We start from the raw sequence: 70830 nt of genomic DNA, 5'->3' as shown, positions 1-70830 counted from the left end.
CTACGAGAACTGTTCGGGGCAGCGTGTGAATGCTGCCAAGAGTTCTTTGATTTTGCCTCCGAGGTGCTCTGAGCGCCTCCGCTCCCGGATTCTGCGCATCACCGGGTTTGCCGAGGGCCATCTGCCCCTCAAGTACCTCGGAGTTCCCCTTTATCAGGGTAATCGCACATGCTCCCTTTTTGAGCCCCTCCTACAGTCTGTTCGTAGGAAGTTAGAGGGTTGGGAGACTCGGACCCTCTCCCCGGGTAGCCGCATGACCCTGATACGTAGCGTGCTCCTCTCCATGCCGATTTATCTGTTTCAGGTGGTTCAGCCACCTCTGGCGGTCATGGAGAAGCTTGAGCGGGCCTTCAATGCCTTCCTCTGGGGGTCGAGACCCTTGGAAAAGAAGTGGCACTGGGCCCGGTGGTCCCGGGCTTGCCTCCCCGTACTTGAGGGGGGCCTTGGATTCCGCAGATTGAAAGATCTCGTGGAATGTTTCTCTATTAAATTATGGTTCAGATTTCGGCAGGGATCCTCTCTTTGGGCGAGATTCCTTCTACGGAAGTATTGCCGGCTGGATGCTCCTGCCTGTGTCCCCGCTCGTGCTTCTATTTCCCCCATTTGGCGTCGTCTCCTCAGGATCCGCCCTCGCGCGGAGCCTGGCATTCGCTGGCGAGTTGGTCTCGGAGATGTTTCCTTTTGGGATGACACTTGGTTTGGGGACGTTCCTTTGTCCTCCCGGTGTGTGGTCCGCGGGGGCCGTGATGTTCGGGTCTCTCATTTTCTGTCTGAGGGGTCCTGGGATTTTGATCGCCTTTGTGCGGTTGTTGCTCCTTCGGTTGCCGAGGAGATTGTTTTGATTCCTGTTCTTTCGGGAGACCCTGATCTGGCACGATGGATACATAGCTCCGATGGTGCTTTCTCTGTGAGATCTGCTTGGGAGCTGATCCGTCAGCGTGCTCCGTCTTCCGATATATTCCGCCCGTGCTGGGGGAGTTGGTTGAGGCCTACCATGTCGTTCTTCCTTTGGAGATTCTGGCACCACTGGCTCCCTGTTGATGAGGTGCTCCAGCGCCGCGGTTTTGCATTAGCCTCGAGATGTCAGTGTTGTGATATGGCTGAGACATTCACACACATATTCATTAGCAGCCCGGTTGCTCGGTCTGTCTGGCACTTCTTTGGCGCCGTGTTTCGGGTTCGTATTCCCGACACTGAGGATTTCTGTTTGTTCCTCAGTGCGTGGAAGAGAGATTTGGTCTGGTCCCGGGGGGGCCATGTGCGGGAGTTTCTCCCCTGCATCGTTCTGTGGTTCCTCTAGACTGCGCGGAACGATGCGAAGCACCGTCTCCTCCCTGTTTCTGGGGAGACGGTGAAGTATCAGATTTTGTATTACTTGCGTCTTGCCCACTCTGCGTGTACTGTCAAGCCCAGACATTGGCTGGGTGTGTTTCAGGTGGCGAGATTGCTGGGTATTTCGGTTGCTCTCCACAGATTCCATAGGACGGCGATTGTTCACTGGCTGCGACCGCCGTCCGGGTGCTTCAAGCTTAATGTGGATGGGAGCTCGCGTGGTATTTCTGGGGACTCCTCTGCTGGTGGTGTTGTTCGGGATGATTCCGGGAGGGTTGTGCTCTCATTCAGCGAGTTCATCGGAGCTGGGTCTTCTCTTCGGGCTGAGCTTTGGGCGGTTTGGAGGGGTCTTCTCCTTTGTTCTGATCATTCTTTTTTCCCTCTTTGGATCGAGCTTGATTCTCTGACTTCTATTCAGCTCATTCGTTCCCGTCGATGTTGCTGGGGTCTTGACCACATTGTATCTAGGATTCTGGTCCTGTTGAGGGGGCGGTCTGTTCATATTTCGCATATATTCCGGGAGGGTAATTCGGTGGCAGATGCGTTGGCGGCGAGGGCCCATACCCTTAGGCACTTTACCTTAGAGTTAGGTCCCTCCCTCCCTAGGCACATTTCCATACTTGCACGTTCGGATACCTCCGGACTTCCCTACCTGAGATATAGATGTTCTTAGCTGTTTGCAGCCCTTCCCTTCACTTGGATCCATTTCTTCTGACTTTCTATCTATATATATATATATGTTTATTTTTTCTTTGCAGGTACTGTTCTTTTGGGGGGTTCTCTTCTCCCCCGTCTTGCCAGTCTGGTGTGAGTGGGTCCAAACACTCGCACACTACATGTTTGGTCTCCTAGGGATTGGGTGGGCTCTTGCACTTACCCTATTGGTTCTTTTCTTTGGCCCTCTCATATTCCCTGGAGCGCTATTTCTGTTTGTGGCTCTCTTTGGTCCATTTCTGGCTCCTGGCGGGCGCTTACTGCAAGTTCTCCTCGCCCGCCGTATCAGTTCTTTTACAGGAGTTTACTGGATGTCGTGGTGGTTCCAGGGATTATTTCCGGACGATCCTCTTCATTGTTATGATACCTTCGTCAGATTTATACTTCAGATGCTGGATCCTTTTTGTCCTGGCTGGATTGCGATCTTCATTTTGCCCTTTTATCGTCATTGGACAGTGATTTCCTGGACAGATCTTATGATCACTGCTGGGATTCATACAGTTACCTGGTCTCAGATTAGCGTCGTTCTGACAGACCGGCTTCTTCAGGGTGATGGTTCAGAGATGAGAGTTTCTTCATGGTTTCCGCACTCATCTTACAGTTATCATTTGATCTTCTCGGCGTGTTGCCACTTAGCGCTGCACGTATTTGATTAGTTTCTGGCGCACTTTTTGCCGTAGTCTAGGGTTATTTTATTTTGTTTACGTATCTATGTCCCTAGGCTACTTTGTCTTTATGTTGCCACTGCTTTAGCCTTTTCGAGGAGGTCTTGGTGTAGTCCCCCTCCTCTTTTAGGTTTTCTTTCTGTTGTTACTTTTTATTTTGTGGATATATACAGGTAGGGGTCTGCCTAACCCCCCCGCATCCGGCGGTGTTTTCCGGAAAAAAAAAAAAAACCCTAAACCCTAAACCCTAAACCCTAAACCCGACCCCAAACCCTAAACCCCAAACCCCAAACCCTAAACCCTAAACCCCAAACCCCAAACCCCAAACCCTAAAACCTAGTTTTTTTTTTTTTTTTTTTTTTTTTTTTTTTTTGAAAAATGCTCTCTATGCCAAAAAGCTCCAAATATTCCCTACTTTTGCCCTAATATGTCCTCCATGCCACCGTCGCCGCCGCCGCCGGTTCACCGCCGGCTCACCAGTTCCGATGATTCTCCACCCCATGGCGAACAACATACCCAAAAATCAGATCAATCGGACATCGATTGCTCGTCCAAATCGCTGCCCAAAAACCCGAAATTTCCGGCCATTCCGTCGTCCCCGCCGATTCCGAATCATTTACCCACAAATAATATACCGTTGGATTCGCCTCCTCGAGACGAGTCTACTGTCAAATTTTCAAGCCAAACGGAGTCCATTTACCCCTCCGATTGCACCGCCAAAATCACGCCGCCCCTACCCCCGCGATTTCCGGCCACTTTTGGGTCGATTCCGGCCGTCTCCGACCTTGTCTCCGGGAGCCCAACCCAGATCTGGAATCGCCTCGACCAGACGCACATAACCCCTCAATCAATTCCACCTTTCGTGTTCATCGGCGGCCGGAATTTCGGATCTACCGATTTCGCTTACCAAACCCTACTGCCGAACACATTTGCATCAAATCGCCCGCCCGATTGCTCTCCGATTTTCAATTCACTTTCACAGAATGGACTTCCAGACATGGGCAATCCTATTCTACCATCAATTTTAAGATCGCCGGTCCCGATCAAAAACGCCCAATTTCCCTTCTCTTCACCGAGTCCACCACCGAGTCACCTCCACGGCGCTGCCCCGTTGACCGATTCTGCGGCGTTCCAGCCCGGTTCCAGGCCCTGCTCCTCGTCGCCGGCCCTCGGCGGTGCTCCGCCACCCTCCGCCCGAGTCAACCCTTGCGGGTCAACCTTGCTTCGAACTCGGCAGCTTCTCTCCCAGGTACGTCTCTTCCTGCCGTGTCTTTCCGTGATGTTTTAGCCCCTCCCTCACCTCGCTCGATTAAAAAAAGTTTCGATGATATCCGTAATTCAATGGAGGATATTCCGGAACCATCCACTGTTGATGGGAAATTAGGTATCCGATTTCCTGACAAGATGATTTCTACTCTAGTCGAACCTTTTAGGTATGCCCTTGTTGGGAAGATTTCGGGGAACCGATCCATTGTTCCTAATAATTTAATAGCTGCTTCGTTCTCTAAAGCTGGTTTTACTCGATCTTACAGCCTGAAATTTCTACCCAAAGGTTTTCTGGTTATAATTCTATCATGTGAATCTGACTATGCTCTCCTCTGGTCTAAGAGTGTCATGTTTGTGGGCCCACTTGGAATCCGTTTTTCCAAACTGGACGCCTGAGTTCAAACTTCAGGCGGAATCGCCCATTGCTCCAGTCTGGGTTAGATTCCCAGAATTGCCATTACATTTATACGACAAAAAAAGCCTTTTTGCCATCGCTAAACTCGTGGGGAACCCTATTAAGATAGATGATTTCACGGCTGATGCTTCCCGTGGCGCCTTTGCTAGGGTTTGTGTTGAGATTAATGTCTTAAAACCCCGTAGGGACCAAATCTGGGTGGGTTGGGGTGATTTCTCTCAGGACATCAATATCTTCTATGAAAAAATCCCCTCTTACTGCCTGGACTGCAAAATGTTGGGGCACTCTACTGAGCTCTGTTATTCCCACGGCAAAAACCCTCGTCCCCCTCGACCTAGAGTCCAGGGGAAGGCGCCCCTCCCCACCCCTACCCCATCACCATCGACTCACCCACTCGCTGAGGAGGGCCCTCACTCCGCCTCGTCGGAGCCGCAGGCCCAGATCCCTCCCCAAACTAGAGCTGCTAAACACAGGAGGAGACGCAATGTGAGACCAACTCACACTAGATATGACCCGTCCACCTCTAACCCCTTCGAAGTCCTTCAGCATCTGTCTGAGGACTCGGGCCGCGGTCCCGATCCCCCTCTCGTGCCTTCGCACCCTTCTCCTGCTATTCCACTCACTCCTCCTACTGAGTCTGCCCTTCCAAGTCCGTCGCAGGCATCCCTCTCGATCAAATGTGCCCCTCTAGCTCGTTCTTGGGCCAAGGAGGTGGAGGAGGAGGATGCTGCTCAGTTTCTTGACTGCGCGGAGGACCTTGGATCCCCTCACCCTATCTTTGTTGACCCCGTGACTGACCCCGTCCTTGACACTTCTCTCTGTGTGGTTAACCACAGTAGCCACTCGATCCCGACTGTCTCTCTCCCGTCTTCTCGAGCTCTCTTTAATCCTTAATTCTCCGCCGGAAATCTCCTCCTATTCTCTCGAGGAGATCGTCCAACATCAAGGTCCCCCACACTCTGATTTCACTCTTGTTTCCACCTCCTCTGTTGGGGATGACCCTGACCTCCACGGGCGGCGTGCCGAGTCCTGTGATGGTCGCGATTTTGATAGCGACATCCATGACACTGATATGTCCAACCAAGTCAACAAACGCCTAACCGAATCGGGAGACTTTCAACCGAAGAAGAATAGGCGAAGAGCTAGGTCCCCTCGACACAGATCGAGATCCCCTACTGCTCGTTCCTCATGAATTGCCTCCTATGGAATATCAGGGGACTAGGTAACACTAAGTCCCTCCAGAGGCTCCGCACCTTAGTGGATCGCCACCGTGTCAACATTCTGGCCATCTTCGAACCCATGACTGTCTTGGATCATCGTTTCATGACCTCGCAGTTAGGGTTCCACCAGGTCATTTCCAACTCCAATAATAAGATCTGGGTCTTCTCGTCGGAGGACGTCGAGGTCGAGCGCCTGCTTGATCACGACCAGTTCCTCCACATCCGCGTCTCCGCTGCCTTTCTTCCGACTGACGTCTTCTACTCCTTTGTCTATGCCAAGTGTGACCACATAGAGCGTCGTCGCCTTTGGGATTCCCTCATCCAGGTTAAGCCAGCCAGTGGCCCCTGGCTCGTGGGTGGCGACTTCAATGTTGTGAGGGATGCTTCCGAGTGCCTTGGCACTTCTGGAGGCCGATCCCTCTCTATGGAGGAATTCAACGACTTCATCCTCCAGTCAGGATTAGTCGATGCCGGGTTTGAAGGGTCCTCGTTCACTTGGACCAATAAAACCATTTGGAAAAGACTCGACAGAGTCTTCGTATCAGTTGACTGGGGAGATCACTTCAATTCCATCCGAATCCAGCACCTCCCTCGCACAGTCTCTGATCACTGTCCTCTCCTCGCCTCTGCTCCGATTTTCGCTCGTGGACCTAGCTCTTTTAGGTTCCAAAGCATGTGGGTCCGGCACCATGGCTTTCTCCAAACTGTCAGGCTTAATTGGCACTTGCCGTGCCACATGACTGGTATGCTCCGCCTCTTTGCCAAGCTGAAAAGACTTAAAAACCACCTGAAATGGTGGAATCGAGATGTCTTTGGCAACATCTTTGACAATATCATTGAGGCGGAGAAGTCGGTGCGTCTCGCAGAGGTGACCTGCGAGAATGATCCCAGCGAGCTCTCTTGGCAAAGCCTATCCAAATGTAACGCGGATTTAGCTAATGCCACGGCGATGGAGGCCGATTTTTGGAAGCAAAAAGCCGCGTGCAATTGGCTGGAAGATGGGGAGAGGAACACTAAGCTCTTCCACAATATGGTTAAGAAAAAGCACGTGGCCAACAAAATCTTCAAGATCTGGGACAACGGGACTTGTCTCACGTCTCCAGAGCTTATCCGGCAATCTGGGGCCGCTTTCTTTGAGAATCTCCTCACAGGAGACCCCTTTGTGCTTGACCGCCCAGACTTCTCTGACTTCCCGACAATCATATCGCAATCTGAGAACCACAGTCTAGTCGCCACCCCCACATTGGAAGAGGTGCGTGCTGTGGTTTTCTCCATCTCTAGAGACAGTGTGGCTGGCCCCGACGGGTACTCCTCGCTTTTCTATCAGCACTGTTGGGATATAATCCATCAGGACGTCTTTGATGCCGTCCTTGATTTTTTTCATGGCTCCCCGATCCCTCAGAGCTTCACCGCCACCACTCTCTCCTTGTTTCCCAAAGTGGCGGGCGCACACGCGTGGACGGACTTCCGCCCCATTAGCTTGTGCAATGTCTCGAACAAAATCATTTCTAAGCTCTTGTATTCGAGGTTGAAGACCGTTGCCGGAAACCTCATCTCTCATAATCAGAGTGGTTTTGTCCCGGGTAGACTGATTTCGGATAACATTCTCCTGGCCCAGGAGCTTACTCATAGTCTGAACCTCCCCACCCGGGGAGGTAATGTTATCCTGAAACTGGACATGGCCAAGGCCTACGATAGGGTCCAGTGGCCGTTCCTCCTGGTTGTTCTCCGGAAGTTCGGTTTCTCTGAGCAGGTGGTGGCGATGGTGTCGACTTGCATATCCCTTTGCAAGTTCTCCGTCATCATCAATGGGACCCCTGCTGGTTTCTTTAGCTCGACTAGGGGGCTTCGCCAGGGCGACCCCCTGTCCCCTCTCCTCTTTGTTCTTGGGGCCGAATATCTCTCACGGGGTCTGAACCGCCTGTTCTCTCAGCACCCTGAGCTCCGCTTCCGTCCGGGATGTGACCTCATGATCTCCCACCTTGCATATGCTGACGATGTCATCATTTTCGCAAATGGTGGCTCCCGCGGGATGAAGCGCATCAAAGATTTCTTGTGGCACTTTGAGAACTGCTCTGGCCAGCTGGTCAATGTGGTTAAGAGTGCCGTCATTCTGCCCCCGAGATGCCCGGAGCGCCTCCGCTCCCGCATCCTGCGCATCACCGGGTTTGCTGAGGGGCTCCTCCCTATGAAGTACTTGGGCGCACCGTTATTCCGGGGGCACAGAAAATACGCGCTTTTCGAGCCCCTCCTTCTTCAGATTAGGAAAAAACTCGAGGGTTGGGAGACTCGTACACTCTCGCCAGGGAGTCGCATGACTCTTCTCAGAAGCGTCCTCCTCTCGATCCCGATTTATCTGTTTCAGGTGGTCCAACCACCTCTGGCTATCATGGAGAGGATTGAGCTGATCTTCAATGGCTTCTTGTGGGGCTCTCGCCCGCAGGAGAAGAAATGGCACTGGGCCCGGTGGTCCCGTGCGTGCCTCCCGCCCTTAGAGGGAGGTCTGGGTTTCCGCAGGTTGAAAGACCTTGTGGATAGCTTTTCTATTAAGTTGTGGTACAGATTCAGACAGGGATCTTCCCTCTGGGCGAAAGTTCCTGCTACAGAAGTACTGCAAGACTCTGCACCCAGCCCGTGTCCCCTGTCGTGGGATCATCTCCCCTTCTTGGCGTCGCCTCTTACAGATTCGGCCCCGCGCTGAGCCTGGCATTCGCTGGAGAATTGGTCACGGAGACATATCATTCTGGGATGATATCTGGTTTGGTGATACCCCTCTTTCCGATCAGAGGGAGGTTAGAGGGAACCGTGAGGCCCGAGTCTCTAGTTTCTTAGGAGAGGGGGCCTGGGACTACGATAGTCTTTGCTCTGTTGTTGCCCCCTCTGTTGCGGAGGCCATCACTTTGGTCCCCATTCTTGTGGGTGAGCCAGATTGTGCCTGTTGGATTCACAGCTCGGACGGGGTTTTCTCGACGAATTCAGCCTGGGAGCTGGTTCGTCATCGTGGCCCCCCGTCCGATATCTTTATCCCCTGCTGGGGTAGGTGGATGAGACCCACCATGTCCTTCTTCTTCTGGAGACTCTGGCATCGGTGGTTACCGATCGACGAGGTCCTCCAGCGGCGCGGGGTTGCCCTTGCTTCCAAGTGTCAGTGTTGTGATTCGTCGGAGACCTTCACGCACATCTTCCTTGTCAGCCCCGTTGCCCGCCATGTTTGGCATTTTTTCGGTGCCGTTTTCCGCTTTCATATCCCCTCGACTGGGGATCTCAATCTGTTCCTCTGCTCTTGGAAGAGGAATCTCGACTGGACTCCGGGGGGCCACGTGAAGGAATTCCTGCCCTTCATCGTCATTTGGTTCCTCTGGACAGCTCGTAACGATGCGAAGCACCGTCACTTACCCATCTCCGGGGAGACGGTCAAGTATCAGGTTCTATCCTATCTTCGTCTTGCCCACTCGGCCTCCATTGTTAAGTCCAAGCACTGGCTGGGTTCTCTTCATGTGGCGAGACAGATAGGTATCTCGGTCAGTCTTCGGCGCTTGGTGAAGATGACCATTGTTAGGTGGATCAGACCTCCTCCTGGGGTCTTCAAGCTCAACATAGACGGCAGCTCGAGAGGTAACCCCGGGGAGTCTACTGTTGGAGGGGTTGCTCGGGATGCTTCAGGGAAGGTCCTTTTTTCGTTCAGCGAGTTCATTGGAGTCGGGACCAACATCAGGGCGGAGCTGTGGGCTGTTTGGAGAGGACTCCTTCATTGTTTTGACCTTAGCCTTTTTCCCCTTTGGATTGAGACCGATTCCCAGATTTCCCTCCAGATCCTTCGTTCTCGTAGATGTCAGTGGGCTCTTGACCTTATTGTCTCTAGGATTCGCTGTCTTATGCAGGGGCGTGCTGTTCTTTTTTCTCATATTTATCGGGAGGGTAACTCAGTGGCGGATGCTTTAGCGACCGAGGCCCATACTTTTCGTCGATACTCTTTCACGCCAGGGCCGGCTCTCCCCAGACATATCTCGATTCTTGCTCGCTCAGATCGTTCTGGGCTGCCGTATCTGCGATCCAGGCTCTCTTAAAAAAAAAAAAAAAAATATCTCTCTCTCTATAGTTACCTTTGTTTTCGCCTCTGGGCGCGTGTGATGTTCTTTCGCGTGCAGGCGTCTGTATGTGTACGCTCGTTTGGGCGTGAGTGCGTGCGTCGTGGTGCGTGCTTAACACTTTTATTCTTGATTCTGGCCTGATAGATGCTGGTTTTGAGGGGTCTTCGTTCACTTGGACGAATAAGACCATTTGGAAGCGGTTGGACAGGGTCTTGGTTTCTGTTGATTGGGGAGATCATTTCAGCTCGATTCGGGTTGAACATCTCGCTCGTACTGTCTCAGATCACTGTCCGCTTTTGGTCACCGCTCCTGTTTTTGCCCGTGGGCCGAGCTCGTTTCGCTTCCAGCGTATGTGGGTTAGGCACCATGGTTTCTTGCAGACTGTGAGGATTAATTGGAATCTGCCTTGCAGTCTGAGCGGCATGCCTCGGCTTTTTGCCAAGATGAAGCGTCTCAAGCATCACCTCCGGTGGTGGAATCGGGATGTTTTTGGTAACATCTTTGATAGGCTCACTGAGGCCGAGAGGGCTGTTCGTTCAGCCGAGACTGTCTGTGAGGCCGACCCTTCTGACGCGAATTGGACTTTCCTGTCCGATCGCAATGAGGATCTGGCCCGTATCACCGCCATGGAGGCGGATTTTTGGAAACAGAAAGCGGCTTGCCATTGGCTTGAGGATGGTGAGCGGAACACCAGACTCTTCCATAACATGGTGAGGAAAAAGCGCGTTGTGAATAAGATTTTCCGCATTTGGGAGAATGGGGTCTGCCTGACGTCTCAGGATTTGATTCAGCAGTCGGGAGCCTTGTTTTTCCAGGATCTTCTTACCGGGGAGCCCTCTGCGCTCGATTGCCCTGATTTTTCGGGTTTTCCCTCGGTCATCTCTGCTGTGGAGAATGATGGTATTGCTGCAATTCCCTCTTTGGAGGAGGTCCGCGCGACCGTCTTCTCCATTCACCTTGATAGTGTTGCTGGCCCTGATGGCTTTTCTTCGGCATTCTTCCAGCATTGCTGGGAGATTGTCCATCAGGATGTTTTTGGTGCTGTTCTTGATTTTTTCCGGGGTTCTCCTATGCCCCAGGGTTTTACTGCCATCACGATCACTCTGATTCCCAAAGTCGAGGGTGCACGTGCTTGGTCGGACTTCCGTCGGATCAGCCTGTGCAATGTCACGAACAAGATCATCTCGAAGCTGTTGTACTCTCGGCTGAGGGATGTGGTGGAGAAGCTTGTTTCCCCGAATCAGAGTGGCTTCGTTCCGGGTCGGATGATCTCTGATAATATTCTTCTTGCCCAGGAGCTCACTCACTGCATTACTCTCCCCACTCGTGGTGGTAATGTCATCTTGAAGTTGGATATGGCCAAGGCCTATGATAGGGTCCAGTGGCCTTTCCTTTTTGACGTCTTGAGACATTTTGGTTTTTCAGAGCGTGTTGTGGCTTTGGTCTCCGCCTGTATTTCCCATTGTCATTTCTCCGTGAACATCAATGGATCTCTATCGGGGTTTTTTGGTTCCACCAGAGGCCTCCGGCAGGGTGATCCATTGTCTCCCCTTCTCTTCGTTCTGAGGGCGGAGTATCTTTCTCGTGGTCTTGACCGCCTCTACCTGCAGCATCCTGAGCTGAGGTATCGTTCTGAGTGTGACATTTTGATTTCCCATCTGGCTTATGCTGATGATGTCATTATTTTTTCCAGTGGTGGGTCTCGTGGTATGCAGCGCCTTGTCGATTTTCTGCATCACTACGAGAACTGTTCGGGGCAGAGTGTGAATGCTGCCAAGAGTTCTTTGATTTTGCCTCCGAGGTGCTCTGGGCGCCTCCGCTCCCGGCTTTTGCGCATCACCGGGTTCGCCGAGGGTCATTTGCCCCTCAAGTACCTCGGAGTTCCCCTTTATCGGGGTAATCGCACGTGCTTCCTTTTTGAGCCCCTCCTACAGTCTGTTCGTAGGAAGTTAGAGGGTTGGGAGATTCGGACCCTTTCCCCGTGTAGCCGCATTACCCTGATACGTAGCGTGCTCCTCTCCATGCCGATTTATCTGTTTCAGGTGGTTCAGCCACCTCTGGCTGTCATGGAGAAGCTTGAGCGGGTGTTTAATGCCTTCCTCTGGGGGTCGAGACCCTTGGATAGGAAGTGGCACTGGACCCGGTGGTCCCGGGCTTGCCTCCCCGTGCTTGAGGGGGGTCTTGGATTCCGCAGATTGAAAGATCTCGTGGAATGTTTTTCTATCAAATTATGGTTCAGATTTCGACAGGGCTCCTCTCTATGGGCCAGATTCCTTTTCCGAAAGTATTGCCGGCTGGATGCTCCTGCCTGTGTCCCCGCCCGTGGTTCTATTTCCCCCATTTGGCGTCGTCTCCTTAGGATCCGCCCTCGCGCGGACCCTGGCATTCGCTGGCGAGTTGGTCTCGGAGATGTTTCCTTTTGGGATGACACTTGGTTTGGGGACGTTCCTTTGTCCTCCCGGTGTGTGGTCCGCGGGGGCCGTGATGTTCGGGTCTCTCATTTTCTGTCTGAGGGGTCCTGGGATTTCGATCGCCTTTGTGCGGTTGTTGCTCCTTCGGTTGCCGAGGAGATCGTTTTGATTCCTGTTCTTTCGGGAGAGCCCGATCTGGCACGCTGGATCCATTGCTCCGATGGTGCTTTCTCAGTGAGATCTGCTTGGGAGATGATCCGTCAGCGTGCTCCGTCTTCTGATATTTTCCGCCCGTGTTGGGGGAGCTGGTTGAGGCCTACCATGTCGTTCTTCCTCTGGAGATTCTGGCATCAGTGGCTCCCAGTTGATGAGGTGCTCCAGCGCCGGGGTTTTGCGTTAGCCTCGAGATGTCAGTGTTGTGATATGTCTGAGACATTCACACACATATTCATTCGCAGCCCGGTTGCTCGGTCTGTCTGGCACTTCTTTGGTGCCGTGTTTCGGGTTCGTATTCCCGACACTGAGGATTTCAGTTTGTTCCTCAGTGCGTGGAAGAGAGAGTTGGTCTGGTCCCGGGGGGACCATGTGCGGGAGTTTCTCCCTTGCATCGTTCTTTGGTTCCTCTGGACTGCGCGGAACGATGCTAAGCATCGTCATCTCCCCGTTTCTGGGGAGACGGTGAAGTATCAGATTTTGTCTTACCTGCGTCTCGCCCACTCTGCGCGTACTGTCAAGCCCAGACATTGGCTGGGTGTGTTTCATGTGGCGAGATCGATGGGTATTTCGGTTGCTCTCCACAGATTACATAGGACGGCGATTGTTCGCTGGCTGCGACCGCCGTCCGGGTGCTTCAAGCTTAATGTGGATGGGAGCACGCGTGGTTTATCTAGGGACTCTGCTGCTGGTGGCGTTGTTCGGGACGATTCCGGGAGGGTTGTGCTCTCATTCAGCGAGTTCATTGGAGCTGGGTCTTCTCTCCGGGCTGAGCTTTGGGCGGTTTGGAGGGGTCTTCTCCTTCGTTCCGATCATTCTTTTTTCCCTCTTTGGATCGAGCTTGATTCTATGACTTCTATTCAGCTCATTCGTTCCCGTCGATGTTGCTGGGGTCTTGATCACATTGTTTCCAGGATTCTGGTCCTCTTGAGGGGGCGGTCTGTTCATATTTCGCATATATTCCGGGAGGGTAATTCGGTGGCGGATGCTCTGGCGGCGAGGGCCCATGACCTTAGGCACTTTACCTTAGAGTTAGGTCCTTCCCTACCTAGGCACATTTCCATACTTGCTCGCTCGGATACCTCCGGGCTTCCCTACCTGAGATATAGATGTTCTTAGCTGTTTGCAGCCCTTCCCTTCTCTTGGATCCATTTCTTTTGCCTCTCTATATGTATATGTATATTTTTTCTTTGCAGGTACAGTTAGTTAGGGGGTTTCTCTTTTCCCCTGTTCTGCCAGACTAGTGTGAGTGGGCTCAGACACTCGCACACTACATATTTGGTCTCCTCGGGATTGGGTGGGCTCCTGCACTCTACCTATTGGTTCTTTTCTTTGGCCCTCTCGTATTCCCTGGAGCGCTATTTCTGTTCGTGCTTTTCTTCGGTCCATTCCTGGACCCCGGCGGGCGTTCACTGCAGGCTTCTCCTTGCCCGACGACTTCTCTCTTTTACTTGCCGACTGTTGTGATGGCTCTGGATGATTTTTCTCATTGGTTTCTATGGCCCGGGGTTACCTTCATGTTTGGGCTTCTATGTTATATATTTTGCTGCGGGTATTTGTGGCTCTGGATGTTCTATATTGGTTGTTTCTTTTATCCGAGTCACAGTCATGCGATTCATGATTTCATTTCCGATATTATGAGCTTCGGCCGTCGTCAGTCTCTTCTTCGGTCTGGGAGCTTCTATGGTTTGAGCTGGATTGCGGTCTTATTTTGGTGCTTCGACTGTTATTGTATTGGGACTTTCCAGTTGATTACTCTATTCACTGCGGGATCCTGCCCAGTTGATCGATCTCGTATTAGGATGTTCTTCTCAGTTTGGTATTACATTGACAGACAGCTCAGATATGGATACCATCGGTGGTCTTTTGCACCTACTTTTGAGCTGGACTATTACTGTTTACATATGTTTCGACTTGTTTTCATGTTTCTAGCGCTGCTCTTAGGTGTCCTGTTTTATTATGCTTCTCACTTAGGGATTTGCTTTTGGCTCGTGTATTTGCCTCCCTAGGTCTTTGTTTTTTATGTTCTGTATGACTAGCCTTTAGAGAGCTTTGGTTTCATCCTCCTCTCTTAAGGTGTTATCTTGTATTGTTGATTTGATGTTATATACAGGTAGGGGTCTGCCTAACCCCCCCGCTTCCGGCGGTGTTTTATTTTTAAAAAAAAAAAAAAAAACCCTAAACCCTAAACCCTAAACCCTAAACCAAAACCATTCGCCCCCAAAAAAATTTTCTCTGTAAAAACACACACTAAAGCGTGAGAAAAAACACACTACAGCTGACACTATTCACGAGCCACCGCCACCATGCAACCGCCGCCGGTTACCGACCGGCCCCACCTACCACCGGAACCGCCTCCTCACGGCGGTCATCATATCCAAGAATTAGTCTCATCGGAGTCCGGCAAGGCAGCTATTTTTCCGATCGAAAATGACCCATTTCCGTCCAAATCTTCGCCGGTGTTGTGTACTGTTCCTCCCGGTGCCGGAGTTACATCACTCGACTCGCCTCAGACCGGCGGTTCTTTTGGTACTAGCCCCGACGTGAATCGTTCAGTATCCACCGAGCAATCGACGTGCAAAGTCTCGCAGGTACTGTTCACGAAGTCGCCGATGCTTCAACCTTCGATTCCGGCCGATTCACCTAATGTAGATCAAATCCAAGGCCCGATCTGTGATCCCCACTCCATGGCGGACAAAACGCCTCAATCAATTGAACAATCTCCGTTCCGGGAATTTTGGATCTAAGAATTTCCCGCCGGAAGTCCCATTTCCGTCATCTTCTCAGGTCAATTTCTCCACCGTTTCAAATCCGTTCTTCAATTACTCTTCAGGATCCCTTCGTCCAAGCTTGGGTCGGGTTTTACCTTCTTCAATTTCAGGTTTCCGGCCACCGGTCGGAAACCCCCAATTTCAAGGGCAATTTCGAATTTCATCACCTTATTCGGTTCAATTGACCCCTCCAATGCCCGGTTCTGCTGGATTTGGTACCGGTTCTGGAATGTTCTCGCCGTCCCCGTCTCACGGTGGTCCTCCGACCGGTGGTGTCCGAGTCAACTCAGTGGGGTCAACTCGGCAAGTTGACCGGTTGACTCGGCAGTCAACAAAAATGATGCTGCAGTCAATCGAGGTAAGACTGTTCCTACTCCGCTTACTGTATCCTTTAGGGATATCCTGACTCCACCGTCCCCTCGGACGGCCAAAAAAAGCTTTGACGAGTTGCACAATTCAATGACTGATATGCCTGTGCCAACTCTTCGGAATGGAAAACCGGGTATCCTATTCCCGGAAGAGGTAATTTCTTCCCTGGCTGAACCTTTCAAATTTGCTCTGGTTGGAAAATTTCCGGTAATCGATCTCTAGTTCCAAATTCTGGTATTTCTGCTGCCTTTGCTAAATTGGGACTAGTTAGATCTTTTGATTTAAAGTTTATGCCTCGGGGTTTTCTTGTTCTCACACTTGCTTGTGAAGAAGACTATGCGTTTTTTTGGACCAAGGGGGTTATGCAGGTGGGTCCTCTGTCGGTCCGCTTCTCTAAATGGACGCCAGAGTTTAATCTTCAAGAGGAGTCACCCATTGCTCCTGTTTGGATCCGTTTCCCGGGTCTTCCCCTTCATTTGTTTTCTAAGCAAAGTCTCTTTGCTTTGGCTAAAATTGTGGGGAAACCGGTGAAAATGGATGATCATACTGCAGATTCTACTCGGGGTGCATTTGCTCGAGTATGTGTTGAAATTAATGTGATGGAACCGCTAGTCAAAGAAGTTTGGGTCGGTTGGGGTGATCATGCTCAAGAAATTGAAGTAATTTATGAGCGCATCCCCGGGTACTGCACGGATTGCAAAATGTTGGGTCATTCGACCAGCGTTTGTTATTCCCATGGCAAAAACCCCAAACCCGTTCGTCCTAAGCCTGCTGACCGTGCTCCTGGTCAGTCTCCCACTTCTACAGAGCCTGCCCCACCAGGGGGTGTTGCTCCTGGTTTTAATTTGGGGACCCAGCCTCAGCTTCAGAAAACTGGTACGGGTCCCAGACGTAGAGGGAGAAGGAGGCCAGTTCGGCAGGTTCTTCCAAGAAAGAATCCTCTTGAGTTGAATCCTTTTGAGGTTCTCTCGCATGGGCAGGATGCGGAGACTGATCCTGTTGGGTTAGATTGTGTTGATACGGATCCTCCATGTGGTAATCTGGAGGATGCCGGTATTGGGTCTTCTGGGAAGGATCATTTGGAGTCTGTTCTTGTTGAGGGTGTGATCCTCAGTGATGAGATTATTGATGGAGGGGTTCAGTTGAGTGATTGTGTGGATGGTATTGGGGTACCGTCTACTTCTGAGTTGCCTGTGTTTGGTTCTCTGGGGCCTTGCACTTTGAATCACAGTAGTCATTCCATCCCCTCTGTTCCTTTGTCTCCTGATGATGCTTCCTCTGCCGTTGAGGAATTGGTTGCTAGGCAGGGGCCTTCTGTTAGTGAGTTGGTCTTCCGGCTGGAATCTGCTGGAGATTCTGATCATGAATTTGATCGGCATTCGGAGTCGGGTGATGGCTCTAGGTCTGAAAGTCATATTCTCGATGCGGATATGGGGGATATTAAGAAAAGGAAGGAGAATGCTTTTCATAGGTCGCGTAAAAAGCGACAGGGCGGTGCTGGTGCCCATTCTCCATGAATTTTCTCATATGGAATGTCAGGGGGCTCCGGAGCTCGGAGTCTCAACAGAGGCTACATGCCCACGTTAAAGAAAAGAGAGTCAAGATCTTGGCTATTTTGGAATCCATGATTGATCTAGATGTTCGTTTTATGACTCGTCGTTTTGGTTTTTCTCGAGTTATATCGAACTCCTCGGGTCATATCTGGGTTTTATTTGCTGAGGATGTGATGGCTGAGTGTCTCCTTGATCACACTCAATTCCTTCACTTCAGGGTTTCTGCTAGTTTTTTGCCGACCACTGTGTTTTGTTCCTTTGTTTATGCTAAGTGTGACTACATTGAGCGCAGACAGCTTTGGACTTCTTTGCTTCAGGTTAAGCCTGATCAGGGTCCTTGGCTTGTTGGTGGCGACTTTAATGTAGTTAGGAATTCGTCGGAGTGTTTGGGTTCTTCTGGTTGGCGGTTGCTTCCCATGGAAGAATTTAATCACTTTATTTTGGACTCTGGGTTAGTGGATGCTGGTTTTGAAGGGTCTTCGTTCACGTGGACGAACAAGACAATTTGGAAGCGTCTTGATCGGGTTTTTGTGTCTGTTGATTGGGGTGACAATTTTCATTCTATTCGTGTCGAGCACCTCATTCGTACAGTCTCTGATCATTGTCCTCTTTTTGTGTCAGTCCCGGTTTTTGCTAGTGGGCCGAGTTCTTTTCGCTTTCAGAGTATGTGGCTCAGGCACCATGGTTTTTTGCAGACGGTGAGGCTGAATTGGAATTTGCCGTGTCAATTGAACGGCATGCACCGTCTTTTTGTGAAATTGAAGCGCCTTAAGAGCCATCTGAAGTGGTGGAATAAGAGTGTTTTTGGTGATCTTTTTGCCAAACTTGCTGAGGCGGAGCAGGCTGTCCGGGTTGCTGAGGCAGTTTGCGAGGCTGACGCTTCGGATTTGCATTGGACTAGTTTGTCCAATTGCAATGATGACCTTGCTCGGGTTACCGCCATGGAGGCGGATTTTTGGCGGCAAAAGGCCGCTTGTAGGTGGTTAGAGGATGGTGAGAGAAACACCAAACTCTTCCACAATATGGTCAAGAAAAAACGGGTGGCTAATAAAATTTTCCGTATTTGGGATAATGGCTCTTGCCTTACTTCCCCTGATCTTATTCAGCAGTCTGGGGCCGCCTTTTTTCAAAGCCTGCTTACTGGGGATCCTTTTGTGGTTTCTTGCCCAGATTTTTCTGATTTCCCCTTGGTGATCTCGGATTTGGAGAACGCCAATATTGCTGCCCCCCCTTCTTTGGAGGAGGTGCGGGCGACTGTTTTCTCCATACATCGTGATAGTGTGGCGGGGCCTGATGGTTTCTCTTCGGCTTTCTTTCAGCATTGCTGGGAGATTGTCCATCAGGATGTTTTGGATGCGGTTCTTGATTTCTTTCGGGGTAGTCCCATGCCACAGGGGTTTACTGCCACCACGATCACATTGATTCCCAAAGTCATGGGTGCTCAGGCTTGGTCGGACTTTCGTCCTATCAGCTTGTGCAATGTGACCAATAAGATTATTTCCAAACTTTTATATTCTCGATTGAAGGTGGTGGCGGAGAGGCTTGTTTCGTGGAACCAGAGTGGCTTTGTTCCAGAGAGGGTGATTTCGGATAATATCCTCCTTGCTCAAGAGCTTACTCATAGTCTTTCTCTCCCCACCCGTGGTGGCAATGTTATTTTGAAATTAGGATATGGCCAAAGCCTATGATAGGGTCCAATGGTCTTTTCTGTTGGATGTTTTGAGGCATTATGGCTTTTCAGAGCAGGTTGTGTCGTTGATATCTGCCTGCATTTCTCATTGCCAATTTTCTGTTAATATCAATGGTTCACTCACCGGATTCTTTGGATCCACTAGGGGTCTCCGGCAGGGGGACCCTATGTCTCCTCTTCTTTTTATTCTGAGGGGCTGAGTACCTTTCGCGTGGGCTTGATCGTCTTTATCGTCAGTATCCTGCGATTAGGTACCGATCAGGTTGTGATCTCCCTCTTTCCCACCTGGCTTATGCTGATGATATCATTATTTTTGCCACTGGTGGGACTCGTGAGATGAACAGTCTCATGGCTTTTTTGCATCACTATGAAAACTGCTCAGGGCAGTTGGTGAATGCATTTAAGAGCGCCATTATTTTGCCTCCGAGGTGTTCTGGTCGTACTCGTTCCCGTCTCCTTCGTATCACTGGGTTTGGGGAGGGTCATCTTCCTATCAAATACCTCGGAGTTCCTTTGTTTCGTGGGAATAGAGTTTGCTCTCTTTTTGATCCCCTTGTGCAGATGGTGAGTAAGAAGTTGGAGGGTTGGGAGCTTAAAACTCTTTCCCCGGGGAGTCGTATGACACTTCTTAGGAGTGTTCTTCTTTCGGTTCCCCTTTACATGTTCCAGGTAGTCCAGCCACCTCTGGCAGTTATGGAGAGGCTTGAGAAGGTTTTCAATGGTTTCTTGTGGGGGTCCAGACCCTTGGATAAGAAATGGCATTGGGCGAGGTGGTCTCGTGCATGTCTTCCTGTCTCTGAAGGGGGTCTTGGATTTCGCAGGCTCAAAGATATTGTGGAAAGCTTCTCCATTAAATTATGGTTTCGTTTTCGTCAAGGTTCATCCCTATGGGCCAAATTCATGATGAGAAAATACTGCCAGTTGGTGCATCCAGCTTGTGTTTCATCTACTGGGTTCATTTCTCCCACTTGGCGTCGTTTGCTTAAGATTAGGCCTCGTGCTGAATCTGGCATTCGATAGAGAGTTGGGATGGGAGATGTTAATTTTTGGGATGATATCTGGTGTGGGGATGTTCCATTATCTAGTCAGTTACCGGTTAGGGGGGATCGAGGTGTCCGTGTTTCTCACTTTATTTCAGATGGGGTTTGGGATTTTGATTTCCTCTGTTCAGTTGTTCCTCCCTCTGTTGTTGAGACTATTGCTCTGATCCCTATTGCATTGGGTGAGCCCGATTTGGCCATTTGGGTGCATAGTTCTGACGGTGTTTTTTCGATAAAATCCGCTTGGGAGCTTGTCCGCCTGAGAGAACAAGTTTCTGATATATTCACTCCTTGCTGGGGCAGTTGGCTGAGGCCTACTATGTCTTTCTTCCTATGGAGGTTTTGGCATCAATGGCTTCCAGTTGACGATGTTCTCCAGCGTCGTGGTTTCGAGTTGGCGTCTAAATGTCAGTGCTGTGAGATGCCTGAGACATTCACGCACATTTTCATTGACAGCCCTATTGCCAGATCTGTATGGCATTTTTTTGGGGCTGTTTTTCATGTCCGTATTCCCCTTACTAGTGATTTCAGACTCTTCCTCAGTGCTTGGAAGAGGCATCCGGGGTGGACACCTAGAGGCCACGTGAAGGAGTTTTTGCCTTTCATTGTTTTATGGTTTCTCTGGACAGCTAGGAATGATGCGAAACACCGTCATTTGCACATTTCTGGGGAGACTGTTAAGTCTCAGATTTTGTCCTATTTGCGTCTCGCTCACGCTGCGTCTACTGTTAAACCTATGCACTGGCGTGGTGTTTTACATGCTGCGAGGTCGCTGGGGTTTTTTGTTGATACACGCAGGGTTCATAAAATGGCGATTGTCCGTTGGTTGAGACCGCCGGTTGGGTGCTTCAAACTGAATGTGGATGGGAGTTCGAGAGGTAGTCCTGGAGCTTCTACTATTGGTGGTGTTGTTCGTGACTCCTCTGGTCAGGTGCTGGTTTCTTTCAGTGAGTTCATTGGAGTTGGGACCAATATCCGGGCAGAACTTTGGGCTATTTGGAGGGGTCTTCTCATTTCTTCTGATCTTCATTTCTTTCCTCTTTGGATTGAGACTGACTCTCGTATATCTCTTCTTATACTTCGCTCCCTCCGGTGTACTTGGGATCTTGAGCATATTGTTACACGGATTCGTTTGCTGATGAGGGGGCGTTCAGTTCATCTATCGCATATTTACCGGGAAGGGAATTTGGTGGCGGATGGCTTGGCGGCGAGGGCTCATTTACTCAGGAATTATACCTTAGAGTTAGGTCCTTCCCTACCTAGAGATATCTCCATCCTTGCCCGTTCGGATCGTTCCGGGCTCCCTTACCTTAGATATAGATACTCTTAGCCATTTGTGCCCTTTCCTCTTTTTGGATCTCTTTCTGTATCACATATGTTGGATATTATATATATATATATATATATATATATATATATATATATGTATTTTTATTGCAGGTATATTGCTCTGGGAATTTGTTTGTCATTCACATTTTCTCTGTGCTAGTGGGTCCAGACACTGGCACAGGATGTGTTCGTCCTGGTTATTGTTCTTGCTGGATGTTTTCCACTTTCATATGGTCCGTGCAAGTGGGTACAGACACTTGCTCATGGCATGTTTGTTCTTGTTTGTTCGGAGTGGGTTTCTGCACTGTTTCTGGTGGTGCTTTCCTTTGACCCACTCATGGTCCCTGGCGGGCGTTTACTGCTGGTTCTCCTTGCTCGCCGTATCAGCTATAGTAGAGGTTTTTGCTGGATGTCATGGTGGATTCACAGGGTGCTTTCAGGATGATCCTATGTTTCTTGCCATGTTCGTCAGACTTCTACTTCATGGGCTTGTGCTTTATGTTCTTTTGCTTCATATGTTGGATATCTTTTGTTCTGGCGGGATTGCGATCTATATTTTGCTCTGGGATCGCCATTGTATAGTGACTTCCTGGCCAGACATTCTTTTGACTGGAGGGTTCGGTACAGTTGTCAGCTACCAGATTATATTCATTTTGACAGATAGCATTCTCCAGGGTGATAGCTCAGGGATGAGAGCTTTTGCATTGACTATGCGTTCATCTCGCCGTTATCATTTGGTCTTCCTCAGCATGTTGTTATTAGTGCTGTTTGTATTTGTTTAGTTTCTGGCGTTTTTTCAGTAGCTTTCTAGGGTTAGTTTTGCTTCTGTATTTACTCCCCTAGGTGCTTTGTTTTTTTCGTTTCTACTGCTTTAGCCTTTTTGAGGAGGTTTTGGTTTTATCCACCTCCTCTTTAGGTTTTTATTATGTCTTCTGTATTTTGTTACTGTCTATTTTGTGGATATATACAGGTAGGGGTCTGCCTAACCGCCCCGCCTCCGGCGGTGTTTTAAAAAAAAAAAAAAAAAACCCTAAACCCTAAACCCTAAACCCTAAAATTTGAAAAATGGTCTCCACTAAAAAAAACCCAAAAAATCTCCCCAAAATCGCCTAATTTTCTTGCCACCACCGCCATGTCGCCGCCGTCGGTTTCCGGCCGGTTCACCACCTCATCGGAGTCGCCTCAACATGAAGAACAAAATATCCAAAAATCAACTTCATCGGAGGATGTTTGCCCGTCCAAATCGCCTCTTCAAATTCCGAAATTTCCGGCCTTATCTACGTCGCCGACATCCACTGCTCCGATCGGCGTCGTTCATACTTCAAAAGATTCGTCTCTTTCAGGCGATTCTTGTGCTAAAATTTCAGCTCGATCGGAGTTTATTTGCTCGGCCGATTTAAGCTCCAAAATCCCGCCGCTACTGTTCACGGCGAACTCATCCACGATTTCGTCCACGCCGAGCGATTCCGGCAACCTCTGTTCAAGCAAGACCCCGATCTGGAACGCCCATGACCAGACGATTCCAATGGTACAAGGCCCGTCGTCATCGGTTTTTATTCCTGACCGGAATTTTAGATCTACGATTCGCCCCATTGAAACCCTAACGTCGACGGAGTCTTCTTTCAATTCCGGCGCCTTCGCTGCTCCGTTGGCTAATTCCTCTGAACCGTATACTATTTTTGTCATGGGTAATCCATCTATGTCATCAATTTCAGGTAATTCACCGTCGATCGGAAACGCCCAAAATCGCGATTTTCGTTCCATTTCATCCGACTCTCGTGTTCAATCGGCCCCTCTACCATCCGGTTCTGCTACTCCTGGTCCCGGTTCTGTGCTCAGCTCGCCGGCGCCGTCGATCGCTGCAACTCCGGTCGGTAACTCGCGGGTCAACTCGGGCGAGTCAAACCGCCGGTTTGACCGAGTTGACTCGGCAGTCAGTGGTTCTGCATCTACGGTCAAACCTGCCCTTCGTGCTGAGGTTCGGGCTTCTGTTTCTTTTCGTGATGCTCTTGCACCTCCGTCTCCTCGCACTGTGCAGAAAAGTTTCGAGGATGTGCGTAATTCGATGGAAGAGTTGCCTGAGCCGTCTATTCTGGATGGAAAGCCGGGTATCCGATTCCCGGTTGAGGTAATTTCTTCACTGATTGAACCTTTTAAATATGCGTTAGTCGGTAAAATTTCGGGGAACAGGTCCTTAGTCCCTAATTCTTCAATTTCTGTGGCTTTCGAAAAAATGGGACTAGTGCGATCGTTCGACTTGAAATTCTTACCCAGAGGTTTTTTAGTCATTTCTCTCTCATGTGAAGAAGATTACGCGCGCGTTTGGTCGAGGGGGAGCATTTTTGTGGGACCACTTGGGATCCGTTTTTCTAAGTGGACCCCCGAATTTAATCTGCATGAGGAATCCCCCATTGCGCCAGTCTGGATCCGTTTTCCGGGCTTACCTTTGCATTTGTTCAACAAGCGTACTCTTTTTGCTCTTGCGAGTCTTGTAGGTAAGCCTGTTAAGATGGACGACCACACCGCTGATGTCTCTCGAGGCGCTTTTGCCCGAGTATGTGTGGAAATTGATGTTTTACAGCCTCCCATTCAGCAGGTCTGGGTTGGTTGGGGTGATCACACCCAGGTTATTGATGTCATTTATGAGAAGATCCCCGCATATTGCATTGACTGCAAGATGCTGGGACATTCAGTTACCGTGTGTTATTCTCACGGGAAGAATCCTAGGCCGTCGAGGCCTAAGCCCGTTTTTCAAAAATATCAAGATCCAGTTCCTCCCAAAGTCCAAACACCCCAGGAAGGTGCTGTTCCTGTCTTTAATCCTGGACCACAGCCCCAGCTTCATGAAAATGGCGATGGTCCCAGGCGTAGACGGAGGAGGCGACCCGTGCGATGGGGTACTCCTGCCGGAGCTCCCCCTACAGTCCCTGCTGTTCCACAGCCACTTAATTCCTCAAATGCCTTTGAGGTTTTGTCACCCTGGCATGATGAGGCTCAGAGATGCGACGCTACTGAGTTGGTTGGTCCCAATCCTGATCTTGGATCCCACTTGGAGGTTGTGGGTGATGGTTTACTTGGAGATGCTCCTTTGGATCAGGATCCTGTTGTTGGTGTTGACCCGATTAGTTTGGGTCTGCCCATTGTTGACGCCTTACCTTCGGGTACGGCTTGTGTGTCCGTTCAGTCTTTGGTCCATCAGTTTGAGGAGGGGGGTATTGGCAATTCTGTTCAGTGCATGGAGAATCTCAGCTGTCATTCGATTCCCTCCGTTCCTTCTTCTCCAGATGTTTCCTCTCATCTTGAGGAACTTGTTGCTCAACAGGGGTCTCTTGTTTGTGAGCGGATTGTCGAGCGTATGTCTGCTGATGACCTCGACACGGGGTTTGATCGGCATTCTGATTCTGGTGCTCAGGATACTGATATGTCGAATGTCAACAAAAGGAAAAAAGAAAGGTTGGGAGATTCGTTTAAGCGGCGGCCGGGTGCTTCTGCTCATCGGTCTCCATGAATTCCCTCATTTGGAATGTTCGGGGACTTCGGAGTTCGGAGTCCCAACAGCGGCTTCATGCTTATGTGAAGCCGCATCAGATTAAGATTTTGGTCATTTTGGAGCCGATGATCATGTTGGACCAGAGATTCATGACTCGCCGTTTTGGTTTTTCTAGAGTCATTTCGAATCTTTCTGGTCATATTTGGGTTTTTTCTTCTGCGGATGTGAAGGTTGAGTGTGTTTTTGATCATGCTCAGTTCCTGCACATCAAGGTGTCCGCCTCTTTTTTACCGACTGAGGTGTTTTGTTCATTTGATTATGCCAGCTGCGGCTACGTTGAGCGCAGAGATCTTTGGTCTTCCCTTCTTCAGGTCAAGCCCGCTCTCGGTCCTTGGCTTGTTGGGGGTGATTTTAATGTTGTCAGAGATGCATCTGAGTGTTTGGGCACCCATGGTGGTAGGCTTCTACCCATGGAGGAGTTCAATAATTTCATTTTGGATTCTGGTCTTGTTGATGCTGGTTTTGAGGGCTCTTCGTTCACCTGGACGAATAAGACCATTTGGAAGCGGTTGGACAGGGTTATGGTCTCCGTTGATTGGGGTGATCATTTCAGCTCCATTCGTGTTGAACATCTTCCCCGTACTTTCTCTGACCACTGTCCGCTTTTGGTCACCGCTCCGATTTTTGCCCGTGGGCCAAGCTCGTTTCGCTTCCAACGTATGTGGCTTCGGCATCATGGTTTCTTGCAGACTGTTCGGCTCAATTGGTTTCTGCCTTGTAGTTTGAGTGGTATGCCTCGCCTTTTTGCTAAGATGAAGCGCCTCAAACATCACCTCAAGTGGTGGAATCAGGATGTTTTTGGGAACCTTTTCGATAAAATCAATGAGGCTGAGAGGGCTGTTCGGTCTGCTGAGGCTGTCTGTGAGGCTGATCCTTCTGAGTTGAATTGGACTTCTCTGTCTGATCGCAATGAGGATCTGGCCCGTGTCACCGCCATGGAGGCGGATTTTTGGAGACAGAAAGCTGCTTGCCACTGGTTAGAGGATGGTGAGAGGAACACCAAACTCTTTCACAACATGGTGAAGAAGAAAAGGGTGGCGAATAAGATTTTCCGCATCTGGGACAATGGGGTATGCCTGACGTCTCCTGAGTTGATTCAGCAGTCGGGAGCCTCGTTTTTCCAGCATTTGCTTACTGGTGATCCCTCTGTGCTTGCGTGTCCTGATTTCTCGGGTTTCCCCTCTGTTATTTCTGCTGTGGAGAATGAGGGTATTGTTGCGGCCCCTTCTTTGGAGGAGGTTCGTGCGACCGTCTTCTCCATACATCCTGATAGTGTGGCTGGGCCTGATGGCTTCTCCTCGGCGTTCTTTCAGCATTGTTGGGAGATTGTCCATCAGGATGTTTTTGATGCTGTCCTGGATTTTTTCAGGGGTTCTCCCCTACCCCAGGGTTTTACCGCCACCACTATCACTCTGATCCCCAAAGTCGCGGGTGCTCATGCTTGGTCGGACTTCCGTCCGATTAGTCTGTGCAATGTAACGAATAAGATCATCTCTAAGCTGTTGTACTCTCGGCTGAGGGTTGTGGTGGAGAGACTTATTTCACCGAATCAGAGTGGCTTCGTTCCGGGTCGGATGATCTCCGATAATATTCTCCTCGCCCAGGAGCTCACTCACAGTCTCACTCTCCCCACTCGTGGCGGTAATGTTATTCTGAAGTTGGATATGGCCAAGGCCTATGACAGGGTCCAGTGGCCTTTCCTCTTCGAGGTTCTGAGACACTTTGGTTTCTCGGAGCGGGTTGTGGAGATGGTCTCGGCTTGCATATCTCATTGTCATTTCTCCGTGAACATCAATGGCTCTCTCTCGGGGTTCTTTGGTTCCACTAGAGGCCTCAGACAGGGCGATCCCTTGTCCCCCATGCTTTTCATTTTGGGGGCGGAGTACCTATCGCGCGGCTTGACCGACTCTACCTGCAGCACCCTGAGCTCAGGTACCGCTCTGGTTGTGATATTCTGATTTCCCATCTGGCTTATGCTGATGATGTCATTATTTTTGCCAATGGTGGGTCTCGTAGTATGCGGCGCCTTATGGGTTTACTGCATCATTATGAGAATTGTTCGGGACAGCTGGTGAACGCTGTCAAAAGTTCTGTTATCTTGCCTCCGAGGTGCTCTGGCCGTCTTCGCACTCGGATTTTGCGCATCACCAGGTTTGCGGAGGGTCATTTGCCCCTCAAGTACCTCGGAGTCCCCTTGTTTCGGGGTAACCGAGTATGTTCACTCTTTGAGAACCTCCTACAGTCTGTTCGTAGGAAGTTAGAGGGTTGGGAGATCCGGACGCTCTCTCCGGGCAGCCTCTTAACCCTTATCCGCAGTGTGCTCCTCTCCATGCCGATTTATCTGTTTCAGGTGGTACAGCCACCGATTGCTGTCATGGAGAAGCTTGAGCTGGTTTTCAACGGTTTTCTCTGGGGGTCGCGGCCACTAGAGAAGAAATGGCACTGGGCAAAGTGGTCTCGAGCCTGTCTCCCAGTGATGAAGGGTGGTCTTGGCTTCCGCAGATTGAAAGATCTGGTGGATAGCTTTTCTATTAAGTTGTGGTTCCGGTTTCGGCAGGGCTCCTCTCTCTGGGCGAGATTCCTTTTACGGAAGTATTGCCACATGGATGCTCCTGCCTCTGTTCTCCCTTGTGGTTTCATATCCCCCACCTGGCGTCGTCTCCTACGGATCAGACCTCGCGCCGAGCCTGGCATTCGCTGGCGTGTTGGCCTTGGAGACGTGTCCTTTTGGGATGACATATGGTTTGGGGATACTGCTCTGTCCAGCCAGTGTGAGGTCCGTGGGGCCCGTGATCTTCGGGTTTTTCACTTTTTGTCTGAGGGGGCCTGGGATTTTGATCTTCTTTGTGCTGTGGTGGCTCCTTCTGTTGCTGAGGCGATTACCCTGACCCCTATTGCCTTTGGCGAGCCTGATTTGGCACTTTGGATTCACAGTTCTGACGGTGCGTTCTCGATTAGGTCTGCTTGGGAGCTTGTCCGATTGAGAGAACCTGTTTCTGATATCTGGACTCCTTGTTGGGGCCATTGGTTGAGGCCCACGATGTCTTTCTTTCTTTGGAGGTTTTGGCATCAGTGGCTCCCGTTGGATGATATGCTCCAGCGTCGTGGCTTTGAGTTGGCTTCTCGATGCCAGTGTTGTGATATGTCGGAGACATTTACACACGTCTTCATTGATGGCCCGATAGCCCGTTATGTCTGGCATTTCTTTGGGGCCATATTTCGTGTCCGGATCCCTTGCACAGGGGATTTCAGGTTGTTCCTTAGCGCTTGGAAGAGAAATCTTCATTGGACACCTGGGGGCCACGTTAAGGAGTTTCTGCCATTCATTGTTTTGTGGTTTCTCTGGACGGCTCGTAATGATGCGAAGCACCGTCAGTTACATATTTCTGGAGAGACTGTGAAGTCTCAGATTTTGGCTTATCTGCGTCTTGCCCATGCTGCCTTCATTGTTAAGCCCAAGCACTGGCTTGGTGCCTTTGAGGCGGCGAGATCGCTGGGTATCTTTGTTGGCTTTCAGTGGACCCATAGGTTAGTGATTGTCCGGTGGCTCTGTCCACCTCCTGGGTGCTTTAAGCTGAATGTTGATGGGAGTTCGAGGGGCAATCCTGGGGACTCGTCTGTCGGTGGTGTTGTGCGTGATTCTTCTGGCAGGGTGGTGCTCTCCTTCAGCGAGTTTATCGGAGTCGGGACCAATGTCCGGGCGGAGCTTTGGGCGGTTTGGAGGGGCCTTCTTATCTGTTCCGATCTCGGTCTTTTTCCCCTTTGGGTTGAGACTGATTCTCAGATTTCTCTTCAGATCCTGCGTTCTCGTCGGTGTCATTGGGACCTTCATCATACAGTCACTCGGATTTTGTTTCTTTTGAGGGGGCGGGCCGTTCATTTTTCACATATTTTCCGGGAGGGAAATTCGGTGGCGGATGCATTGGCGGCGAGGGCTCATACCCTTAGGGTTTATATCTTAGAGTTAGGTCCTTCACTACCCAGGCACATATCCATCCACACCCGCTCGGATATCTCCGGGCTCCCATACCTTAGATACAGATGTTCTTAGCTATTTGCAGCCCCTTCCTTTCTTTGGATCTACTTCTATTTATATCTATATATATGTATTTTTCCTTTGCAGGTACTGTCACTTTGGAGTGTTTGGTTTCTTTGGATCTGGGTGGACTCTCACACCTTATCCATTGGTGCTTTATTTGGATCACCCCTGTTCTCTGGCGGTCGTTATCTGCAGGCTTCTCCTTGGCTGCCGCTTTCTATATATTGGGTTCTCTTGCCGACTTTCATGGTGGCTTTGGATGATCTATCTCAGTGATTTTTCTGGCCCAGAGCTCCAATCATGTTGGGATTTATATGTTCTTTGCTTTTGCTGTGTGTATTGGCGGCTCTCCATGTTCTCTCTTGGCTACTTCTTATATCAGCGTTCCAGTCATGCTAGAATTTATGACGTTAGGAGCTTCATACGCTCTCACCTTTTTCTCGGGATTTGGAGCTTCTATCACTTCAGCTGGATTGCGGTCCTCCATCTGTGCTTCTACTGTTTTGGCATAGTGCTTCTCCAGCCGTATACCATTTTGATTGCGAGATCATTTACTGCGCACCACTCTCGGAATAGGATTCCATTGTCATGTTGGACTTCCAGCGACAGACGGCTTAGCGATGGGTACAATTGGTTGTCTCTTGCACCTACATCTTTGTCGGATCTTTACAGCTTAGACAGGCTTCGATTTGTGTTGATGTATTCAGCGTTGCTCTTATATGTTCAGTTTTATTATGCGCTTTTCCTAGGGATTAGATTTTGGCACATGTTTTTGCCACCCTAGGATTTATGGTTTTATGTTTTATGTGTTGTTAGACTAGCTTTTAGAGAGGTCTTGGTATAGTCCCCCTCTCTTTAGGCTTTATCTTGTATTTCTTTTGTGTTTATATCTACAGGTAGTGGTCAGCCTAACCCCCCCGCTTCCGGCGGTGTTTTATTTAAAAAAAAAAAAAACCTAAACCCTAAACCCTAAACCCGAAACCCGAAACCCGAAACCCCAAACCCCAAACCCAAAACCAAAACCAAACCAGACCCCAGCTTGCAAAATGCTCTCAACCAAAAAAACCCAAAAAAATAACCCAAAAATCGCCTAAACCTTGCTGCCCTGCCGCCATGTCACCGACGCCGGTTCCCGGCCGGTCCACCACTTCACCGGACTCGCCTCACCTTGACGAACAACATACTCAAAAATCAGCTTCATTGGAAAACGTTTGCCCGTCCAAATCGACTCTTCCATTTCCGCAAATTCCGGTCAATTTTACGTCGACGGTCTCCACCGGTCCGATTGCCGCCGATCATACATCATTGGAAGCGCCTTTTCACGGCGATTCATGTGTCAAAAAATCAGAAAGATTGGAGTCCGTTTGCCCAGCCGATTTACCATCCAAAGTTGCGCCGGTACTGTTCACCGCGCCACATCCTACGTTTCCGTCCACGCCGGTCGATTCCGGCAACCTATGTTCAGTCGGGACCCAGATCTGGAAAGCCCATGACCATACGATTCCAACGCCACAAGCCCCGTCGTCATCGGTGTTCAATTCCGACGGGAATTTCAGATCTACACTTTGCTCCGCTGAAACCCTAACGCCGACGGGGTTTTTCTTCAATTCCGGCGTCGTCGCCGCTCCGCTGGTGAATTCCTTTGAACCGTGTACTCAAATTTCAATGGGTAATCCAATTATCTCTTCAATTTCATGTAATTCGCAGCTGATCGGAAACGCCCAAATCGGCGATTTTCCATCGATTTCATCCGCTTCTCGTGTTCAATCGGCCCCTCCAACGTCCGGTTCTTCGCCTACTGGTCCCGGTTCTGTGCTCAGCTCGCCGGCGCCGTCGATCACTGCAACTACGGTCGGTAACTCGCGGGTCAACTCGGGCGAGTCAAACCGCCGGTTTGACCGAGTTGACTCGGCAGTCAATGGTTCTGCATCTACGGTCAAACCTGTCCTTCGTGCTGAGGTTCGGGCTTCTGTTTCTTTTCGTGACGCTCTTGCACCTCCATCTCCTCGCACCGTGCAGAAAAGTTTCGAGGATGTGCGTAATTCGATGGAGGAGCTGCCTGAGCCGTCTATTCTGGATGGAAAGCCGGGTATCCGATTCTCGGTTGAGGTAATTTCTTCACTGATTGAACCTTTTAAATATGCGTTAGTCGGTAAAATTTCGGGGAACAGGTCCTTAGTCCCTAATTCTTCAATTTCTGTGGCTTTCGAAAAAATGGGACTAGTGCGATCGTTCGACTTGAAATTCTTACCCAGAGGTTTTTTGGTCATTTCTCTCTCATGTGAAGAAGATTACGCGCGCGTTTGGTCGAGGGGGAGCATTTTTGTGGGACCACTTGGGATCCGTTTTTCTAAGTGGACCCCCAAATTTAATCTGCATGAGGAATCCCCCATTGCGCCAGTCTGGATCCGTTTTCCGGGCTTACCTTTGCATTTGTTCAACAAGCGTACTCTTTTTGCTCTTGCGAGTCTTGTAGGTAAGCCTGTTAAGATGGACGACCACACCGCTGATGTCTCTCGAGGCGCTTTTGCCCGAGTATGTGTGGAAATTGATGTTTTACAGCCTCCCATTCAGCAGGTCTGGGTTGGTTGGGGTGATCACACCCAGGTTATTGAAGTCATTTATGAGAAGATCCCCGCATATTGCATTGACTGCAAGATGCTGGGACATTCAGTTACCGTGTGTTATTCTCACGGGAAGAATCCTAGGCCGTCGAGGCCTAAGCCCGTTTTTCAAAAATCTCAAGATCCAGTTCCTCCCAAAGTCCAAACACCCCAGGAGGGTGCTGTTCCTGTCTTTAATCCTGGACCACAGCCCCAGCTTCATGAAAATGGCGATGGTCCCAGGCGTAGACAGAGGAGGCGACCCGTGCGACGGGGTACTCCTGCTGGAGCTCCCCCTACAGTCCCTGCTGTTCCGCAGCCACTTAATTCCTCAAATGCCTTTGAGGTTTTGTCACCCTGGCATGATGAGGCTCAGCGATGCGACGCTACTGAGTTGGTTGGTCCCAATCCTGATCTTGGATCCCACTTGGAGGTTGTGGGTGATGGTTTACTTGGAGATGCTCCTTTGGATAAGGATCCTGTTGTTGGTGTTGACCCGATTAGTTTGGGTCTGCCCATTGTTGACGCCTTACCTTCGGGTACGGCTTGTGTGTCCGTTCAGTCTTTGGTCCATCAGTTTGAGGAGGGGTTGGAAGCGGACCGGTTACGGTGGCCGGAAGCGCAACGGAAGTCAAAAATTTTTAAATTCAAGCAAGAATTTTCGGCCACCATGTATATTGTGCAATATTTACATTTTTCAAACCATACATAGGATGTTTAGAAAATATACCTATCAATCTTTAAAAGATTGATGAATGGCACCAACTTTTTTGTCAAACAACAAAGCTCTTCAAGGCATGAAGATCTACAAGCTCCTCCTCCAAATCCTTGAAACTTTCCTTCAAATTAGGCCCACCACTAACTAGGAAGATCCCCTCATATTTTGCACTAGAAAAATATGAGGATTTTTCAAAGAGAAGTGTATGTATTCTTCAACAATTGAAGAACACAAAATGAAGAAAAATGGGAGAGAAAGGAAGAGAGGATTTCGGCCATGTGAGAGGTGAGGAATGAGGGAGTGAAGTCTAGTCTTGGGTGTGTGAAAAGTTGAGAGAAAAAGTTGCATGCCTTTGCAATTTTTTAATCAAAAGTATTCAAGACTCTTCACCTCCCAAGCATGCAAGCCCTAGCATGTCTCACATATATTATATGGTTTTTAACACATTAAAAACCATGGACTAAATTTTAATTATCTCAAACACATTTGAGATTAATTAAATACTACTTGAATTTATTCAAGTCCCACTAGTTAAATAATTATTTTAATTGAGCTCTACAAGACTCAATATTATTTAATTAATTCAACACTTGAATTAATTTAATTATTTAGACTCTACTAGGTCCACTAGTGTTTAATTAATTCAACACTTGAATTAATTTAATTTAGTCCTCAATAATGTTTATGAAAATCACAATTTTCAACTACATTATTTACTTGGCCAAATTTTAATCTTAGGAACACTTCCATAAGTTAAAATTTATATTTCTCTCATAGAAGTCATACTTCTATTTTTCTTTACACTTATAAACTCATTTATAATTCGTTCAACACATTAAACTATTTTCTCCTTTATAGAAGTCATACTTCTAATTTTTCTTTACGCTTATAAACTCCTTTATAAGCCGTTCAACACATTGAACTATTTTTACTTCTCAACGGGATCTAGAAAGCTAGCACTTGTGTGGCCCTCAATGGTTCATTGATACGACTAGCCGTGGGTTCACATCTCCATGTGATTCGGACTAAACATGTCCTTATACGAGCATACCCCAATCGCTCCATTCTTACTTATCAACACCTTGATAACAAGAACGTCAGAACTCAAGTCTGATAGTACCCAACCAATCATGTTAAACGCCTAGCAGCATCGCTTACATGATTCCCTAGGTATCAAATGATAGTGCCTGCAAGAACCATTCAATTATGGTTAGCGTACAGTACGGTCCCTTCAACTCATATATCCCGACCGATTCGACAACTATTGGTTTATCGAGAGTTGTCAATGAATCGATACTATGTGTCATGTCGTAGTTGCATCGATGGTGTAATCTATGAAACCCTTTCATAATTACCACCATACTCTGATCAGAGATTTCAACCTACATACACATGATAACACATAGGATATCCATACCCGAAGGTAAGCGGTGAATCCCCGACTACAATGCATCGACTCCTATGTGTTTCGACAGAACACCCAACCTTGCCACCTGATGACCCCATGAGAGTCGGTAAACAAGTCAAAGTGTAATTCTAGCACATAGAGTCTCAATGTTGTCCCGGGTCATAAGGACTAATTCTGTACAACCATAAACCAGGACTTTTCCACTCGATAAGTGAGAACCACTTGGAAAGTCCTTTTATGGAGGGTTGTTCAGTGCACTCTACAAGGAGCACCTATCTGCATGTTCGGACATCACAATGTCCCCTACCAATGAAACATGGTACTCACATCGCAGATACTAGTCTCTAACTCGAGCGGCCTATATCCTTCTTAGTGGCGGCTGAATCGACTAGGAACCGTTTAGAATATACAGTATTACAAATATGAGTTTCATGATACTCATCATATGAGCATCTCATATTCTTTCTACTATTTGTATATTCAAGGGCTTTATCTATGCAGCTAGCATGGGTATACAGATAAAGATTTGCCAAAATAATAATTTCAAATATTATTAAAATAAAGATTGCTTATTCATAGAGTTTCATTGTGAACACTCGGCCAACACTTGGCTCGACGGGCACCTACTCTAACAGGGGGGTATTGGCACTTCTGTTCAGTGCATGGAGAATCACAGCTGTCATTCGATTCCCTCCGTTCCTTCTTCTCCAGATGTTTCCTCTCATCTTGAGGAACTTGTTGATCAACAAGGGTCTCCTGTTTGTGAGCGGATTGTCGAGCGTATGTCTGCTGATGACCTCGACACGGGGTTTGATCGGCATTCTGATTCTGGTGCTCAGGATACTGATATGTCGAATGTCAACAAAAGGAAAAAAGAAAGGTTGGGAGATTCGTTTAAGCGGCGGCCGGGTGCTTCTGCTCATCGGTCTCCATGAATTCCCTCATTTGGAATGTTCGGGGACTTCGGAGTTCGGAGTCCCAACAGTGGCTTCATGCTTATGTGAAGGCGCATCAGATTAAGATTTTGGTCATTTTGGAGCCGATGATCATGTTGGACCAGATATTCATGACTCGCCGTTTTGGTTTTTCTAGAGTCATTTCGAATCTTTCTGGTCATATTTGGGTTTTTTCTTCTGCGGATGTGAAGGTTGAGTGTGTTTTTGATCATGCTCAGTTCCTGCACATCAAGGTGTCCGCCTCTTTTTTACCAACTGAGGTGTTTTGTTCATTTGTTTATGCCAGCTGCGGCCACGTTGAGCGCAGAGATCTTTGGTCTTCCCTTCTTCAGGTCAAGCCCGCTCTCGGTCCTTGGCTTGTTGGGGGTGATTTTAATGTTGTCAGAGATGCATCTGAGTGTTTGGGCACCCGTGGTGGTAGGCTTCTACCCATGGAGGAGTTCAATAATTTCATTTTGGATTCTGGTCTTGTTGATGCCGGTTTTGAGGGCTCTTCGTTCACCTGGACGAATAAGACCATTTGGAAGCGGTTGGACAAGGTTATGGTCTCCGTTGATTGGGGTGATCATTTCAGCTCCATTCGTGTTGAACATCTTCCCCGTACTTTCTCTGACCACTGTCCGCTTTTGGTCACCGCTCCGGTTTTTGCCCGTGGGCCGAGCTCGTTTCGCTTCCAGCGTATGTGGCTTCGGCATCATGGTTTCTTGCAGACTGTTCGGCTCAATTGGTTTCTGCCTTGTAGTTTGAGTGGTATGCCTCGCCTTTTTGCTAAGATGAAGCGCCTCAAACATCACCTCAAGTGGTGGAATCATGATGTTTTTGGGAACATTTTCGATAAAATCAATGAGGCTGAGAGGGCTGTTCGGTCTGCTGAGGCTGTCTGTGAGGCTGATCCTTCTGAGTTGAATTGGACTTCTCTGTCTGATCGCAACGAGGATCTGGCCCGTGTCACCGCCATGGAGGCGGATTTTTGGAGACAGAAAGCTGCTTGCCACTGGTTAGAGGATGGTGAGAGGAACACCAAACTCTTTCACAACATGGTGAAGAAGAAAAGGGTGGCGAAAAAGATTTTCCGCATCTGGGACAATGGGGTATGCCTGACGTCTCCTGAGTTGATTCAGCAGTCGGGAGCCTCGTTTTTCCAGTATTTGCTTACTGGTGACCACTCTGTGCTTGCGTGTCCTGATTTCTCGGGTTTCCCCTCTGTTATTTCTGCTGTGGAGAATGATGGTATTGTTGCGGCCCCTTCTTTGGAGGAGGTTCGTGCGACCGTCTTCTCCATACATCCTGATAGTGTGGCTGGGCCTGATGGCTTCTCCTCGGCGTTCTTTCAGCATTGTTGGGAGATTGTTCATCAGGATGTTTTTGATGCTGTCCTGGATTTTTTCAGGGGTTCTCCCCTCCCCCAGGGTTTTACCGCCACCACTATCACTCTGATCCCCAAAGTCGCGGGTGCTCATGCTTGGTCGGATTTTCGTCCGATTAGTCTGTGCAATGTCACGAATAAGATCATATCTAAGCTGTTGTACTCTCGGCTGAGGGTTGTGGTGGAGAGACTTATTTCACCGAATCAGAGTGGCTTCGTTCCGGGTCGGATGATCTCCGATAATATTCTCCTCGCCCAGGAGCTCACTCACAGTCTCACTCTCCCCACTCGTGGCGGTAATGTTATTCTGAAGTTGGATATGGCCAAGGCCTATGACAGGGTCCAGTGGCCTTTCCTCTTCGAGGTTCTGAGACACTTTGGTTTCTCGGAGCGGGTTGTGGAGATGGTCTCGGCTTGCATATCTCATTGTCATTTCTCCGTGAACATCAATGGCTCTCTCTCGGGGTTCTTTGGTTCCACTAGAGGCCTCAGACAGGGCGATCCCTTGTCCCACATGCTTTTCATTTTGGGGGCGGAGTACCTATCGCGCGGCCTTGACCGACTCTACCTACAGCACCCTGAGCTCAGGTACCGCTCTGGTTGTGATATTCTGATTTCCCATCTCGCTTATGCTGATGATGTCATTATTTTCGCCAATGGTGGGTCTCGTAGTATGCGGCGCCTTATGGGTTTACTGCATCATTATGAGAATTGTTCGGGACAGCTGGTGAACGCTGTCAAAAGTTCTGTTATCTTGCCTCCGAGGTGCTCTGGCCGTCTTCGCACTCGGATTTTGCGCATCACCAGGTTTGCGGAGGGTCATTTGCCCCTTAAGTACCTCGGAGTCCCCTTGTTTCGGGGTAACCGAGTATGTTCACTCTTTGAGAACCTCCTACAGTCTGTTCGTAGGAAGTTAGAGGGTTGGGAGATCCGGACGCTCTCTCCGGGCAGCCGCTTAACCCTTATCCGCAGTGTGCTCCTCTCCATGCCGATTTATCTGTTTCAGGTGGTACAGCCACCGATTGCTGTCATGGAGAAGCTTGAGCTGGTTTTCAACGGTTTTCTCTGGGGGTCGCGGCCACTGGAGAAGAAATGGCACTGGGCAAAGTGGTCTCGAGCCTGTCTCCCAGTGATGGAGGGTGGTCTTGGCTTCCGCAGATTGAAAGATCTGGTGGATAGCTTTTCTATTAAGTTGTGGTTCCGGTTTCGGCAGGGCTCCTCTCTCTGGGCGAGATTCCTTTTACGGAAGTATTGCCACATGGATGCTCCTGCCTCTGTTCTCCCTTGTGGTTTCATATCCCCCACCTGGCGTCGTCTCCTACGGATCAGACCTCGTGCCGAGCCTGGCATTCGCTGGCGTGTTGGCCTTGGAGACGTGTCCTTTTGGGATGACATATGGTTTGGGGATACTGCTCTGTCCAGCCAGTGTGAGGTCCGTGGGGCCCGTGATCTTCGGGTTTTTCACTTTTTGTCTGAGGGGGCCTGGGATTTTGATCTTCTTTGTGCTGTGGTGGCTCCTTCTGTTGCTGAGGCGATTACTCTGACCCCGATTGCCTTTGGCGAGCCTGATTTGGCACTTTGGATTCACAGTTCTGACGGTGCGTTCTCGATTAGGTCTGCTTGGGAGCTTGTCCGATTGAGAGAACCTGTTTCTGATATCTTGACTCCTTGTTGGGGCCATTGGTTGAGGCCCACGATGTCTTTCTTTCTTTGGAGGTTTTGGCATCAGTGGCTCCCGTTGGATGATATGCTCCAGCGTCGTGGCTTTGAGTTGGCTTCTCGATGCCAGTGTTGTGATATGTCGGAGACATTTACACACGTCTTCATTGATGGCCCGATAGCCCGTTATGTCTGGCATTTCTTTGGGGCCATATTTCGTGTCCGGATCCCTTGCACAGGGGATTTCAGGTTGTTCCTTAGCGCTTGGAAGAGAAATCTTCATTGGACACCTGGGGGCCACGTTAAGGAGTTTCTGCCATTAATTGTTTTGTGGTTTCTCTGGACGGCTCGTAATGATGCGAAGCACCGTCAGTTGCGTATTTCTGGAGAGACTGTGAAGTTTCAGATTTTGGCTTATCTGCGTCTTGCCCATGCTGCTTTCATTGTTAAGCCCAAGCACTGGCTTGGTGCCTTTGAGGCGGCGAGATCGCTGGGTATCTTTGTTGGCTTTCAGCGGACCCATAGGTTAGTGATTGTCCGGTGGCTCTGTCCACCTCCTGGGTGCTTTAAGCTGAATGTTGATGGGAGTTCGAGGGGCAATCCTGGGGACTCGTCTGTCGGTGGTGTTGTGCGTGATTCTTCTGGCAAGGGTGGTGCTCTCCTTCAGCGAGTTTATCGGAGTCGGGACCAATGTCCGGGCGGAGCTTTGGGCGGTTTGGAGGGGCCTTCTTATCTGTTCCGATCTCGGTCTTTTTCCCCTTTGGGTTGAGACCGATTCTCAGATTTCTCTTCAGATCCTGCGTTCTCGTCGGTGTCATTGGGACCTTCATCATACAGTCACTCGGATTTTGTTTCTTTTGAGGGGGCGGGCCGTTCATTTTTCACATATTTTCCGGGAGGGAAATTCGGTGGCGGATGCATTGGCGGCGAGGGCTCATACCCTTAGGGTTTATATCTTAGAGTTAGGTCCTTCACTACCCAGGCACATATCCATCCACACCCGCTCGGATATCTCCGGGCTCCCATACCTTAGATACAGATGTTCTTAGCTATTTGCAGCCCCTTCCTTTCTTTGGATCTACTTCTATTTATATCTATATATATGTATTTTTCCTTTGCAGGTACTGTCACTTTGGAGTGTTTGGTTTCTTTGGATCTGGGTGGACTCTCACACCTTATCCATTGGTGCTTTTATTTGGATCACCCCTGTTCTCTGGCGGTCGTTATCTGCAGGCTTCTCCTTGGCCGCCGCTTTCTATATATTGGGTTCTCTTGCCGACTTTCATGGTGGCTTTGGATGATCTATATCAGTGATTTTTCTGGCCCAGAGCTCCATTCATGTTGGGATTTATATGTTCTTTGCTTTTGCTGTGTGTATTGGCGGCTCTCCATGTTCTCTCTTGGCTACCTCTTATATCAGCGTTCCAGTCATGCTAGAATTTATGACGTTAGGAGCTCCATATGCTTTTCACCTTTTTCTCGGGATTTGGAGCTTCTATCACTTCAGCTGGATTGCGGTCCTCATCTGTGCTTCTACTGTTTTGGCATAGTGCTTCTCCAGCCGTATACCATTTTGATTGCGAGATCATTTACTGCGCACAGCTCTCGGAGTAGGATTCCATTGTCATGTTGGACTTCCAGCGACAGACGGCTCAGCGATGGGTACAATTGGTTGTCTCTTGCACCTACATCTGAGTCGGATCTTACAGCTTAGACAGGCTTCGATTGTGTTGATGTATTCAGCGTTGCTCTTATATGTTCAGTTTTATTATGCGCTTTTCCTAGGGATTAGATTTTGGCACATGTATTTGCCACCCTAGGATTTATGGTTTTATGTTTTATGTGTTGTTAGACTAGCTTTTAGAGAGGTCTTGGTATAGTCCCCCTCTCTTTAGGCTTTATCTTGTATTTCTTTTGTGTTTATATATACAGGTAGGGGTCTGCCTAACCCCCCCGCATCCGGCGGTGTTTTCGGAAAAAAAAAAAAAAAAAAAAAAAAAAAAAAAACCCTAAACCCTAGACCCTAGACCCTAGACCCTAGACCCTAGACCCTAGACCCTAGACCCTAGACCCTAGACCCTAGACCCTAAACCCTAAACCCTAAACCCTAAACCCTAAACCCGAAACCCGAAACCCGAAACCCTAAACCCTAAACCCTAGGGTGCGATCATACCAGCACTAATGCACCGGATCCCACCTAGAGGCCCTAGTAAAAACCCTCGCCCTGCCCGTCCTCCACCCAAGGGATCTGCCCCACAGCAGACGGCGGACACTGCCCAAACTGATACCCCTCTGCATGGTCCCACTAACCCGCCTGACCAGAATCTCCGACCACAGCCTCAAGCTGCTGGTCCGGGTCCTAAGCGCAGACGCAGGCGCCCAGCACGCCCTGCCAGGCCCGCTCTGAACAAGGACCCTCGCACCTCCAATCCCTTTGAATGTCTCCACAATCTATCAGAAGAGGCCGGGACCAGCAACCCCCCTAACAGCTCCGTTACCCCAATCGATCCCCCTCTCTTGCCTTCGCACCCTTCTCCTGCTATCCTGCTCACTCCCGCTAGTGAGTCTACCCTACCAAGCCCGTCGCAGGCATCCCTCTCGATCAAATGTGCCCCTCTAGCTCGTCCCTGGGCCAAGGAGGTGGAGGAGGAGGATGCTGCTCAGTTTCTTGACTGCGCGGAGGACCTTGGATCACCGCACCCTCTCATTGTTGACCCAGTGACTGACCCCGTTCTTGACACTTCTCTCTGTGTGGTTAACCACAGTAGCCACTCGATCCCGACTGTCTCTCTCCTGTCTTCTCGAGCTCTCTTTAATCCTAATTCTCCGCCCGAAATCTCCTCCTACTCTCTTGAGGAGATCGTGCACCATCATGGTCCCCCACACTCTGATTTTACTCTTGTTTCCACCTCCTCTGTTGGGGAAGACCCTGACCTCCACGGGCGCCGTGCTGAGTCATGTGATGGACGAGATTTTGTTAGGGACATCCACGACACTGATATGTCCAACCAAGTCAATAAACGCCTAACTGAATCGGGAGACTTTCAACCGAAGAAGAATAGGCGTAGAGCTAGGTCCCCTCGACTCAGATCGAGATCTCCTACTGCTCGTTCCTCATGAATTGCCTCCTATGGAATATCAGGGGACTAGGTAACACCAAGTCCCTCCAGAGGCTCCACACCTTAGTGGATCGCCACCGTGTCAACATTTTGGCCATTTTCGAACCCATGACTGTCTTGGATCATCGTTTCATGACCTCGCAGTTAGGGTTCCACCAGGTCATTTCCAACTCCAATAATAAGATCTGGGTCTTCTCGTCGGAGGACGTCAAGGTCGAGCGCCTGCTTGATCATGACCAGTTCCTCCACCTCCGCGTCTCCGCTGCCTTTCTCCCAGCAGATGTCTTCTACTCCTTTGTCTATGCCAAGTGCGACCACATAGAGCGTCGTCACCTTTGGGATTCTCTCATTCAGGCTAAGCCAGCCAGTGGCCCCTGGCTTGTGGGTGGCGATTTCAATGTCGTGAGGGATGCTTCCGAGTGCCTTGGCACCTCTGGAGGCCGATCCCTCCCTATGGAGGAATTCAACGACTTCATCCTCCAGTCAGGTTTAGTCGATGCCGGGTTTGAAGGGTCCTCGTTCACTTGGACCAATAAAAGCATTTGGAAAAGACTTGACAGAGTCTTCGTATCAGTAGACTGGGGAGATCACTTCCATTCCATCCGAATCCAACACCTCCCTCGCACAGTCTCTGACCACTGTCCCCTCCTGGCCTCTGCTCCGATTTTCGCTCGTGGACCTAGCTCTTTTAGGTTCCAAAGCATGTGGATTCGCCATCATGGCTTTCTCCAAACCGTCAGGCTTAATTGGCACTTGCCGTGCCACCTGACTGGTATGCCCCGCCTCTTTGCCAAGCTGAAAAGACTTAAAAACCACCTGAAATGGTGGAATCGAGATGTTTTTGGCAACATCTTTGACAAAATCAATGAGGCGGAGAAGTTGGTGCGACTCGCAGAGGTGACCTGCGAGAATGACCCCAGCGATCTCTCCTGGCAAAGCCTATCCAAGTGTAACGCGGATTTGGCTAATGTCACGGCTATGGAGGACGATTTTTGGAAGCAAAAAGCCGCGTGCAATTGGCTAGAAGATGGGGAGAGCACTACAAGAATATAGCCTTTTAGTGGCATTCAAAAATGTCTTTATATTAAGAATATAGTGACATTTATTCTATAGTGACACCCGAAAACAATGTCGTCTATTCTCGTGTCGGCTAAAGGTTAGTGACATTATGTAGTGTCAGTATATAATACTAAAACCGACATCATAAATGCCTCGATTTAAAGATACGAAGACATTGCAAAGTGTCACTAAAGACATGTAATGAAGACACTTACAAATGCCTCCTTTTGTGTTAATGAGGACATTTATAAGTGCCTTTGTTTTATATTAATATGGACACAATTGAATGTCTTCTATTATTATATATAATGACAATGATAGATGCCTCCTTAATCTATTTACGAAGACGCTGAAAAATGTCCATATATCAGGTTATAAGGACACTTTATAATACCTTAACTTCAAGATTTTTAAACAATGTTCTAATTCTTTTTTTCACAATCAATTCATACATATGATATTTTAACATAAAATAATATTAAAACTTTTAAAGAACGTAAAATGAATCAAAATAATATAAATCAAGGTAATAATATATAATTGCTGAAACTGTTCACTGCTATACATTTAAGTCGATGAATAAATACAATGTTGCTAGAGTAAGAATTTAGAAAAGAACAAAGCTAAATGAACAAGTAAAAAAACTCTTTTCCCATTGCTTAATGCAGCAGCATTTGGAGTAGCAAAAGACAAGAGAATCTGTCTTTCAGTATGTGCCAATAATGACCTTGCCTCATCCCCTTCCTTCTTCAATCTTGCAATAACACGACACGCAGCATCATGCTAAAAGACATGGTAGAAACTATTTAACAAAAAACAGCACACTGAGAAATCCACCATACTTTTAATAATTCTCAGGTTACAAAAGAAACAAAGTTATTGAGAAGAGAGGCTCTATACACTGAAACCAACCAAAAATAATGAAGGATAATCAAAATCCAAATTACGAAAATGATGTAATCACATTTTGTTCACTTAAAAAACATACTACTTTTTCGAAGGAAGAAAAGGATAGCATACTTACATCTAGGACAGAATAAATCCTTAGCGTGGAAGGATTCGTTCTCTGTTGAAGGTCAAGAATGGGAAGAGTTAGCATCAGAGAGAACTCAAGTTTACCAACTTGTTATATTTCAGACTAGTCCATATTACTGACCATTAATGAGGCAAAAAACAATAAGTAGCCGAAATGCATCTTACGGTGTATTCACTTTTGATGAGCCTCTGAACAAGTTAACGATTCGATTCCTACTACAAGAGAAAAAAAAGGGCAAGAAACAACTAAATATATTGGAAATAATAAGCATGATAATGTAAACATTTGTAAACTTTTCAGAGTTCTAGCAACACGGGAACAGAGTTGAACAAATTTCTTATCAGTAAAGACAAATATTATTCAACTAAGCTACTTTAAGTTTATTAATTCCATTTATAAACTAACATGTATAGATACTAAAGGGAACAGAACAGGTGAAAATGGACAAGGTTGCCAAGTGGTACTGGTCTTTTTAAGGGGGCTTCAAAGGAAAGTAATGTATTCAAGTGAACTACGAAATGATCATTCAGCACTGATGTCCAGTAGCCCATGAATCTCATATTATCTGTTATATGACACATATTTCATCATACATATACTGCTAAAAGATTACCTACACTCTAGGGTACTATTCCCCTGAGTGTACTTCATAGGTATTTAACTGTGAATAAGATAATTTTTGTATGATGACAGACAAGAAAACCTCATGAAGAAAACCTCATGTAACATATAGCGTAAACACGAACTGATGATCATAAAGTTGATGAAAAAGGTCCATTGATCGACCAAACACCTGTACAAGCTCCCCTCCCACCCTCTAGAGCATTTTCATCACTAGTGAGATGACAAGAGAGCTATCAATTTCTCAAGATTATAATCTTTGTAAACAGACTGAGATCTAAGTTTACCAAAAATGTGAATATCATAGTCACAAAGCTCTAAAATCAAATTGGTGAGAACCTTGAATTGCATCAGTTTGTCAGTTCTATCCATTGGTAGGCTCAGATGTGTGGCTCTGACTTTTCTACCTTCCTTTCTGTGTTAGATGAATCACAATTATCTTTCATGGATTCAACATCCATGCTAGTTGTTCTGCTTTTCTTATTTCTTCGATCCTGCAAGTGGCAAAAATTGGAAAGTTTCACATAGATGGTTAGGATTTCAGGGGACCACAATTTCAGTGAAGGTAAGAATAAGTTTCAGATTAATTTTGCGATCTTTACTCTTTGACGTGAATGAAAAATTGTGGATAAAACTCACCTCACGGTAAGGGCACTCATCCGCTTCCAGCATCCGCACAACCTGGCTCATTTTGAGCCGTTTCTCCGAATCTGGATCAACCCACCTAAGAGCAAGAACAGGAAAAACACGTTTTCTATAAATTACAATTACGACTTTAATAAAACTCACCAAGAACTAGGCTGGAAATCTCGAACAAGACAGCACAAGAAATTGCAGAAACAAGACTCGCTCTAGGGCTTCGAGTCTCCCGAATCGAGGCTCAAATCCTTCGATTCATGGCTTAGACCGAAGCTACATGTCATGAGCCATGATTCACGGTGGCTCTGGTGGCAAAATGTGGTGTTGTGCAATGATGCAAGGGATTGGAAGGAAGCCGATTTGGGGTGAGATAATGAGATTGGTGGAGAGATAAAAAAAATTTAGAGATGTATGGCGGTGAGAGTGAGAGTGAAATTGGAAATGAGCGGGAAAAATATTAACTTTTAGTGACATTCATTAAATATGTCATTATAACATATCTAATTTAATATTTTTTTTATTTAAAATTTTATGTATAACCAATGTAATAATATGTATGTAATAACGACATTATTTTAAAAATGTCACTAAGAAAATGTCAGTATAGCCATTTTTTCTTGTAGTGGAGGAACACTAAGCTCTTCCACAATATGGTTAAGAAAAAGCACGTGGCCAACAAAATCTTCAGGATCTGGGACAACGGGACTTGTCTCACGTCCCCAGAGCTTATCCGGCAATCTGGGGCTGTTTTCTTTGAAAATCTCCTCACTGGGGACCCCTTTGTGCTTGACCGCCCAGACTTCTCTGACTTCCCGTCTATCATCTCGCAATCTGAGAACCACAGTATGGCCGCCAACCCCACCTTGGAGGAGGTGCGCGCTGTGGTTTTCTCCATCTCTAGGGACAGTGTGGCTGGCCCCGACGGGTACTCCTCGCTTTTCTATCAGCACTGTTGGGATATTGTTCATCAGGACGTCTTTGATGCAGTCCTTGATTTTTTTCATGGTTCCCCGATCCCCCAGAGTTTCACCGCCACCACGATCACTTTGATTCCCAAAGTGGCGGGCGCACATGCGTGGACGGACTTCCGCCCCATTAGCCTGTGCAATGTCTCGAACAAAATCATCTCTAAGCTCTTGTATTCGAGGTTGAAGACCGTTGTCGGAGACCTTATCTCTCAGAATCAGAGTGGTTTTGTTCCGGGCAGACTGATCTCGGATAACATTCTCCTGGCCCAGGAGCTTACTCATAGTCTGAACCTCCCCACCCGGGGAGGTAATGTTATCCTGAAACTGGACATGGCCAAGGCCTACGATAGGGTCCAGTGGCCGTTCCTCCTGGATGTTCTCCGGAAGTTCGGTTTCTCTGAGCAGGTGGTGGCGATGGTGTCGACTTGCATATCCCTCTGCAAGTTCTCCGTCAACATCAATGGGACCCCTGCTGGTTTCTTTAGCTCGACCAGGGGGCTTCGCCAGGGCGACCCCCTGTCCCCTCTCCTCTTTGTTCTTGGGGCCGAATATCTCTCGCGGGGTCTGAACCGCCTGTTTTCTCAGCACCCCGAGCTCCGCTTCCGTTCGGGATGTGACATCATGATCTCCCACCTCGCATATGCTGACGATGTCATCATTTTCGCAAATGGTGGCACCCGCGGGATGAAGCGCATCAAAGATTTCTTGTGGCACTTCGAGAACTGCTCTGGCCAGCTGGTCAATGTGGTTAAGAGTGCCGTCATTCTGCCCCCGAGATGCCCGGAGCGCCTCCGCTCCCGCATCCTGCGCATCACCGGGTTTGCTGAGGGGCTCCTCCCTATGAAGTACCTGGGCGCACCGTTATTCAGGGGGCACAGAAAATGCGTGCTTTTCGAGCCCCTCCTGCTTCAGATCAGGAAAAAACTCGAGGGATGGGAGACTCGTACTCTTTCGCCAGGGAGTCGCATGACTCTTCTCAGAAGCGTCCTCCTATCGATCCCGATTTATCTGTTTCAGGTGGTCCAACCACCTCTGGCTATCATGGAGAGGATTGAGCTGATCTTCAATGGCTTCCTGTGGGGCTCTCGCCCGCAGGAGAAGAAATGGCATTGGGCTCGGTGGTCCCGTGCGTGCCTCCCGCCCTTAGAGGGAGGTCTAGGTTTCCGCAGGTTGAAAGACCTTGTGGACAGTTTCTCCATTAAGTTGTGGCACAGATTCAGACAGGGATCTTCCCTCTGGGCGAAGTTCCTGCTGCAGAAGTACTGCAAGACTCTGCACCCAGCTCGTGTCCCATGTCGTGGGATCATCTCCCCTTCTTGGCGGCGCCTCTTACAGATTCGGCCCCGCGCTGAGCCTGGCATTCGATGGAGAATTGGTCACGGAGACATCTCATTCTGGGATGATATCTGGACTGATGATACCCCTCTGTCTGATCAGAGGGAGGTTAGAGGGAACCGTGAGGCCCGCGTCTCTAGTTTCTTCGTTGAGGGGGCGTGGGACTACGATCGTCTTTGCTCTGTTGTTGCCCCCTCTGTTGCAGAGGCCATCACTTTGGTCCCCATTCTTGTGGGTGAGCCTGACTCTGCCCGTTGGATTCACAGCTCGGACGGGGTTTTCTCGACGAAATCAGCCTGGGAGTTGGTTCGTCATCGTGGCCCTCCGTCTGATATTTTTATCCCCTGCTGGGGTCGGTGGATGAGACCCACCATGTCCTTCTTCTTCTGGAGACTCTGGCATCGGTGGCTGCCGATCGATGAGGTCCTTCAGCGGCGCGGTGTGGCTCTTGCTTCCAAGTGTCAGTGTTGTGGTTTGTCAGAGACATTCACGCACATCTTCCTTGACAGCCCCGTTGCCCGCCATGTTTGGCATTTTTTCGGTGCCGTTTTCCGCTTCCATATCCCCTCGACTGGGGATCTCAATCTGTTCCTCTGCTCTTGGAAGAGGAACCTCGACTGGTCTCCGGGGGGCCACGTGAAGGAATTCCTGCCCTTCATCGTCATTTGGTTCCTCTGGACAGCTCGTAACGATGCGAAGCACCGTCACTTACCCATCTCCGGGGAGACGGTCAAGCATCAGGTTTTATCCTATCTTCGTCTTGCTCACTCGGCCTCCATTGTTAAGCCCAAGCACTGGCTGGGCTATCTTCAGGTGGCGAGACAGATAGGTCTCTCGGTCAGTCTTCAGCGCCTGTTGAAGATGACCATTGTTAGGTGGCTCAGACCTCCTCCTGGGGTCTTCAAGCTCAACATAGACGGCAGTTCGAGAGGTAACCCCGGGGAGTCTACTGTTGGAGGGGTTGCTCGTGATGCTTCTGGCCAGGTTCTTTTTTCGTTCAGCGAGTTCATCGGAGTAGGGACCAACATCAGGGCGGAGCTGTGGGCTGTTTGGAGAGGACTCCTTCTTTGTTCTGACCTTAGCCTTTTTCCCCTTTGGATTGAGACCGACTCCCAGATTTCCATCCAGATCCTCCGTTCTCGTAGATGTCAGTGGGCTCTTGACTTTATTGTCTCTAGGATTTGCTGTCTTATGCGAGGGCATGCTGTTCATATTTCTCATGTTTACCGGGAGGGTAACTCAGTGGCGGATGCTTTAGCAACCGAGGCCCATTCTTCTCGGCGTTACACTTTCACGTTAGGGCCGGCACTCCCCAGACATATCTCGATTCTTGCTCGCTCAGATCATTCTGGGCTGCCATACCTGCGTTCCAGGCATTCTTAAAAAAAAAAAAAAAAAACGGAAAAAAAAAAAAAAATCGAAAAAAAAAAAATAAAAATCGGCCAAAAAAAAAAGGCCATAAAAAAAAAAAAAAAAAAACGATTTGCTCTTTTTTTCCTTAGCCCTTTAGTTTCCTTTTTTTTTTTTCTTTCGTATGTGGGTGCGTGTGTGGCTTTTTTCGCGTGCGTGCGTCTGTGTGTGTGCGCTCATTTCAGTATGAGCGCGTGCGTCCGTGTGCGTGCGTTGGTGTTCGTGTGGGTGCTTCCGTGTGTGCGTGTGCGTGCTTCCGTGTGAGCATGCGTCTGCGTGTGCGTGCGTGAGTTAGCCCTTGGGTGCGTAGGTGCCCGTGTGCGTGCTTTAGTGTGTGTGCGTGCGTGCGTGAATCTTGTGTGTGTTTGTCGCTCAGTTTTTTACTTGCCCATTAGTCTTTGGGCAAAGCAGCCGTATCAGGTTTTTTCTTGCTGTTTTATTTTGTGCGTCTCCTCTTGGCGGAGCTCAGACGCCGACGCACTCGTTGAGGAGGCCAGCTTTGCCTCCACGGCGGGACCAGACGCCCTATGTCTCTCGATTTATCTCTGCCCCGTAGTCTTTGGACGGGTCAGCCGCCTTAGGCCTTTTATTAGTGCTCGGGTGGGACCAGACGCCCATTGCCACACTTACAGAGTTTAGGAGAGATTTGGATGCTTGCTTTTAGTGCATGGATTCTACCTTCCAGGGAGTTCTGGCGGGATCACACGCCTCCCTTGTGTCATCATAGCCTATGGCTACTCGGCTATCATTAGATTAACTATTTTATTTCCTGTTTTTTGATTCACGTATTATTGTTTACATATGCTTTTAGCCTTTTGAGGAGGTCTTGGTCTAGTCCCCCTTCTCACCTAGGTTTTCTTTTCTCTGTACGGACGACATTTCTCTTGTTTCAGTTATTTACAGGTAGGGGTCTGCCAAACCCCCCGCCACTCTGGCGGCGTTTAAAAAAAAAAAAAAAAAAAAAAAAAAAAAAAAAACCCCTAAACCCTAAACCCTAAACCCCTAACCCCTAAACCCCTAAACCCTAAACCCTAAAAAACATTAGCCCCCAAAAAATTTTCTCTCTAGTGAATAGTACCCAAAAAAACCCATATTTTCGCCCTTAAAATCGCCGCCAGTACGGCTGACTGTTCACCGCCGGTTCCCGGCCGGTTCGTCGGCCCATCTGAAACGCCTCGTCGAGGCGACCAACATACTCAAATTTCACCTCAATCGGAGGTGATTTGCCTGTCCAATTTCATGTCCGAAACTCCGAATTTTCCGACCAAAAATTCGTCCCCGGCGAGTTCAACTCAGAATTTTACAAATGATATATCGTTGGATTCGCCTCTTCAAGACGAGTCTACTGTCCAAATTTCATGCCAATCGGAGTTGATTTGCTCTTCCGATTTGACTTTCAAAGTTCCGACTGCACTGTTCATGCGAAAATCGAGCACCTCATCGTCGATTTTGGCTAGCTCGGAACATCAATCTTCAATCCAAGCCCCGATCTTGAATGCCCACATGAAGGCGCTCCCAGACGTACCGCTGCCGTCGTCTGAATCATCTCCGATGGACGGGAATTTTAGATCTACGGTTTCGCTTGCACAAACCCTAGGTGCGCCGCCTTCCTCAGTCGATTCCGCCGCCGATATTGCTCCAAATTTCAATTGCTTTGGATCGTATACTCCTCAGGGGATGGGTAATCTTCCTTTGTCTTCAATTTCTGGAAATACATCTCGGATTGAAAACCCCCAAATTCAAGCTCCTCACCCGATTTTGAGCAAATTTCCGATCGATTTTGGCCTTTCCCCGACCGGTTCTTTCCAATTCTCTACCGGTTCTGCTCTTCCGACACCCTCGCCGGCCCTCCGCTCAGCTCCGGCCGGTCGCCGCCGAGTCAACTCGGCCGAGCTACCGGTTCAACCCGCCAGCAATCCTACCCCGACAACTCGTGCGACGTCTACCGGCAATACAGGTAATTTTCTTACACCTACCGTCTCTTTTAAGGATGCTTTAACACCTCCCTCGCCCCGCTCTATTAAAAAAAGTTTTAATGATGTTCGTCATGGTATGTCTGAGATACCAGAACCGACTTACGTCAACGGGAAACCAGGGATTCTGTTTCCCGATTCAGTTATTTCTTCCCTGGCTGCTCCCTACAAGTTTGCCCTTGTTGGTAAAATTAATGGGAATCGGTCGCTTGTCCCCAACTCATCTATTTCTGCGTCCTTGGCCGCAAACGCCTTCTCGAGACCTTATGATTTAAAATTCCTCCCTCGTGGCTTCCTTGTCATTATTCTTTCCTGTGAAGAAGATTACGCGCGTCTATGGTCGCGTGGATCAATGCATTTTGGTCCTCGCAGTGTTCGATTCTCCAAATGGACTCCTGAATTCCAATTCCAAGCAGAATCTTCCATTGCTCCAGTCTGGGTCCGCTTCCCTGAACTCCCTCTTCATCTCTACGACAAGAATAGTTTATTTGCATTAGCAAAAATTCTAGGGAACCCAGTTAAAATTGATGATTTCACTGCCGATGTTTCCCGAGGTGCTTTTGCTCGGGTTTGCGTTGAACTTAACGTTTTGACTCCTCCAATCAAACAGATCTGGGCGGGTTGGGGAGAACATACTATAGACATAGATGTTGTGTACGAAAAGATTCCAGATTACTGTACCGACTGTAAGATGCTGGGGCATTCTACTTCTGTTTGTTATTCTCATGGCAAAAATCCTAGGCCGGCCCGTTCCACCCGTCCCTCGGCTTCGACCTTTCAGCCTACCCAAGATTCTCGGGGACCAAATCCCGGAGCTCCTCCTTCCTCTTCTTCCCCCTCTGTGGTTCCCTATCAGAAAGATGGTATTTTGCTTACCCCGCTGATCCCTCCTTTGAGGACTCAGGCTCCGACAGTTCATGCTGTCCGACGACCCCGTCGTCGTAACAAACGATCTGCTCAGCATGCCCCTTACAGTCAAGCCCTGCTTCTGAAAATGCCTTCGAGGTTCTTAGTAACTTGGACGAAGGTGTCTCTCTTGATATCCCTTCACTTGTTCAGGCCCATCTGGAGGTTGCTGAACAATGTTCTGAGCAGGCCCCAGCTGCCCCTTCGACCCACTGTGTCTCTGACCCTGCTGTCAGTGGGAATTCGCTTTCTGGCCCCGTCCAGTCATCCCTCTCGTTTAAATGTGCCCCTCTAGCTCAGCCATGGGCCAAGGAGGCGGAGGAGGAGGATGACGTTCTTTTTACTGACTGTGCTGAGGACCTTGGTTCCCCGCAAGTCGGTGTTCCTTTGGGAGTGGATCACATTCCTCTTTGTGTGGAAAACCATAGCAGCCATTCCATCCCTTCTAGTCCCTACATACAGGATGATGTTTCTTCTCATCTTCTTGAGAACTTAATTGCCCAGCAAGGATTAGTCTCGTCTGAGGTTAGTCTCTTGGCTTCTGAGTCAGAGCGGGATCTTGCCATTCTTTCACCCCGCAGATCTGCTTCTTGTGATGGTAGGGACTCTGTCGATCTTGATAGGGATTCCGACATGACTGACCCCAGCAAAAAACGTTCTTGGCCCCGGGTCTCTGATAATGCAGCCAAGAAACGGCACCCTTCTCGTGGCCGTTCCCCATGAATTGCATCATTTGGAATGTCAGGGGTCTTGGGAACCCGATCTCCCAACAAAGGCTTCATGCCTATGTTAAGAAGCATCGTGTCAAAGTCCTAGCTATCTTAGAGCCAATGATCCCGCTTCATCAGCGTTTCATTACTCGTAGGTTGGGATTTCGTAGTGTCATTTCTAATTTTTCGGGTCACATCTGGGTCTTCTCTTCTGAGGATGTTCAGGTTGAGTGTGTCCTTGACCATGCTCAGCTTTTACACGTCCGCGTCTCTGCTTCTTTTCTCCCTTCTTCTGTCCTTTGCTCTTTTGTGTATGCCAAGTGCGATTACACTGAAAGGCGCGATCTTTGGGCTTCGTTGCTTCAGATCAAACCTGACGTGGGTCCTTGGCTTGTTGGGGGGGACTTCAATATCGTTCGTGATGCTAGTGAGTGTCTTGGTTCTTCTGGGGGGCGGCACCTTCCCATGGAAGAATTTAATGCGTTCATTCTTGAGTCTGGTTTAGTTGATGCTGGGTTTGAAGGGTCGTCCTTCACTTGGACGAACAAAACCATCTGGAAGCGTCTGGATAGAGTCCTCGTTTCGACTGACTGGTGTGATTTTTTCCATTCTATCCGTGTTCAGCATCTTCCTCGTACTGTCTCGGACCATTCCCCCCTTCTTATCTCCACTCCCATCAGTGCTCGTGGGCCGTGTTCTTTTCGGTTTCAAAGTATGTGGACGAGACACCACAATTTTCTTCAGACGGTGCGCTTGAACTGGCATAATCCTTGTCATCTTGCGGGTATGCCTCGGCTCTTTGTCAAGCTCAAGCGCCTCAAGAGTCACCTCAAGTGGTGGAATCAGGATGTCTTTGGCAACATTTTTGATAAAATCTCTGCTGCCGAGTCTGCTGTGAAAATAGCGGAAGGTGCTTGTGAAACTGACCCTTCTGATTTACACTGGACTCGCTTGTCCATGTGTAATGAAGATCTTGCGAAGGTCACTGCCATGGAGGCGGATTTTTGGAAACAAAAATCTGCCTGCAAATGGTTAGAGGATGGTGAGAAAAACACCAAACTCTTCCACAACATGGTCAAGAAGAGACGTGTGGTTAATAAGATCTTCTGTATTTGGGAGGATGGGGAGTGTCTGACCTCCCCTGAGCTCATCCAAAGCTCTGGTACCGCCTTCTTTCAGAACTTGCTTACTGGGGAACCTTCTGTTCTGAGTTGCCCTGATTTTTCTGATTTCATCCCTTTGATCTCGGACTTAGAGAACCGCCATCTTACTTCAGACCCTTCTTTGGAAGAGGTTCGTGCTGTCGTCTTCTCCATCCATAGGGATAGTGTTGCGGGGCCTGATGGTTTCTCCTCGGCTTTCTTCCAGCACTGTTGGGACATTATCCAGCATGATGTTCTCGATGCGGTGTTGGACTTCTTTCATGGGTCCCCGATGCCCCAGGGTTTCACTGCTACCACCATCACTCTGATTCCGAAAGTTGAGGGAGCTCAGTCTTGGACTGAATTTCGTCCTATAAGCCTCTGTAATGTCACGAACAAGATCATCTCGAAGTTGCTCTATTCGCGTATGAGCAAGGTTGTCGAGAAGATCATCTCTATGAATCAGAGTGGTTTCGTTCCTGGCAGAATTATATCTGATAACATCCTTCTTGCCCAGGAACTCATTCATAGTTTCAACCTACCCTCTCGCGGGGGTAATGTCATTATCAAGTTGGATATGGCTAAAGCCTACGACAGGGTTCAATGGCCTTTTCTCCTCCAGATTCTCAAAAAGCTTGGCTTTTCGGATACAGTTGTTGCCATGGTATCGGCTTGCATTTCTCATTGCAAGTTCTCTTTGAATATCAATGGCAATCCTGCTGGCTTCTTCAGTTCCTCCAGAGGTCTCCGTCAAGGAGACCCCATCTCTCCGCTCCTCTTCATTCTGGGGGCGGAGTATCTCTCCCGGGGCCTGAATCGCATTTCTCTGCTATTTTCGGATACTCGTTTTCGATCGGGGTGTGGCACCCTGGTTTCCCACTTAGCTTATGCTGATGATATCATTATTTTTGCTAATGGTGGGACCCCTGGCATTCGTCGAATTATGGATTTTCTTGGGCATTATGCCAATTGTTCGGGCCAGATGGTCAATGTCTCCAAGAGCGCTATCTTCCTCCCTCCTAGCTGCCCTGCGAGTTCTCGGCTTCGACTTCTTCGTTTGACTGGCTTCAGAGAGGGGCAGCTTCCTATCATTTACCTTGGAGTCCCTCTTTTCCGAGGGAATCGCAAGTGTTCTCTCTTTGAGCCCATTCTTAAAGCCGTTAGGAAGAAATTAGAAGGTTGGGACTCCCGCACCTTGTCTCCTGGGAGTCGTATGACTCTCATTCGCAGTGTGCTCCTTTCCCTCCCCATCTATCTTTTCCAGGTCATCCAGCCTCCTTTGGCGGTCATCGAGAGACTTGAGCTGATTTTCAATGGTTTCTTATGGGGGTCTCGTCCCCTTGAGAAGAAGTGGCATTGGGCCAGATGGTCTCGTGCTTGTTTCCCTGTCTTTGAAGGGGGGTCTCGGGTTCCGCAAGTTGAAGGACTTGGTTGATGGTTTTTCGATCAAGTTATGGTTCAGATTCAGGCAGGGCATTTCCCTCTAGGCGAAATTCCTCCTGAATAAGTATTGTAGGACTGAGCATCCGTCTTATGTCCCCATTCGGGTGCACATTTCTCCTACTTGGCGCAGGATGATCCATATTCGTCCTAGAGCTGAGTCCGGCATCCGTTGGCGGGTCGGCACCGGGGAATTATCCTTTTGGGATGATACCTGGTTTGGCGATGCCCCTCTATCCACTCTGCGTCAGGTCCGTGGTGACCGTGGCATTCGTCTCTCTTGCTTCTTTTTGGATGACGGGTGGGACTTTGATAGGCTCTCATTTGTTGTTGGTCCAGTTCTGGCAGAGGATATTACTCTGATTCCCATTGCTTGTGGTGCGCCAGATGTTGCTCGCTGGATTCTGAGCCCTGATGGCGTATTTTCTTTCCGGTCTGCCTGGGAGTCCGTGCGTGTGAGAGCTCCCATTCAGGATATTCTCACCCCCTGTTGGGGTAGCTGGCTGAGGCCTACTATGTCCTTCTTCCTGTGGAGATTTTGGCATATGTGGCTCCCTGTTGATGAGGTGCTTCAGCAGCGCGGGATTACTCTGGTGTCTCGGTGTCATTGTTGTGACATGGCAGAGAAGTTCTCCCATTTATTCCTTGACGGCCCGATAGCCCGTTCTGTGTGGCATTACTTTGGGGCCATCTTCAGGGTTCGTATTCCTCGAACCCTTGACTTCAGTTTGTTTCTCAGTGCTTGGAAGAAGAACCTAAACTGGTCACCTGGTGGTCATGTGAAAGAGTTCCTCCCTTTCATCTTTTTGTGGTTCTTTTGGACTGCTAGAAATGATGCCAAGCATAGACAGTTGCATATCTCTGCTGCGACTGTCATATCCCAGATCACGTCTTACCTCAGACTGGCTTATTCTGCCCATATCATCAAGTCTTGCCATTGGCTGGGCTTCTCCCATGCTGCCACTCTCATGGGTATTTCGGTTCGTCATCTAAGAACCCGCAAAATGATGATTGTCAGATGGCTTCGTCCACCCGCGGGTTGTTTCAAATTGAATGTGGATGGAAGCTCTCGGGGGAACCCCGGTGATTCTTCAGCATGTGGCATTAATCGAGACTCGTCAGGCAGGATCATCCTTTCCTTCAGTGAGTTCATTGGTGTCGGGACCAATGTCAGAGCAGAGTTGTGGGCCGTGTGGAGGGGTCTCCTTATCTGTTCTGATTTCAGCCTTTTCCCTCTTTGGATTGAGACCGACTCGCAGATTTCTATTCAGACTATCAGATCTAGGAGGTGTAGTTGGCCTGTGGATCACATTGTTATCAGGATTGTTTGTCTTTTGAGGGGGCGTCAGGTTCATATTTCCCATATATTCCGTGAGGGGAACTCGGTGGCGGATGCGTTGGCATTGGAGGCTCATACGCTCAGGCGGTATACCTTAGTTCTAGGATCCTCCCTCCCCACCCATGTTTCCACTCTTGCCCGATCTGATCTCTCTGGGCTCCCATACTTCAGAGCCAGATGTTACTAGTCTTCGTACCAGGCCTTGTTAAAAAAAAAAAAAAAAAAAAAGAAAAAAAAAAGAAAAAAAAGAAAAAAGAAAAAAAAAACGAAAAAAAAAAAAAAAACGACGAGAAAAAAAAAAAAAAAAAAAAACTTGTGCGAGTGCGTGCGTGCGTGTGTGGGTGAGCCTGTGTGCGAGGTTGTTAGTGTCGCTTCTTTGGATGTGCTTCTACACCCGTTATTTCTCCGATGACTGGGTCGCTCTCTTCTAGCCCCAGCTGGTGAGTCATTTATTGGACTTGAGGTTACTATTGATTTTCATCTTTGGGGCGTTGTCTACTTGCTCCAGCTGTTATTACTATCATCTCCTGGGTTTCTCAGAGCTTATACAGTACCCGATTAGCGAGAGCCACTTAGGATGTTGAGATGGTTCAGTTTGTATGTTCTGTGAGAGTGGGTTCTGATTTTTGCTCTCTCCATGATTTGTTTCTTTGGTCTGAGAGTGCTCCAGCACCTTCTCCGTTGCTGCTTTTCTCTAGACTACTTCTACTATCTGGCGGGCGCTCTCTGCAGGCTTCTCCTTGTTCGCCGGCTTTTTTCTTTTATGTTTTATTGATGAGTGTTATGGCAGCTCTGGATGATTTATCTCAGTGGTTTCTCTGTCCCCGAGCTACATTTATGCTTTTCTGTTTCTATGTTGTTTAGTTTGTTATGCGCTTTTCCTAGGGTTTAGCTTTTGCTTATGTATTTGCTACCTTAGGTTTTATTGTAGTATTGTTTTCAGTTGCCTTTTGGAGAGGTCTTGGTCTAGTCCCCCTCTTCATTTAAGGTTTTACAATTGTACTGTTTTATTTTGTGGATATATACAGGTAGGGGTCCGCCTAACCCCCCGCTCCCAGCGGTGTTTAAAAAAAAAAAAAAAAAAAAAAACCCTAAACCCTAAACCCTAAACCCTAAACTAAAAACCCTAAACCCTAAACCCTAAACCCGAAACCCGAAACCCGAACCCAAAACCCTAAACCCTAAACCCTAACCCCGAACCCCGAACCTCGACCCCGAAACCCGAAACCCGAAACTCGAAACCCTAAACCCTAAACCAACCCCCAGAATTTTTCTCTCAAGTGAATAGTGACAAAAATTATCCTAAAAATCCCCTAAAAATCGCCCCCATGTCGGTGCCGGTTTCCGGCCGGCCACTGGTACGATCAGGTGCGCCTCGTGGAGACGAGGCGGCTGTCAAAGTTTCAGGTCCATCGGAGCATGTTTGCTCGCTCAAATCGACGATCAACTGCCCGGAAATTGCGCAATTTCCGGCGAATTCAATCGCGCCGGCTTCCCTTCGTCGTCCAGTGACGATTTTTACATCAGTGGATTCGTCTCCTCAAGACGCTCCTAGGGTCCAAATTTCAGGTCATTCGGAGTCCATATACCCTCCCAAATCGACCGGAGAAGTCACGAATTTACTGTTCACACCGATCCCTTCCACGTTTTCGTCGATTCCGGCCAGCACCGACGTCTTGTGTGAAATCCAAGCCCCGATCTGTAATCCTTGTTCAAAACCGAGTCCAATGGTACAGGCCCCGTTGTCCAATTCGTCGCCGTCTGCTGGGAATTTCAGATCTACGGTTGTTGCATCTCACACCCTAACGCCGACATCTTCAACTGTCGATTACTCCGGCGTGCCATGTCAAAATTTCAATTCCGCTTTACAGTGTGATCTCCAAGTCATGGGTAAGACATTGATGCCTTCAATTTCACAAACAGATTACAGGATCAAAAACGCCCAAATTATCGATTTTCAAGCGAGTTCATCGCCGAGTTTGGCCCGAGTTTCACCTGTTCCGGCTGGTTCTAGTAGTGTGGTGGCCGGTTCCTGCTTCACCTTCTCCTCGCCGGCCTTCGGTAGTGCTTCGGTCTGTGACTCGCCGGTGAACTCGGCCGGCTCACTGAGTCAAATCGGCCGAGTTGAACTGGCAGTTCCTCCTTTGCGTACTGCTGTATCGGTTGTTCCAACGGATGTTACTAAACGTTCTTTGAAGGTTCCTCGTCCTCCTTCAGTCTCTTTTAAGGATATTTTGAGTCGTATGTCTCCGATTTTGCCGAGTCAGAGTTTCGCAGACATAGTTGACTCGATAGAAGAAGTGCCTGCTCCGATTGTTCGAGACGGGATTCCCGGTATTTTGTTCCCGGATCAGGTTATTTCGTCCCTCTCTGCTTCCTTTAAGTTTGCTTTGGTAGGGCGTATCTCTGGGAACCGGGGTTTGACTCCCAATTCTGATATTTTATCTGCTTTGTCTTGTATTGGTTTGTTGGGTTCTCATACTGTTCGTTTTCTTCCTCGAGGGTATATGGTTCTCACCTTTTCCTGTGAGGAGGATTATCTGAGGTTTTGGACTCAGCCTCTTGTTTCGATTCGGTCTGTAGTGATTCGTTTCTCGAAATGGACTCCCGAATTTAAGTTTGAGGTGGATTCTCCTATTGCTCCTGTTTGGGTCAGGTTTATTGATTTGCCCCTGCATCTTTATGCTAAACAGAGCTTGTTTCCTATTGCTAAGATTTTAGGCAATCCAGTTAAGATTGATGAGATTACTGCCGATGGGACTAGAGGATCTTTTGCGAGAGTTTGTGTTGAGATTGATGTTCTTCAGGCTCGCCCGGAGCGTATTTGGGTGGGTTGGGGTGATCATAGTCAGGTTGTGGAGGTGGTCTATGAGCAAGTTCCCCATTATTGTTCTCATTGCTAGTTGTTGGGCCATTCAATTGATTTTTGCTCTCGTAATGGAAATTCTTCTCGCCCGCGCCGGCCCCGACCTCATGGTAAGGGTGTTGCATCGGATTCCCCGCTTCCGGCTCCTTCCGAGCAGCCTCAGGGTGTTGCGTCTGATCCGCCACAGTCTGGTGATACTGATTTTATAGGACATGTTTCCAAGCGTCCCCGACGGCGACCTGTTGTGAGGAAAGATCCGGCTCGGCCCATTTCGACGAAGAATTACTATGAGATACTGCAAGAATTACCCACTGCTTCAGGTCCTGGTGAGACTTCGGGTACCGTTAAACCCCGTCCCCAGAGGTTTAAGTCCCTTCTTAGTAAGCTTGCGGCAGAGCAGAATGCTGCGGTGAGTAGTCTGTCTCACGATGATTTGGATCCGATTATCTCGTCTAATGCCACATATATGGTTGAGGTGGCATCTACTTCTGAAGCAGTTGTTACTGCACCTGTGGTTGTTACTGTTCCGGTTGTTGAGATTGCCCCTGCTGTTCCGGATCTTGTGGATGATACTCCTGTTTCTACTGCCCTGCCAGAGTTTGAGATGGGTTCAGTGAGTGAAGGCTGTTTATCTCTACCACTTCCAGGCCGTACGCGATCTCAGCAGCGGCGTTATTATAGGCAGAAGGCGGCTCAGGCGAGTTTGCCCTATGGGCGACCTCTTGATCCAGGCTGATTTCGTTTTCCGCATTTTTGGCGGTATGTGGTGGGCGTTCACTGCAGAGTTCTCCTAGCTCACCATTTTGTTCTATTTTGTGTGATGTATTCCGGGGCACTCGCTGGTTTGTTTGTATTTTGTTATGCTGTATTTCGGGTTGCCCTGTTGTAGTATGTCTTTATTTCTGTTTTGATGTTATGATTGTGATATAGCCTTTCCGGAGGTCTTGGTCTAGTCCCCCTCCGTTAGGTTTTATTTGTGTATAAATAAATTTGTTTAAAAAAAAAAAAAAACCCTAAACCCTAAACCCAAACCCTCAAACCCTAAACCGAAAACCCCAAAACCCTAAACCCTAAATCTTTCTCTGAAAAAACACACACTAAAAGGTGCGAAAAAACACACTAAAATAGTCACTATTCACGCCCAACACGCCGCCATGCCGCCGCCGCCGGATCCCGGCCGGCCGACCACCCCACCTGAACCGCCTCCTCACGGCGACCATCCTGTCCAAGTTTCAGTCCAAACGGAGTCCGGTAACCCCTCTAATTTCCCGACCAAAATCTCGCAATTTCCGTCCACATTCGCGTCGTCGCCGTGCACTGCTCCTCCCGGCGCCGACTACCCACCATCTGAGTCGCCTCTACAAGACGGTTCCATTGGTACCATCCCCGCTCTCAACAACTCAGTATTTTCGCCGGAATCGTCTTCACAAGTCGCGCCTGTACTGTTCCTCGCGGCGGCGAGTACTTCTCCGCTTCGTCCGGCCGATTCCGGTCACCATTTTCCACAACAAGCCCCGATCTGGAATCGCGAGGTCCAGACGATTCCATTGCCACAGGCCCCGTTGTCAACGGTGTTCCCCTCCTCCGGCAATTTCAGATCTACCGATTTTTCACCCAAAACCCTAGCTGCGTCGGAATGTTTCTCAAATTACTCCGGCGTCGCGGCTCCTTTTCCTAATTCCTCACTACCGTGTACTCATCTATCCATGGGTTCTCCAACCATTCCATCAATTTCAGAAAATTCGCCGCCGATCAAAAACGCCCAAATCGGTGGGTTTCCGTCCACTTCACCGCCGATTTCAGGTACTGTTCCGGCTTATTTTTTCAATTCCTCTGGCCAAGATCTTCGTCCAACCATGGGTCGTGTTTTGCCTCAATCAATTTCTGGATTCCGGCCACCGGTCGGAAACCCCCAAATTCAAGGGCAAAATCGATTTTATTCACATCCTTTGATGCAATCGGACCCCCTGCTGCCCGGTTCTAGTGGATTGAAGACCGGTTCCGTGATCTTCTCGCCGTCGCCGATCTTTGGTACATCTCCGGTGGTCAACTCGCCGGTCAACTCGGCCGGGTCAACTCAGCGAGTTGACCGAGTCAACTCAGCAGTCAAGAACTCGGGTATGGCTTCTAAATCTGATTCTCGTGCGACTAAGACGTTTCCGGTGTCATTTAGGGATGCTCTGGCTCCCACTTCGCCTCGCTCGGGGAAGAATGGCTTTGGAGATGTCTTGAATTCTATGGAAGACATGCCCCTGCCCACTTTAAAGAATGGGAAACCGGGTATTTTATTCCCGGATGAGGTAATGTCTTCTCTGACCGAGCCTTTTAAGTTTTCTTTAGTCGGGAAGATTTCTGGTAATAGATCCTTAGTCCCAAACTCGGGTATTTCTGCGGCATTTGCTCGTTTGGGATTGAAGCGATCTTTTGATTTGAGGTTCTTGCCTCGGGGTTTTCTGATCCTGTCTCTTCAGTGTGAAGAGGATTATGCGCTCTTTTGGACGCGTGGGCAGATGATGGTGGGACCTCTGGGGATCCGTTTTTCCAAATGGACCCCGGAATTCAATCTTCAGGAAGAATCTCCTATAGCCCCGGTTTGGGTGCGTTTCCCGGGTTTGCCCATTCACCTGTTTAACAAGAAAAGTCTTTTTGCCCTTGCCAAGATTGTGGGCAACCCGGTGAAAATGGATGACTTTACTGCTGACTCCTCTCGTAGTGCTTTTGCTCGAGTATGTGTGGAGTTGAATGTCTTGGAACCACCTGTTCAGCAAATTTGGGTGGGCTGGGGTGATCATACCCAGGAGATTGATGTTGTTTATGAGAAAATACCTGGGTATTGCTTGGATTGCAAGATGTTGGGCCATTCGACCAATGTTTGCTATTCCCATGGGAAAAATCCTAGACCTGCTCGATCCAAGCCTGCTGATCGAGATCCTCCTCAGCCAGAGGCCCCTCCTGCTCCGGCACCTCCTCAGGGTGCTGTTCCTGTCATTGTCCCGGGACCACAGCCCCAGCTTCATGTCCATGGCCACGGTCCCCGACGTAGACAGAGACGGAGGCCTGTTCGTCAGGCTCTCCCGAGGGATGATCCCCTTGCGTCGAACTCTTTTGGAGTTCTTTCCCATTTGCATGAGACAGAGGTCGGCTCTGAGGAGCTTGGATTAGGTGTTCCTGATCCCTCTGTCGTTTTGAGTTCTCATCAGGAGGCCCCTATTCCTGACCGCCCTGAGGTCACGGTGGCTGATGACGATGAGAGTGTTCTTTTTGTGGAATGCGTGGATGACCTTGGGTCTCCACGCCCGGATGTGGTGACTGTGTTTGTCCCCCCGGAGGCTTGTGTTGAAAATCATAGCAGTCACTCGGTCCCATCTTTTCCTGCATCCCCTGCTGATGCCACTTCTATGCTGGACGAGTTGATTGCTCGACAGGGACCCCCTACTCTCGAGATGACCCCCAGTCACATGTCGGCTGATGATCCTGATCAGGATTTTGATCGACATTCTGTGTCTGGAGTTAGCTGTGGGTCCGAGTGTAGTATTCTGGACACTGACATGTCCAACCCCAGAAAAAGACCTCAGGATGATGGTCGGCGATCGCATAAAAAGCGATCGGGTCCTTCTTCCACCCGTTCCCCATGAATTGTTTGATCTGGAATATCCGGGGACTTCGGAGTTCGGAGTCCCAGCAGAGGCTTCATGCCTTTGTGAAGGAGAAACAGGTTAAGGTTTTGGCTGTTTTGGAGCCCATGATTGATCTGGATCCGAGATTCATGACACGCCGTTTGGGGTTTTCTGGAGTCATTTCTAATCTCTCCGGTCATATCTGGGTTTTTTTTGCTGCTGATGTGAGGGCGGAGTGTGTTTTTGATCATGCTCAGTTCCTTCACATCAGAGTCTCTGCCTCTTTCTTACCGACAGAGATATTTTGTTCTTTTGTCTATGCTAGATGTGATTATGTCCAGCGTAGGGATTTTTGGGCTTCTTTGCTTTCGGTTAAGCCTGTTTTGGGTCCCTGGCTGATTGGGGGCGATTTTAATGTCGTCGGGGATGCGTCTGAGTGCTTGGGCTCCCGTGGTGGTAGGTTGCTACCCATGGAGGAATTCAACAATTTTATTATTGATTCTGGTCTTATCGATGCTGGTTTTGAGGGGTCTTCGTTCACTTGGACGAATAAGACCATTTGGAAGCGGTTGGACAGGGTCTTGGTTTCTGTTGATTGGGGAGATCATTTCAGCTCGATTCGGGTTGAGCATCTCGCCCGTACTGTCTCGGATCACTGTCCGCTTTTGGTTACCGCTCCTGTTTTTGCCCGTGGGCCGAGCTCGTTTCGCTTCCAGCGAATGTGGGTTAGGCACCATGGTTTTTTGCAGACTGTGAGGCTTAATTGGAATCTGCCATGCAGTCTGAGCGGCATGCCTCGGCTTTTTGCCAAGATGAAGCGTCTCAAGCATCACCTCCGGTGGTGGAATCGGGATGTTTTTGGTAACATCTTTGATAGACTCACTGAGGCTGAGAGGGCTGTTCGTTCAGCTGAGGATGTCTGTGAGGCCGACCCTTCTGACGTGAATTGGACTTCCCTGTCCGATCGCAATGAGGATCTGGCTCGTATCACCGCCATGGAGGCGGATTTTTGGAAACAGAAAGCGGCTTGCCATTGGCTTGAGGATGGTGAGCGGAACACCAGACTCTTCCATAATATGGTGAGGAAAAAGCGTGTGGCGAATAAAATTTTCCGCATATGGGAGAATGGGGTTTGCCTGACGTCTCAGGATTTGATTCAGCAGTCGGGAGCCTTATTTTTCCAGGATCTGCTTACCGGGGAGCCCTCTGCGCTCGATTGCCCTGATTTTTCGGGTTTTCTCTCGGTTATCTCTGTTGTGGAGAATGACGGTATTGCTGCGATTCCCTCTTTGGAGGAGGTCCGCGCGACCGTCTTCTCTATCCACCGTGATAGTGTTGCTGGCCCTGATGGCTTTTCTTCGGCGTTCTTTCAGCATTGCTGGGAGATTGTCCATCAGGACGTTTTTGGTGCTGTTCTTGATTTTTTCCAGGGTTCTCCTATGCCTCAGGGCTTTACCTCCACCACGATCACTCTTATTCCCAAAGTCGAGGGTGCACGCGCTTGGTCGGACTTCCGTCCGATCAGTCTGTGTAATGTCACGAACAAAATCATCTCGAAGCTGTTGTACTCTCGATTGAGGGATGTGGTGGAGAGACTTGTTTCCCCGAATCAGAGTGGCTTCGTTCCGGGTCGGATGATCTCTGATAATATCCTCCTTGCCCAGGAGCTCACTCACAGCATTACTCTCCCCTCTCGTGGTGGTAATGTCATCTTGAAGTTGGATATGGCCAAGGCCTATGATAGGGTCCAGTGGCATTTCCTATTTGACGTTATGAGACATTTTGGTTTTTCAGAGCGTGTTGTGGCTTTGGTCTCGGCCTGTATTTCCCATTGTCATTTCTCTGTGAACATCAATGGCTCTCTCTCGGGGTTTTTTGGTTCCACCAGAGGCCTCCGGCAGGGCGATCCATTGTCTCCCCTTCTCTTCGTTTTGGGGGCGGAGTATCTCTCTCGTGGCCTTGACCGACTCTACCTGCAGCATCCTGCGCTTAGGTATCGTTCTGATTGTGATATTCTGATTTCCCACCTGGCTTATGCTGATGATGTCATTATTTTTGCCAGTGGTGGGTCTCGTGGTAAGCAGCGCCTTGTCGATTTTCTGCATCACTACGAGAACTGTTCGGGGCAGCGTGTGAATGCTGCCAAGAGTTCTTTGATTTTGCCTCCGAGGTGCTCTGAGCGCCTCCGCTCCCGGATTCTGCGCATCACCGGGTTTGCCGAGGGCCATCTGCCCCTCAAGTACCTCGGAGTTCCCCTTTATCGGGGTAATCGCACATGCTCCCTTTTTGAGCCCCTCCTACAGTCTGTTCGTAGGAAGTTAGAGGGTTGGGAGACTCGGACCCTCTCCCCGGGTAGCCGCATGACCCTAATACGTAGCGTGCTCCTCTCCATGCCGATTTATCTGTTTCAGGTGGTTCAGCCACCTCTGGCTGTCATGGAGAAGCTTGAGCGGGCCTTCAATGCCTTCCTCTGGGGGTCGAGACCCTTGGAAAAGAAGTGGCACTGGGCCCGGTGGTCCCGGGCTTGCCTCCCCGTACTTGAGGGGGGCCTTGGATTCCGCAGATTGAAAGATCTCGTGGAATGTTTCTCTATTAAATTATGGTTCAGATTTCGGCAGGGATCCTCTCTTTGGGCGAGATTCCTTCTACGGAAGTATTGCCGGCTGGATGCTCCTGCCTGTGTCCCCGCCCGTGCTTCTATTTCCCCCATTTGGCGTCGTCTCCTCAGGATCCGCCCTCGCGCGGAGCCTGGCATTCGCTGGCGAGTTGGTCTCGGAGATGTTTCCTTTTGGGATGACACTTGGTTTGGGGACGTTCCTTTGTCCTCCCGGTGTGTGGTCCGCGGGGGCCGTGATGTTCGGGTCTCTCATTTTCTGTCTGAGGGGTCCTGGGATTTTGATCGCCTTTGTGCGGTTGTTGATCCTTCGGTTGCCGAGGAGATTGTTTTGATTCCTGTTCTTTCGGGAGACCCTGATCTGGCACGATGGATCCATAGCTCCGATGGTGCTTTCTCTGTGAGATCTGCTTGGGAGCTGATCCGTCAGCGTGCTCCGTCTTCCGATATATTCCGCCCGTGCTGGGGGAGTTGGTTGAGGCCTACCATGTCGTTCTTCCTTTGGAGATTCTGGCATCAGTGGCTCCCTGTTGATGAGGTGCTCCAGCGCCGGGGTTTTGCATTAGCCTCGAGATGTCAGTGTTGTGATATGGCTGAGACATTCACACACATATTCATTAGCAGCCCGGTTGCTCGGTCTGTCTGGCACTTCTTTGGCGCCGTGTTTCGGGTTCGTATTCCCGACACTGAGGATTTCAGTTTGTTCCTCAGTGCGTGGAAGAGAGATTTGGTCTGGTCTCGGGGGGGCCATGTGCGGGAGTTTCTCCCCTGCATCGTTCTGTGGTTCCTCTGGACTGCGCGGAACGATGCGAAGCACCGTCACCTCCCTGTTTCTGGGGAGACGGTGAAGTATCAGATTTTGTATTACTTGCGTCTTGCCCACTCTGCGTGTACTGTCAAGCCCAGACATTGGCTGGGTGTGTTTCAGGTGGCAAGATTGCTGGGTATTTCGGTTGCTCTCCACAGATTCCATAGGACGGCGATTGTTCGCTGGCTGCGACCGCCGTCCGGGTGCTTCTAGCTTAATGTGGATGGGAGCTCGCGTGGTATTTCTGGGGACTCCTCTGCTGGTGGTGTTGTTCGGGATGATTCCGGGAGGGTTGTGCTCTCATTCAGCGAGTTCATCGGAGCTGGGTCTTCTCTTCGGGCTGAGCTTTGGGTGGTTTGGAGGGGTCTTCTCCTTTGTTCTGATCATTCTTTTTTCCCTCTTTGGATCGAGCTTGATTCTCTGACTTCTATTCAGCTCATTCGTTCCCGTCGATGTTGCTGGGGTCTTGATCACATTGTATCCAGGATTCTGGTCCTTTTGAGGGGGCGGTCTGTTCATATTTCGCATATATTCCGGGAGGGTAATTCGGTGGCGGATGCGTTGGCGGCGAGGGCCCATACCCTTAGGCACTTTACCTTAGAGTTAGGTCCCTCCCTCCCTAGGCACATTTCCATACTTGCACGTTCGGATACCTCCGGACTTCCCTACCTGAGATATAGATGTTCTTAGCTGTTTGCAGCCCTTCCCTTCACTTGGATCCATTTCTTCTGACTTTCTATCTATATATATATATATGTTTATTTTTTCTTTGCAGGTACTGTTCTTTTGGGGGGTTCTCTTCTCCCCCGTCTTGCCAGTCTGGTGTGAGTGGGTCCAGACACTCGCACACTACATGTTTGGTCTCCTAGGGATTGGGTGGGCTCTTGCACTTACCCTATTGGTGCTTTTCTTTGGCCCTCTCATATTCCCTGGAGCGCTATTTCTGTTTGTGGCTCTCTTTGGTCCATTTCTGGTTCCTGGCGGGCGCTTACTGCAGGTTCTCCTTGCCCGCCGTATCAGTTCTTTTACAGGAGTTTACTGGATGTCGTGGTGGTTCCAGGGATTATTTCCGGACAATCCTCTTCATTGTTATGATACCTTCGTCAGATTTATACTTCAGATGCTGGATCCTTTTTGTCCTGGCTGGATTGCGATCTTCATTTTGCCCTTTTATCGTCATTGGACAGTGATTTCCTGGCCAGATCTTATGATCACTGCTGGGATTCATACAGTTACCTGGTCTCAGATTAGCGTCGTTCTGACAGACCGGCTTCTTCAGGGTGATGGTTCAGAGATGAGAGCTTCTTCATGGATTCCGCACTCATCTTACAGTTATCATTTGATCTTCTCGGCGTGTTGCCACTTAGCGCTGCTCGTATTTGATTAGTTTCTGGCGCACTTTTTGCCGTAGTCTAGGGTTATTTTGTTTACGTATTTATGTCCCTAGGCTACTTTGTCTTTATGTTTCCACTGCTTTAGCCTTTTCGAGGAGGTCTTGGTGTAGTCCCCCTCCTCTTTTAGGTTTTCTTTCTGTTGTTACTTTTTATTTTGTGGATATATACAGGTAGGGGTCTGCCTAACACCCCGCATCCGGCGGTGTTTTCCGGAAAAAAAAAAAAAAAAAAAAAACCCTAAACCCTAAAACCCTAAACCCTAAACCACTTACCTGGACGGGGTCGATGGGTGATCAAGAAGGCCCATGGCCTAGGACGGTGACCTTCATTGCACTTGGAAGGGGCACTTGCCTAAGGTCGATCCAAGTGGTCGAACCTACGTCGTAATTTGTGATAGAGGGGGCCTGCGTTCGCGCGGCCCCTGCCAAAAAAGAAAAAAAAAACCCTAAACCCTAAACCCAAAAAAACCATTTTGCCCCCAAAAAATTTTCTCTGAAAAAACACACACTAAAAGGTGCGAAAAAACACACTAAATTCGTCACTATTCACGCCCACCTGCCGCCATGCTTCCGCCGCCGGATCCCGGCCGGCCACCACCATCATCTGAACCGCCGTCCCCTGCCGACCATCATACTCAAATTTCACAGTCATCGGAGTCCGGTAAGGCCTCCATTTTACCGATCGAAATTTCGTCTTTTCCGTCCAACTCTTCGTCGGCGCCGCTGGTTGCTCCTCCCGGCGCCGGACAGACATCCTTAGCTTCGCCTCTTCCAGGCGGTTCGATTGGTACCAGCCCCAACCCCAGTAGCATCGTATCTTCGCCGGAATCGACCTGCAAAGTTGCGCCTTCACTGTTCACGAAACCGTCGGAGTTTCTTTCTTTGATTCCGGCCGATTCACCTATTGTCTGTCAAATCCAAAGCCCGATCTGTGATCCCCACTGCATGGCGATCAAAACGCCTCAACCAATTGTACAATCCCCGTTCACCGGCGCCGGGAATTTTAGATCTGAGAATTTTCAGGCGGGTGTCACTTTTCCGTCATCTTCTCAGGTCAATTTCTCCACCGTTTCAAATCCGTTTCTCAATTACTCTTCAGGGTCCCTTCGTCCAAGCCTGGGTCGTGTTTTGCCTTCTTCAATTTCGGGTTTCCGGCCACCGATCGGAAACCCCTCTTTTCTAGGGCAAAATCGTAGTCCATCATCTTTTTTGGCTCAATCGAACCCTCCAATGCCCGAGTCTGTTCAAATTGGTACCGGTTCTGGACTCCTCTCACCGTCGCCGATCCAAGGTGGTGCTCCGGCAGGTAACTCAATAGTCAACTCGATCGAGTCAAACCGCCGGGTGGAACGAGTTGACTCGGCAGTCAACCCTTGTGCTGAATCGGTCAAAACAGGTACGCGTGTTCCTTCTCCTCTTACTGTGTCATTTCGCGATATCCTGACTCCACCGTCCCCTCGGACGGCCAAGAAAAGCTTTGATGAGTTGCACAATTCAATGGATGACATTCCTGTGCCGACTCTTCGGAATGGAAAACTGGGTATCCTTTTCCCGGATGAGGTTATTTCTTCTCTGGCAGAACCTTTCAAATTTGCTCTGGTTGGAAAAATTTCAGGTAATCGATCTCTAGTTCCAAATTCTGGTATTTCTGCGGCTTTTGCTAAATTGGGACTAGTTAGATCTTTTGACTTAAAGTTCATGCCTCGGGGTTTTCTTGTTCTCACACTTGCTTGTGAAGAAGACTATGCGTTCTTTTGGACTAAGGGGGTTATGCAGGTGGGACCTCTGTCGATCCGCTTCTCTAAGTGGACGCCAGAGTTTAATCTTCAGGAGGAGTCACCCATTGCTCCTGTTTGGATCCGCTTCCCGGGTCTTCCCCTTCATTTGTTTTCTAAGCAAAGTCTATTTTCTTTGGCCAAAATTGTGGGGAAACCGGTGAAGATGGATGACCATACTGCTGACTCTACTCGGGGTGCTTTTGCCCGTGTCTGTGTTGAAATTAATGTGTTGGAAACACGAGTCAAAGAAATTTGGGTGGGTTGGGGTGACCATGCTCAAGAAATTGAAGTCATTTATGAGCGCATCCCCGGGTACTGCACGGATTGCAAAATGCTGGGTCATTCGACCAGTGTTTGTTATTCCCATGGCAAAAACCCAAAACCCGTTCGTCCTAAGCCTGCTGACCGTGCTCCTGGTCAGTCTCCCACTTCTACAGAGCCTGCCCCACCAGGGGGTGTTGCTCCTGGTTTTAATTTGGGGACCCAGCCTCAGCTTCAGAAAACCGGCACGGGTCCCCGACGTAGAGGGAGAAAGAGGCCAGTTCGGCAGGTTCTTCCAAGAAAGAATCCTCTTGAGTTGAATCCTTTTGAGGTGCTCTCGCATGGGCAGGATCCGGAGTCTGATCCTGTTGGCTTAGATTGTGTTGCTACGGATCTTCCATGTGGTAATCTGGAGGATGCCGGTGTTGGGTCTTCTGGAAAGGAACAATTGGAGTCTGTTCTTGTTGAGGGTGTGACCCTCAGTGATGAGGTTATTGATGGAGGGGTCCAGTTGGATGATTGCGTGGATGGTATTGGGGTACCGTCTACTTCTGAGTTGCCTGTGTTTGGTTCTCTGGGGCCTTGCACTTTGAATCACAGTAGTCATTCCATCCCCTCTGTTCCTTTGTCTCCTGATGATGCTTCCTCTGCGGTTGAGGAATTGGTTGCTAGGCAGGGGCCTTCTGTCAGTGAGTTGGTCTTCCGGCTGGAATCTGCTGGAGATTCTGATCACGAATTTGATCGGCATTCCGAGTCGGGTGATGGTTGTAGGTCTGAAAGTCGTATTCTGGATGCTGATATGGGAGATGTTAAGAAAAGGAAGGAGAATGCTTTTCATAGGTCGCGTAAAAAGCGACAGGGCGGTTCTGGTGCCCATTCTCCATGAATTTTCTCATATGGAATGTCAGGGGGCTCCGGAGCTCGGAGTCTCAACAGAGGCTACATGCCCATGTTAAAGAAAAGAGAGTCAAGATCTTGGCTATTTTGGAACCCATGATTGATCTGGATGTTCGGTTTATGACTCGTCGTTTTGGTTTTTCTCGAGTTATATCGAACTCCTCGGGTCATATCTGGGTTTTCTTTGCTGAGAATGTGATGGTTGAGTGTCTCCTTGATCACACTCAATTCCTTCACTTCCGGGTTTCTGCTACTTTTTTGCCGACCACTGTTTTTTGCTCCTTTGTTTATGCTAAGTGTGACTACATTGAGCGCAGACAGCTCTGGACTTCTTTGCTTCAGGTTAAGCCTGATCAGGGTCCTTGGCTTGTTGGTGGCGACTTTAATGTAGTTAGAAATTCGTCTGAGTGTTTGGGTTCTTCTGGTGGGCGGTTACTTCCCATGGAAGAATTTAATCATTTTATTTTGGATTCTGGGTTAGTGGATGCTGGTTTTGAGGGGTCTTCGTTCACGTGGACGAACAAGACCATTTGGAAGCGTCTTGATCGGGTTTTTGTGTCTGTTGATTGGGGTGACCATTTTCATTCTATTCGTGTGGAGCACCTCATTCGTACAGTCTCTGATCATTGTCCTCTTTTTGTGTCAGTCCCGGTTTTTGCTAGTGGGCCGAGTTCTTTTCGCTTTCAGAGCATGTGGCTCAGGCACCATGGTTTTTTGCAGACGGTGCGGCTTAATTGGAATTTGCCGTGTCATTTGAACGGCATGCACCGTCTTTTTGTGAAATTGAAGCGCCTCAAGAGCCATCTGAAGTGGTGGAACAAGAGTGTTTTTGGTGATCTTTTTGCCAAACTTGCGGAGGCGGAGCAGGCTGTCCGGGTTGCTGAGGCAGTTTGCGAGGCTGATCCTTCGGATTTGCATTGGACTACTTTGTCCAATTGCAATGCCGATCTTGCTCGAGTTACCGCCATGGAGGCGGATTTTTGGCGGCAAAAAGCCGCTTGTAGGTGGTTAGAGGATGGTGAGAGGAACACCAAACTCTTCCACAATATGGTCAAGAAAAAACGGGTGGCTAATAAAATTTTCCGTATTTGGGATAATGGCTCTTGCCTTACTTCCCCTGATCTTATTCAGCAGTCTGGGGCCGCCTTTTTTCAAAACCTGCTTACTGGGGATCCTTTTGTGCTTTCTTGCCCAGATTTTTCTGACTTCCCCTTGGTGATCTCGGATTTGGAGAACGCCAATATTGCTGCCCCCCCTTCTTTGGAGGAGGTGCGGGCGACTGTTTTCTCCATACATCGTGATAGTGTGGCGGGGCCTGATGGTTTCTCTTCGGCCTTCTTTCAGCATTGCTGGGAGATTGTCCATCAGGATGTTTTGGATGCGGTTCTTGATTTCTTTCGGGGTAGTCCCATGCCACAGGGGTTTACTGCCACCACGATCACATTGATTCCCAAAGTCATGGGTGCTCAGGCTTGGTCGGACTTTCGTCCTATCAGCTTGTGTAATGTGACCAATAAGATA

The 70830-nt window shown here is 49.0% G+C and overlaps 1 protein-coding gene, 1 long non-coding RNA gene and 1 other non-coding gene across 12 annotated transcripts; 2 read left to right on the top strand and 1 right to left on the bottom strand.

Moving 5' to 3' along the window:
• The first annotated feature begins 40494 nt into the window (after positions 1-40494).
• Positions 40495-41550, top strand: LOC140816158 (uncharacterized). The gene has a single exon (XM_073175238.1). The coding sequence runs from the start codon at positions 40495-40497 to the stop codon at positions 41548-41550; it is 1056 nt and encodes a 351-aa protein (XP_073031339.1).
• A 529-nt stretch (positions 41551-42079) lies between these two features.
• Positions 42080-44250, bottom strand: LOC140817527 (uncharacterized). Of its 10 annotated transcripts, XR_012114793.1 has the most exons (6): positions 43853-44250; positions 43553-43707; positions 42713-42807; positions 42581-42622; positions 42399-42457; positions 42080-42310 (listed from the first exon to the last, which is right to left on the bottom strand). It is a non-coding gene; the product is annotated as an uncharacterized lncRNA (long non-coding RNA). The 10 variants fall into 10 exon arrangements; XR_012114789.1 differs by lacking the exon at positions 42399-42457 and having other exon boundaries at positions 42080-42358; positions 43853-44248; XR_012114785.1 differs by lacking the exon at positions 42399-42457 and having other exon boundaries at positions 42080-42339; positions 43853-44247.
• A 22388-nt stretch (positions 44251-66638) lies between these two features.
• LOC140817600 (U1 spliceosomal RNA) lies at positions 66639-66799 on the top strand. The gene has a single exon (XR_012114814.1). It is a non-coding gene; the product is annotated as a U1 spliceosomal RNA (small nuclear RNA).
• Positions 66800-70830: the final 4031 nt, after the last annotated feature.

This window comes from Primulina eburnea, chromosome 16 (assembly GCF_022965805.1).
Source record: "Primulina eburnea isolate SZY01 chromosome 16, ASM2296580v1, whole genome shotgun sequence".
Lineage (NCBI taxonomy): Eukaryota > Viridiplantae > Streptophyta > Magnoliopsida > Lamiales > Gesneriaceae > Primulina > Primulina eburnea.
This window is presented reverse-complemented; position numbering and strand designations above follow the sequence as displayed.

What these genes read in the sequence shown, in the direction of transcription:
- LOC140816158 (XM_073175238.1), top strand. Translation starts at nt 40,495, where the DNA reads ATGAATTGCCTCCTATGGAATATCAGGGGACTAGGTAACACCAAGTCC.